The sequence below is a fragment of the Zea mays genome, chromosome 8 (assembly GCF_902167145.1).
Source record: "Zea mays cultivar B73 chromosome 8, Zm-B73-REFERENCE-NAM-5.0, whole genome shotgun sequence".
Taxonomy (NCBI): domain Eukaryota; kingdom Viridiplantae; phylum Streptophyta; class Magnoliopsida; order Poales; family Poaceae; genus Zea; species Zea mays.
This window is the reverse complement of record NC_050103.1, coordinates 155,157,244-155,229,332: the sequence shown is the minus strand read 5'-3', so window position 1 is coordinate 155,229,332 and position 72,089 is coordinate 155,157,244. Positions and strand designations below refer to the sequence as shown.

The window sequence follows — 72,089 nt, the reverse complement described above, 5'->3', positions numbered from 1 at the left end:
TTTTTGAAGAAGACTTCGATTTTGCGCACTTGTTGTGCTAGTCCGGCTGCACCCTTAGGCGACTTTTGCACGGATAGTCTTTTTGAAGAAGACTTTGATTTTGCGCACTTGTTGTGCTAGTCCGGCTGCACCCTTAGGCGACTTTTGCACGGATAGTCTTTTTGAAGAAGACTTCGATTTTGTGCACTTGTTGTGCTAGTCCGGCTGCACCCTTAGGCGACTTTTGCGCGGAGTGTCGCACGCGAGGGTAGCTAGCGCTGCCCCTCGCGGTGACTTTGTATTGGTCGAATGTCAAAGACCGTCGACGCGGTCTTTTTTCGACGTAGATTTTTGCGGGGGATTTTTCGCTTGTATATTACATGGCTCCGTCTCGTTAAAAACCTCACCCCCCGGGAGGAAAAGAGTGCGGGCCAGGATAAAATTGTTGTGCGAATTACAAGGGCGAGCGGGCCCCGAGGAGTCAAACAAAAAATTTGTGGAGATTATCAATGTTCCAGGAATGCTCCAATTCTTCGTCGGATGGCGTTGCGAGCCTGTATGCGCTGGGGGATGCCTTCGTCTTGACGATGAAAGGGCCCTCCCACTTGGGCTCCATTTTGCCCCTGGACTCTGTCCGAGCGGTCCGGACGAGTACGAGGTCTCCTTCGCTGAATTCCCTCGGGATGACTGCGTGGTCACGCCATGCTTTTGTTTGGGCATGCTATTTGTTTAGAGCCTGTAGTGCGAAGACCCGGTCTCCATCGATCAGGTCCTTTGAAGTGGGCTCGTCCACGTCGGGGACAGCTGACGGGACTGTCCGTGGGGACCCATGTTTTATTTCTTGCGGGGTCATGGCCTCCGATCCATATAGAAGGCGGAAAGGGGTGAACCCAGTCGCCATGCACTCAGTCGTGTTTAATGCCCAGACCGCTTCAGGTAACAAATCGGCCCACTTGCCCTTTTTATCGTCGAGGAGCATCTTCTTGACAGCTGTGAAAATTTTGCCATTTGCGCGTTCCACAACTCCGTTGGACTGCAGGTGGTATACTGAGGCGAAGGCAAGCTTGGTGCCAATGGAGAAGCAGAAATCCTTGAAGTCTTGGCTGTCAAATTGTTTGCCGTTGTCGACTGTGAGTTCGGACGGGACTCCGAAGCGGCAAACGATGTTTTGCCAGAAGAATTTCTGTGCAGTCTTTGATGTTATTATGGATACAGCCCTCGCCTCGATCCATTTGGTAAAATACTCGACAGCGACGAAGGTGAACTTGAGGTTCCCCTGAGCCGTGGGCAGGGGCCCAACAATGTCCAGGCCCCAACGCTAAAGAGGCCATGTGTGGGCGATTAATTTCGTGAATTGCAAAGGGCTTCCTGATCGAGGAGAAAACTTCTGGCAGGCTTCGCAGGACCTTGTGACCCGATTTGTGGCACAGATCATTGCGGGCCAGTAGAAACCTTGACGGATCACCTTTGCGGCTAGGGCCCTTGGCCCTGCGTGAGAGCCGCAAGTCCCGCTGTGGACTTCGCGCAGGATTTGGACGCCTTCGGTCTCGGTGACACATTTAAGCATGGGTTGACTGACCCCCTTCTTGTAAAGCTAGCCTTCAATTAGTGCGAAGTCCCGGCTTCGATGTTTGAGGCACTTGGCCTCGCTGATGTCGGTTGGATGGTAGTACCCCTGTAGAAACAGGGTTATTGGTGCCCGCCAGTCTTCGGTCATAATAAGGTTGACTATGCGGTGGCCCTCGCTGTCATTGGTTATTTGGAGCCCTTCGGGGCTGCGGACGGCTGGCGTGCCGATAACATGGTAGAACACGTCAGAGGGTAGGGACTCACCTCTGGCGGCAGCCTTGGCCAATGCGTCGGCCTCCTCATTCTTGGCCCGGTCCACATGCTGCAGGGTGAAACCTTTGAATTGTCTCTCGAGACTACGGATAGCCGCGAGGTATTGCATAAGTGCAGGGTCCTTCGCTGCGTAGTCTTTCTCGACTTGGCCGGCGACTACCTTAGAGTCTGTTCTGATAATGCAGGTAGTGACACCATGGGCCCTTAGCTTGCGGAGGCCGAGGATGACAGCTTCGTATTCTGCTATGTTGTTAGTGCATCTGTCAGATTCCAGAGCAAAGCTGAGGCATGCCGCGTATCTGTGCTTGACCCCGGTGGGTGAGGTAATGACTGCAGCAGCGCCTGCCCCCGCGTGGCACCATGCGCCGTCGCAATGGATTGTCCAAACCTTCTCTGCGAACGGGTCCGGCTGTGTTATTGGCCCAGTCCAGTCGACGACGAAGTCTGCCAGAACTTGTGACTTGATGGCTGTCCTGGGCTTGAATGTGATGTGGTAGCCGGAGAGTTCGGCCGCCCATTTGGCAATCCGGACCGATGCCTCCGGGTTTCTGAACAATTCGCCGAGTCCTCTATCTGAGGTGACCCGGACCTTGAATGCTTCAAAATAGTGGCACAATTTGCGCGAAGCCATGACAACTGCATAGGCAATCTTTTCCAGTTCCGTCATATTACATTTTGATGGTGTGAGCACTTCGGAGACGTAATAAACTGGACATTGCCTGATTATGCCCTCTACTGTCTGCTCTTGAACCAGTGCCGCGCTGACCGCATGTGGCGAAGCCACAACATAGAGCAACGGGGGTAGCGAAGAGTCGGGGCTTGTAAGAACCGCCAATTCCGACAGGTACTGTTTCAATGAGGCGAAGGCCGCCGTCTGCTCTGGTCCCCAAGCGAAGTCTTTTGCGCCGCGGAGAGTTTTGAGGAAGGGGAGACTTCGCTCTGCGGATTTGGAGATGAATCTGTTGAGGGCGGCCAATCTGCCTGTCAGGCGTTGGACGTCTCTGGCTGACTGCGGGGGCGTCATGTTGATGATGGCCTGAATTTTGGTTGGGTTGGCCTCGATTCCGCGGTGTGACACCAGGTAGCCCAATATTTTCCCCTGGCGAACGCCGAAGACGCACTTTTCGGGGTTTAGGCGAAGTCGTGCGTCCCGCATGTTCGCCAACGTTTCGGCGAGTCGGCAAGATGGTCCTCCTTGCTTCTGCTGGCGACGACGATGTCGTCCACATAAGTGAATATATTTCTGCCGACTTGCCCCTCGAGCACCATTTTGGTAAGCCGGGAGAAAGTGGACCCGGCGTTCTTGAGTCCCCCTGGCATTCTGATGAAGCAATACGTGTCGAAGGGTGTTATGAAGCTGGTGCTGGCCTTGTCCTCCTCCTTCATGTATATTTGATGGTAGCCGGAGAAGCAGTCGAGGAGTGACATGACTTCGCACCCAGCCGCGCTATCGACTATTTTGTCGATCCGAGGCAACGGGAAGTTGTCCTTTGGGCAGGCCTTGTTGAGACTGGTGAAATCGATGCACATCCGCCATTTGCCGCTCTTTTTCTGCACCATCACAACGTTGGCGAGCCATGTGGGGTAGGCCACTGGCTCGATAAATTTGGCCTCCAGCAGGCGATGTACCTCGGCCTTGGCGGCTTCTGTCTTCTCATCAGACATTTTGCGGAGCCGCTGTTTTTTCGGTCTCACCGAAGGGTCGATTCCCAAGCTGTGCTCGATGATGGAGCGACTGACCCCGACCAGGTCGAGGGCGGACCAGGCGAAGACGTCTTTGTTCTTGGACAAACAGCAGAGGAGTTTCTCCTCGTCATGTGAAGTGAGGTCTTCGCTGATGGTGACTGTTTGCTTGGGTGTCGCCTTGTCAAGGGGGACAGTTTTGGTTCCGTCGTTGCTCTGCAGCTGTGCATTGTCATGTTCTTTGGCGGTTGGGCTGGCCGATTCGGGGACCTCGCGCTGGGCCGTGAGGCAGTGTACATTCCTTTGCCCAGGAACGAAGTCTCTTTCTATGTTGCGCGCAGTCTGCTGGTTGTCGTAGACTGTGATGGCGCCTTGCGGACCTGGGATCTTCATGCACAGGTAGAGTCCATGAATGGCTGCCTCGAACTTGTTGATGGAGCCCCGACCCATTATGGCGTTGTACGGGTACACCATGTCGACGATGTCGAAAGTCACTTGCTCACTTCGGGCATTGGGTGCTACACCGAAGGAGAGAGGCAACTCTATTTTGCCAACGGGAAATGTGCCCTTGCCGCCGAAGCCATACAGTGGGTTGTCCGAAGGCTTGAGCAGGCTGTGGCTGATGCCCATGCGGTCGAAGGCATGGAGGAAAATGATGTCTGCTTGGCTGCCATTGTCGACTAGGACTTTGTGCAGGTCCAAGCCTGCCACGCTACAGTTGATAACCATGGCGTCGATGTGGGGGGCGCTGCGCAGATCGACGTCTCGGGCGTCGAAGGTTAGCGGCACATGGGACCACTTCGTCTGTATGACCAGACCGGTGATGGCGACGTGGTTGATGCTGCGGTAGTGGTCACGCTTCTCCCGTTTCGTGTCGAAGTCGGCGCTGGACCCTCCAGTGATCATATGAATGACTCCGCGATACGGCTGATCGGCGAAGTCCTCTTGCTTTGGGGCATGAGGGTGGTGGATGTTTTGTTGTTGCTGGTGTGGGGGTGGGGGAGGTACGATTTGTACTTCCTGGTGGTGTTGGTATGCGTGGTGCTGTGGATGCGGAGCGGGGCCGTGGATGTATGGCGGAGGGGGTTGCTGATATGTGTGTGCGACAACTCTAGGGTTGTCGGCTGGTTGCGCCCGTGCCATCCTGTCTCTGGTGGCCTTCGTTTCTGGGCAGTCTCTGGTTTGGTGGGCGCAGTCTTCGCCGTGGAACAGGCAGTAAAATCGGCGCGGCTGCTGCGCACGTCCCCGGCCTCGACCACGAGTCCCATTCCCGCGGCCCTGGGGGGGGGATATTCCTGGCGGCGAGGGGCCTCGCCAGCGGGGTGCTGGTTGGCGATGTTGTGCACTTGCTGCTGATTGCGATCGTCCCGACCGGAGTCTGGCTGCGAAGGCCTCATCGACGTGCGGCTGGACTGTGGAGTGTCTTTGGGTTTCCTCTGAGACTCGACTTTGCGCTGGTGGAGCTCTTCGGATCTGGCATATTTTTCAAATAGCTGATACAACTCCTGGAGGTTCTTGGGCGGATCCCTGATGCAGTGGCTGTAAAGGACGCCGGCCCGAAGGCCACTGATGGCGTAGTGGATGGCGATTTGGTCATCGACCGAAGGCAGTTGTGACTTGAGGGTCAGAAACTTGCGGTAGTACTCCCGCAGAGTCTCTTTTTCCAGCTGCTTGCAGAGTGAAAGTTCAGCCAAGGCATCGGTGTCTGGGCGGTACCGTTGGAAGTTGAGCAGGAATTTGTCCCGGAGGCTTCTCCAGGAGTCGATGGACAACGGGGGCAACCTGGTGTACCAGGTGAGGGCTGGGCCTTCGAGGGCGATGATGAATGACTTGGCCATTGTGGCGTCGTCCCCTCCGGAAGATGCAACGACGACCTGATAACTCATGATGTACTGTGCTGGGTCAGTGCTGCCGTTGTACTTGGGATAGGTCCCTGCCCGGAAGTTGGCGGGCCAAGGTGTCACTTGCAGGTGTGGCGCCAGGGGACTTCGCTCATCGATGTAGTTGACACCTTGGAATGCCACGGCGTGTGGGATGGCGTGGCCACGCTGGGGGAAGTATAGGTCTTTGACTTGTGCGCGCTGTTGCAGGGGTGGGCCGTGTTGCAGACCGAGGTGGCCTTCGCGCTGCATTAGCGCGATCTCTTGTTCGAGCTCCTGAGCCTTCTGCTCTTCGTCGCGTATCATCTGCCGCACCTTGGCTTGTGCAGACACACGTTGGCGCTTGGCCTCGAGTATCTCTTTTTGCTTCTGGAGATTGCGGTTCTTGATGCGCAAGGCGCGCAGCTGTAGCTACTCTTCCGCTGAGACGCCGATGACTTCGCCGTCCTCGATGACGTCCGCGCCCTCCGGTGGAGCGAAGCCTGGGGGAAGTTGTTGTTGTCCTCCAGAGCTGCAGGTGCGGAGACTGCCTTCGGGAGTGGGTTGTTCGTTGAGCTGCCTCTTGCTGAGACCGTCGTCTTCGGTGGCCTCTTGGTGGGTGGTGTCGATGAGGGCGAGGGCCTTGCCCTTTTTCTCGGCCAGCAGTGCTGCCTTCGCAGCCTCGTCAGCCTTCGAGCTAGCTTTCTTGGGTGCCATCGTGGGTGGTTTTTTCGTAGCACGAACGGTGGGCGCCAAATGTTGGAACTTGCTCTCCTGGGCAAGTTGATCCAACGGGGGAGTGAAACAACGTAAACCGGGTTTTTGCTCGAGACGGCAATAGCTCTGTTAATCCAGCCTCTCAAGGGCACTGTGCGGGGGTATTTATAGGTATCTGAGTGCCTAGCGCCCAGTGTTAAGGACGCATGTGCCCTCAGGCACCTAGGTTATCCCCGGAATATTCCCACAAAGTAGGGTTACAGACTGTAATTACAGGGAGACCTTTACAAATTAGGCCTGTAATGCGTAGCGGCCACGCAGGGCCTGTTACAATGGGCCGGATCATACGTGGGCCTCCATGTTGGACGAGGCCGCAGGATGCGACGACCTCGTCACAGGTCTTCGTCCGGCGACGCGTGGGACGAAGGGTAAATCTGCCAGTCGTCTAGCCTCCGTTGGTGCAGCGAGGTTGGCGAAGGCATCGAGCGAAGGGTGGCGTCTTCACCTTCGCCCCAACACCATGGTCATAATATTTTTTAACCCCTTTCTCTCCAAGTTGCGGAGAGCTGACATCATGTCAGCATCTCCCATGTTCTCACATCCTTCCCAGTCAATAAACCGATGCCTAACGACTCGGTGTTTCTTGGACAAAATGTCTGGATTGTAGAAATCAGCCTGGAAAAGATTTCAGAACCGAGGGTCCTGGACACCAGGATGACGAGGAGTGAGAGAAGGGTTAGTGAACCTCAGGCGCTGAAGGGTGTCCACTCCCTTCAGAGAGAAGTCGACGGGAGGTTCATTTGGTCCGCGGGTAACATTCGCCGGATGCATGTGCAGGCCGGTGATGTAGAGTGCATCAAACACCGGAAGATCAACGAAGTCGTCGAATGCCCCATCCTCCTCCTGGCAAGGAGCATATCCAGAGAAGGAAGTGTTGCGACGAGGACGAGTGGCGCCAACCTTTTGGCGCCTCCCGCGAGCTGGCTGCGAGGGCATAGAGGAACCCTCTCCTTCCATCCTACCAGAGCCGCGTCCTCTCTTAGAGAGGGAACGACGAGGCGGAGGAGATGGAACCGGAGATTCCTCCTGAATCTCATCCGAGTCGCTGCTGAACTCAATCACGGATGGGTTGCGGCGACGCACCATGTTTGGAGAGGCTTTGGAAAGATGGACCGGTTGAGGTGAGTGAGTGAGGAGGCTCAAACAAGGCTGAGAGAATAAGTCTTGAATGGTTGTGAGTGAGGGAAGAGAAGGGGGGCAAATAAATAGGCAGCTGAGCTGGTCACCAGGGAAAGGTTCAACTGCCCCCGAGGACCGGTTCAACCGCTATTGAGCAGCGTGGTCTGAGGACCAGAATCGGTCAAGAGGATAAAGGCAAAAAAAGTTCTGACGCATCTGAAAAATTTACAGCTGACAAGTCCGAAAAGTAAAAAGCAGATTCTGTAAAAAGTAAAAGGTGGAAAAGGCGTTGCAATGAAGTGACCTGATAGGACATTAAATAAAGCTGCAGATTCCAAAAGCAAAAGTTAAAAAAGCGTTGCACAGAAGTGACCTGACGACTGCAAAAGCTGCTGCGCAGCCTGAAAAAGTCGTGTGAAAAGGCGCTGACACGGTCTGCAAAAGGGGCTGCGCAGACAGAAAAACCGGTCAGGCTGACCGGTCAGAACCAGACCGGTTCAACCGGTCCCCAATACCGGTTCAACCGGTTTCGGCCAGGAAGGTCCTGGTTATTCCTGGTTAAAATTAGCTGAGCTGAAGTTCAGCTCCGAAGTTCAGCTGGCATCCTCCAGCTGAACTAGAAAGTTCAGCTGTCCAAGCCAGTTGAGCTTCGAGTGAAAGATTTAAAAAGTTTTTAACACTAAAACTCATTTGAACTTTAACATTTTCACCAAGTTTTGAATGATCATCACTAAGCTTTAAACCTATCAACCAAAGAATAGTGAATCAAGCAATCTTTGTGTCCGTTTTCAAGTTAAGTTGCGAGAATCCAAGATATTTAATTCACTCCTAAGAAAGCAAAATCTAGTCTCATCGAGGGGTTTTGTGAAGATATCGGCTAGTTGATTTTCTGTGTTTACATGACATAATTCGATATCTCCTTTTGCTTCGTGGTCCCTCAGAAAATGGTGTCTTATGTCTATGTGTTTGGTTCTAGAGTGTTGCACGGGATTGTTGGCTAGTTTAATGGCGCTCTCATTGTCACATAGTAGTGGGATTCTTTTAAAATCACAGCCAAAATCTCTCAAGGTTTGCTTCATCCATAGCAACTGAGAACAACAAGCACCAGCAGCTATGTATTTGGCCTCGGCAGTGGAAAGTGCAACACAGTTTTGCTTCTTAGAGCTCCAAGACACCAGGGACCGCCCAAGGAATTGGCAAGTCCCCGAGGTGCTTTTTTGATCTACTTTGCAACCGGCATAGTCTGAATCAGAGTAGCCAAATAAATCGAAAAAGGAGCCCTTAGGATACCAGAGACCTAGATTTTGGGTGTGAACTAGATATCTCAAAATTCTCTTAACGACCACTAGGTGACACTCTTTTGGGTTAGCTTGAAAACGGGCACACATGCACACACTAAGCATGATATCTGGCCTAGATGCACATAAATACAGTAGAGATCCTATTATTGATCTATAAAGCTTTTGATCTACAGTTTTACCTTTTTCATTTAAGTCGAGATGACCACTTAAAGCTATTGGTGTCTTGGCGTGCTTTGCCTTTTCCATGCCAAACTTCTTGAGCATGTCTTGTCTGTACTTGGTTTGGCACAGGAAGGTTCCTTCCTTGAGTTGTTTAACTTGAAAACCCAGGAAGTACTTGAGCTCACCCATCATGGACATCTCAAACCTATTTGTCATAACCCTACTAAATTCCTCACAGAAAGTTTCATCAGTACTGCCAAATATAATGCCGTCGACATATATTTGACAAACAAATAATTGATTGTCAACTTTGCGAGTGAATAAAGTAGAGTCTACTTTTCCTATTTCAAAACCATTTTTAAGCAAGAAATCTTTAAGACATTCATACCATGCTCTAGGAGCTTGTTTAAGCCCATAGAGCGCTTTGTGAAGAAGGTAGACATGGTTTGGCTTCTTAGGATCTTCAAAGCCCGGTGGTTGCTCCACATAGACCAACTCTTGCAGTGGTCCATTTAGGAAAGCACTTTTGACATCCATTTGATACAATTTAAAATTATGGTTAGTAGCATAGGCAATTAATATTCTTATGGACTCTAACCTTGCTACTGGTGCATAGGTTTCACCAAAATCAAGTCCTTCTACTTGAGTGAAACCCTGAGCAACCGGCCATGCCTTGTTCCTTGTAACCAAGCCATTTTCATCTTGTTTGTTGCGGAAGACCCATTTAGTTCCAATGACGTTTTGCTTGGGTCTTGCTACTAAGGACCAGACTTCATTTCTTGTGAAGTTGTTAAGCTCTTCTTGCATAGCAATGATCCAGTCTGGATCACTTAGTGCTTCCTCTACCTTAAGGGGTTCAAGAGATGAGACAAACGAGTAAAATTCAAAAAAATTTGCTAAACGAGATCGAGTTGTTACCCCTCTCCTGATGCTACCCAGGATGTTGTCCACATGATGATCTCTGAATGCCCTGGTGCACTCGAGGGTGAGGCACCAGAGAATGTCTTTGAATTTGATCATCTTGTTCAATGGCTTCTTCTTCCTCACTAGCAGCTTCTTCTTGCTCATTTTCCATAATGGTTGGCATATATTGTGGTAGAAGCTCTTCTTCAAGAATTGGATGACTTGAGGTTGATGGGTTTGCTTGGATGGAAGGATTTTCACCAACCACTCTAGCACTCCCATCAACAACCCTATTTGTCATCCAATTTCTCCCTTCATCATCGTCCTTTTCTTGTGGCTTCACCTCACCTATTGCAAGCTTCTTGATGGCTTCATTTGGTGGGATTTCATTTCCTGCAATATCTTTAGAAACATGCCCTTGCGAGCCATTAGATTCATCAAATGTCACGTCTATCGCTATTTCAACAAGACCGGTGGTATTGTTGAAAACACGATATCCATGTGCATTTGATGCATAACCAAGCAAGAAGCCCTCGTCCACTCTAGGAGCAAACTTTGAGCTCTTGACTTTCTTGTTAAGAATAAAGCATTTACAACCAAATACTCTAAAGTAATCAACTTTAGGTTTGTTACCAGTGAGAAGCTCGTAGGCAGTCTTCTTGTAGATCTTGTGAAGATAAAGGCGGTTGATTGCATGACAGACGGTGTTGACCGCCTCTGCCCAAAAATTGTCAGGGGTCTTGTACTCATCCAACATGGTTCTAGCAGCTTCAATTAGTGTTCGGTTCTTCCTTTCCACAACACCATTTTGTTGTGGAGTGTAGGGAAACGAGAACTCATGTTTGATTCCTTCTTCGCCTAAGAATTCTTCGACACCTGTGTTCTTGAATTCTGTCCCATTGTCACTTCTCACTTTCTTGATTTTAAGCTCAAACTCATTTTGAGCTCTTCTCATGAATTTCTTCAAGGTCTCTTGGGTTTCACCTTTGTCACTCAAAAAGAAAACCCAGGTGAAGCGAGAAAAATCATCAACAATAACTAAGCCATACTTACTACCACCAATACTGATGTAAGCCACAGGTCCGAAGAGGTCCATGTGAAGAAGCTCCAAAGGCCTCTTGGTTGTGACCACGTTCTTTGATTGATGTGGAACGCCATGTTGCTTCCCCGCTTGACATGCGCTGCATACCTTGTTTTTCTCAAACATGACATTTGTTAGTCCAATAATGTGATTATCCTTTTGAAGTTTGGCCAAGTTCCTCATGCCAACATGAGCTAGCCGGCGATGCCAAAGCCAACCCTTGTCGGATTTTGCCACTAAACAAGTCTCAGGCGTAACTCTACTAGTTGTGAAATCAACAAGATAGAGTTTGCCCTTCAAGCGACCTGTAAAAGCAACCGAGGAATCCTCCCTTCTAAGAATCTTCACATCAACATCAGTAAATAGGCAATTATATCCCATTCCACAAAGTTGTGAAACGGACATCAAGTTATAGCTTAATGAATCAACTAACAAAACATTTGAAAGTGATTGGTGGTCAGAGATAGGAATGTTACCAACACCAATCACTTCACTCTTGCCACTATCCCCAAACACAATTTCTTGTGTTTCTTGGGTTAGTTGCAAGGAGTGAAACATGTCTTTCTCCCCGGTCATGTGATTTGTACATCCACTGTCAAGCACCCAGCTTGACCCACCGAAGGAGTAGACCTGCAAAACAAATTTAGGTTATGCTTTTAGGTACCCAAATTGAATTGGGTCCTGCAGTGTTAGTTATAGCCTTGGGTACCCACACACTTCTTTTCATGACTTTTATTTTAGTTTAGGCACCCACATATTTAACAACCAATTTCCCTGAATCCCAAGTCAACATATAATCACAAAGATAAGAGTGAGAAATGGGAGCATTAAAATTTTCTCCACTTGTGGATCCCGCTTCCTTCACCTTATTCTTTGTGGAACTCAAGTTTACCTTTACTTGAGTTGACTTGTCATTTGAGGAGTGAATCCTCCCCAAGGCATCATATAGGGTGGTTCTCTCTATGAACTTGGGGGATCTCCAGCCCTTATGCACTATGCTAGGGTTTTCCTTAAATGAGTTAAACCCAAGCCCCCTTTTTCCATTGTTGGGCTTCAAGGACTTGTACTTGGGTTCAACTTTCTTTAACCCATCATTGCTAGAGCATCTCTTCAAAATTTCTTTGACCTTAACCTGTGAGCTTTTCTTCCTTGCATGGTTAGTCAAACAACAAGAAGCATGGTATTTGACACAATGTTTGCAAATGGTATTATTTGAGGAGCTGGACTTAGATTCAATCAATAAAGATGAAACATTGATGTTCTTGCAATTTTCAAGTTGCACTTGAAGTTCTTGATTTTGGACAGTCAAGCTTAACATGCTTGATTCAAGTGCATCCTTTTCATTTGCAAGATTAGCTATAGAGGTTTTCATATTTGTCATTTCTTTTTCTTTATCCTCTATAGTTATCTTGACTAAAGATACTTCCTTAGTCAAGGCTTCTAGCATTTCATCTTTATTGAGTAGCAATTCTTGAAGCTCTAGGTTTCTCTCCTTTTCAAGGATGAGCAAGTCTTCTTGAGCATCAAGAGTTGCTTTTCTTTTATCTAGCTTCTCCATTAGTTTAGTAATTACATTGTATCCATTTAAACCAAATTCTTTAATCATCTTATTTTTCATTGCAAGTTGTTCTTCATCATCATTAATAAATTCATCATTAAATAAATGTACCTTGTCTCCTTTTGCCATAAGGCAAGTTGGAGTGTAGGAGTCGTCATGGAGGTTGGTGAAGAGTTCCGAGCTTGAAGTAGATTGGATGGCAACATTTGCCATCACTTCTTCTTCTTCGAAGCTACAACTCTCTTCATCGGAGTTCCATTCTTCACCAATATGGGCTTGACCATATTTCTTCTTCTTGAAATATCCCTTGTTCTTGCCTCCCTTTTTGAACTTGTCCTTTTTGTATTCCTTCTTTGCTTCTTGTTCCTTTTTGTTAGGACAATCTGCTATGAAATGACCGGTTTGGCCACATTCATAGCATGCCCTCTTCTTTCCTTTCCTTTGAAACTTATCATGTTTCCTTACAAACTTCTTGAAGGTTTTGATGAACATAGCTGTGTCTTCATCACTTGAGCTATCTTCATCACTTGATGTCTCGACCACTTTCTTTGCCTTGTGGTCTTTGTTCTTCTTGGGTTGTCTTGTTTATTTGAGATCAAGGCATGAGAGTCTCTTGTCTTGATTGGGGCTTCTTCAGATTCATGTTGTTGAATCTTTGCAAATAATTGATGAGGTGTCATTTCCTCATTGTCGTCACAGTCTCTTATCATCCTTGCTAGACTCTTGTCTTTTTCTTTGTATGCTCTCATGAATAGTCTAGTGACCTTGGAGTCACTCCAATCTTCACTTCCAAGCACTCTTATTTTGTTTACCAACACCATTAATCGATCAAAGAGTGATTGGAGTGACTCACCCTTAGTCCAATCATATCTAGCAAGCTCACTCTCCAAAGCTTCAATTCTATGTCTCTTAGCTTTGGGTCTCCTTCATGTGACATTTTAAGAATATTCCAAATGTCACGAGCATCTTCTCTTCCTTGGACTTTTCGGTATTCTTCCGGACAAAGACTTCCTTTTATTATGCTCACCGCTTGAGCATTGCGGTGAACTTCTTGCATCATTTCCGGAGTTATCTCTTCTCCTTGGGCGGGCTTATGCATAACTATATTGATAATCTCCCAAAGACTAGGATGTACACTGATTAGATGCGACTTCATCTTATTGGCCCACTCGCCATAGTTCAACTCACTAAGAGTTGGTAACTTTCCAAGTGGGGCAGAAGAGAAGTTGGGAATAAAATTTCTAGAATAATCAAATTGAACTTTATTGAACTCATTACCTTTACTTTTGGTGGATGATCCTTCGGTGGTGATACTTACCTTGCTCATCACCTTTGACACCAAAAGTTCTACCAAGTCATCATTGTATTCAAATTTTCCCTTACCTTTATCTTCTTCGGCCTTTCTTCTTGATTCTTCTTCTTCAGCCCTTTTCTTAGCATCTTCCTCTTTCATTTTGAGGAACATCTTCTCGGCAATCTTCATGGCGAGGTCGAGGATATCCTCACTGGAAGATGTGATAGGGATTTCCTCGAGGAGAGGATCCACATGGTCCCTTTGAGTAGACATGATCGTTTCCTCACACGGTTAAGCGTAAAATGAGGTACGAAGCTCTAATACCAATTGAAAGTAGCCTAGAGGGGGTGAATAGGCTAATCTGAAAATTTTCACAACAAACTTTGAAAGATTGTTAAATACACAGTTCGACTGGTGCAGGCCGGTTCAACAGCTACGTGCGCAAGTTGAACCAATCCAACTGTTTTATAAACTTTAGACTATAATCTACTCGAAAAAGTATTTCGCGGGTCCTTTTGAGAAGTAAGGTATAACTAAGTTAGAATTGGAAGATGAATATGTAAAGGCTATTTCACTTCTAGACATACTCTACGGAAAAATCTATATGTCAATCTTGCAAGTAAATATATCTTAAGTTAAAGACAAGCAAGAACACAAGACACAAGACTTAATCCGAGGTTCGGCCACACCACAAAGGTGTCCTACTCCCCGTTGAGGAGCCCACAAAGGGCTGGGACTTTTTCAACCCTAATCCTCCAAAAGCCGACCACAAAGGTCAAGGCAATCTCTTCTTATCTCAGCTCAAGGAGCGGGTGATACAAACTTTTTGGGGTCGTCCACAAATTTGGAGACTCCCAAGCAACCTCAAAAGATCTTGAGAGTTTAGGAGTTCACAAATTTGGAGACTCCTAGGACCAGTTCAGCTGGTCTAGACCAGAGAGTTTAGGAGAGAAAACCCCAGCTCAACTGCCCGGGGGCAAGTTCAGCTGGTGTATGGTCAAAGAGGTCCACAACTGAAGTTGAAGTTCAGCTGGAGTTGAAAGCTCAACTCAGCTGAAGTCTAGCTCAGCTGAAAAGCTCAGCTGCAGCTGAAGAAGCTCAACTCAGGTGAAGTTAAGTTCAGCTGGAAAGCTCAGCTGCAGTTGAAGAAGTTCAGCTGCTTTTCAACAAGAACACTCTAGGTTTTTCAAACCTAACCATGGTCAACCAAAGAATGTTAAAGTGATTTTTGGTTTTCAAAAATAGCTTTTGAATTTGGGGACTTGAGCTATAGCAAACACCTTTACCTGTGCGGAAAAGAATAAGTAGGAATTACATCATGCAACTCAAGATTTTACATAAAATTTTATACGTCCGTTGCATGAAGTCCTTGGTGCTTCCTTAAGTTCCTGTTTCTTTCTAATCATACATTGGGAACAAAAACTGTTAGTACCCTTATTTGTTTTGTCATTAAATCACCAAAACCCTCACTTGGGGTTGATTGCACTTACAGAGAGTAAGAAGCAAATCGCAAATGAGGATCAAATACAAAGACACGAGCGATTTGTTTCCCGAGGTTTGGTTCCGAAGAACTTACTCCCCAATGAGGAGTCCACAAAGTACGTGTCTCTTTCAACCCTTTCCCTCTATCAAACGGTCACCAAGATCGGTCGAGTGTTCTTCTCTTTTCCAGGGACACCAAGTCCCGCAAGGACCTCCACACAAAGAAACAATGTATCTTGCTTAGCTCTACAACTTGAGAATAAGGTTGGGAAGAAGAAAGAAACTCGAGAACAAGAGCACAAGAAATTTGTCAATAACTCGAATGAAGAACACTCTCGCAAGACACCAATTCACTCGAGCTCGGATCGCTTTGATTTGGCACTTGGAGGCTTTAAATGCATGGGAGTTGTTGCATTTGTTGTATCGATGTTAGGTGTAGGTCTTGTATCTTGAATGTTCTGGTTGGGGGTATTTGTAACCCCAACCACCCCAAACAGGCATTGGAAGTAAATGGGTTAAACTACACTTTTTGTGTGCACACCAGACGTTGCACAGTACCGGTCCGGTGTGCATCGACTAGCTCCAAAAGTGTGTTTTGTTGAATATGAGCTTTACAACACTTCTATATAGGTCCAATAAGTTCCTAGGGGTGTTTAGAACTTATCCAAAGTGTATAGCTCGTGCTAGATCATCTATTCCAAGTTTTACACCCTTTTTCGTTGTCTTTGAGATGATAGTGACTTAGAAACTGAATTGTTGAACTTATGAACATGTGAAATAAAAAACTATGCAAACTAGTTAGTCCAAAAGGTTGCGATGGTCATCAAACACCAAAATTAATATAGGATATAGTTTGAGGCCATTTCCCTTTCAATTTCCCGATCTCAATCTTCATCTCTCTTTGGTTCTACGTCGTTTAGAGGCTCTTTCTGTGGCCTGCCAATCCTAAAGCAACCCTACGAATTCTCCTCCCCAACGGGGTCCCTCCTGGGAGGCAAGATCTAGGTTTTACATAAAGCACTTTGTGCCATCACGAACGGTTCGTTGCCTACACGCACATGGTCTGCATATCCCTAGAGAAGATCGTAGTTATCTACTTAACGATCCGATGACCTGTTGCGGACCGTCCGACAGCACGCAGAGAGGCCCCCTAGGTCTCGACTCCCCGTGAGCGAGATCTAGGGATCATTGGTGTTTCGCCCAAAAAGGTGCCAACAATCATGTTTGTTTGTTTTTTTGCTTTTCGTAGACATGATTCTTGCGATATTCTTGTCGATTCTCCGATCTCAATTACTAGTTCAATTTTAGATTTTGGACAATGGCGTGACACAGACAAGCGAGTTTATCGCAAGGTGTTTAGCGAGATTATACGATTCTCGCTGCCACCGCCGCCAAATAAACGGAAACAAACTAGCTCTTAAGCGAAGAAAAAGATTTTTTTCGCTGCAGTATTGTTGTCAATATATATCTCTTTGCAACAACATTACAAAAAACAACATAAAGAGTGTTTTCTAAGTCCTGACCTAAAAATATGTTCACATGTGGAGTTGAATTAACTCTTACATAAGAGATTTTCAAGAGCCTCTTTATATCCTTTTAATTAATAGGAATATATTTTTTATTAAAAATATCATCAAATAGTTTTTAATTAGATCTCTAAATATAGTAGTTCTCGTGGATTTCTCGATAGCCAAAGATAGAGAGCGTGACTAGTTGTCTACAATGTACATAAGATATAGAGAATAGCTAGTTTTTATATAAAAGGATGTACAAATAATGATTTAGAAAGTGAATTTAGGAAAGATTTCAAGGGATGTTGTGCTATGTTAGATTAATTTCAACGGTGAGTTTTATGGCACGGCTACATCTCCAAGAGATCCATAAATGACTCCCAAAAATCTGTTTATAGGAGCATCGAAAAATTACTCAGGGTAGATTTTAACCTTTTCTCCAATAATTCTCCTAAAACTGTCCAAAAATATTTTAAATTAGACCAGATTAGCCTTGGACCCATGTTGATACGTTTTTACAGATTTATTTTCTTCTTCCGTAGCTTTGATGTTATCTAGCAATCGAACTCACGTCGCCATCAAGGTCACTGGTGGTAAGTGAGCAGGCGCGGCCCGCGAGGGAGGACCGCGGAGGGGGCCGAGCAGCAGCAGAGGCCCGACCCAACTGACGGTGAAGGTCTAATAGTCGGGCCGCACAAGGGCAGATACAAGACAGCGAGGTTGCACGAGCTGTGGCAAACTACAAGGTTGTGCAGCCGTAACTGGTAGCTGTTGCAAACAAGGAAGAATTGGAGCAGCAAACGAACACATGAACCATTAAAAATGAAAGTTGGCTCGATTTCACACGCACTTGCGTTTATAAGGAGCCAAAAAACCCTTTCTAGCTATAAATGAGGGAGTTTTATGATGTATTTGGTTTAATGTTAAAGTAGGATAAAACGAGGGTAACACGGGGATCACACCGTCACCAAAAATTGCTCTGGCGTTCATCTGGTTTTCTCGTGGCTCTCATCCAAACACTATAGAAAATGTGATTGGTCCCTTCCATACCTTCTTGTACGTCCAAATAAACACGCCCTTAATAGCTATGAAAAAGTTGGGGACACTTTAGAGGTACTGTGGAGGCAAGTTTTTGTGTTTTTCCAAAAAAAAAATTGATTTAGAAGAGACTTTTGAAGAGCTCTCGGAGATGCTCAAGTGTGTCAAGTTAGTTTCATAAAATTTTATGGAACTCTTTTTGTCACTCTATAATTAACCTGTCAAGCCCTCAATTTTTTTGACGTGTGACAGTATTAAATGCAAATAAAACTTCCACCGACACAAGATGGCTAAATTAGCTACATTAACCATATAGATATAGAGAGAGAGATACACACTGATCGATCATACAACATGCACCTACCGGTACAGAGTAGCATTAGGCTCTGTTAGAGAAAAAAAATCAGTATATAAATTGCGATGATATTAGATGCTAGAGTGTGAAGATCCAATGTATTAGCCATTAAATAACATGAACAGTGACATAGCAAATATCTGGAAGTAACGTATTATATCATCGATGCGAGGGGAGGAAGAAGGGGTGGCGGCCAGGAAAAACCTAGCTGGATATAACCTTAACTAAGGTTGGGCTGCTATATATTAATTAGATGAAATAATATATATGTTGGATCTAAGTCTTTTACAGTTAAGACATTCACGTTTGTCTAACATATGCTAGAGATGACACCAATAGTTGTTTTGTCTAGATCCGCTCTTGCTGATATATATTGGAGCACCTGCTGTCTTTGGCGAAGTAGAAGTACATTAGTACGGAGGATTATACTGCGCAACCCGCAACCCCTCTACGAAATATTGGTAACAAGTGTACGTTCATTCTCTCCAATGATTTTTTTCCGACAATGGTGTTCTCTTCCAATATATATGATAGCGGCATGATTTGAAACACCGGCAAATAAAAACAATATATGCATGGCGCCCTTGATTAGTTGATTCCTCTTCTATCATGGGGTGAATCCTATCATATTCTACAGTACACGCACACCGAAAAAATGTTAACGTGCAGGCCTTGGGAAAGCAGGCAGCTGGCAGCAAAGCAGCAGGGGAGGAGAAAGAGACGAGCTAAAGCGAGTGAAGCTTCTTCCATCCATGGCCAAGTGAAGGCGCGTGTGGCGTGCACATGCACGGAAAATTAAAACTAACCAGCAGCTTCCTGTTCTCTATGCTTCTAGCTGTCGATTGGCCGCATTAATTAATTAGCTAATTAACTGATAAATCTGCTGCGGTCGAGTAGTGGTCCTGGGCTCCTGGCCTGGCTGTCATGGTTACTTTACTTGTTAACTCCATCTCCATATGTTGTACATATCTAGGCAGTCTCTGCTTCTGCTGTGCCGAGGCAGGCATGGGTAGACGAGTTTGCACTTTCCAGTTAGGCTAGGCTAGGCTAGTTCCGGGTTGAACGACCATGTTTTTTTTTCTTTCATAAAATAATGTTGGAATTTCAGTATTAGAGTTAGTTGTATGAGAATAAGTTATATATATACCCAAATCAGACCATTCGAAAACGTATGATGGAAAACTCACAAGGTCGTAACTATTGTCGTCGTCGTTTGAGACAGCTTAAAATTTTCATAGGTAGACGACTGAAGAAACGCCAACAGCCTGTTCCGGTTGCCAAAGAAGAAAAATACGCAGGGCAATTCTACAACACTGGAGTACTACGTGAACGTACATGCATGCTCTACAGATGTTAATGCAGAATCAGCGTAGTGGAGGGAAAACGCATCTTGGATTGGATTCTACTATGTGTATAAGTATATGTGTGCATAGCATAGGCCGAGACAAGACTAAACGCACTATAGCTCCTACTCCGTAACAGTAACACTGTGCAGCGCCACAACCGAATGAATGAATTTCGCAATTGCTCCTGCTCGGAAAGGTGTAGAGACTTTGTCAGGGCTTGCCTTTTGTAGCCACCTGTAGCTAGCATCCGCGTCTCTCTCTCTCTTTCTCTATCTCTCTGACTCTCTCTCTCTCTCTGCGCTTTCTCCTTGGTAGTATAAAAACACCAGCCCTTTTCTCTATTGTCATCTTCTACTCCTCACCCTGGCACTAAACTAGCTATACTACCCAAGAAAACGCCCCGTCTTCTTGCCGCTCTCCACCCTGTCCCAATGGAGCTGAGCGCCGTCGCCGCCTGTACTCCTCCCGCTACTACTACTCCAGATGCAACGGCCTGGCCAGCACCGCCTGGGGATCCAAGGGAGCCGCCGCCGGTGAGCAGCTCGCGTTAGTTGAGCTCTCGCACCGCCGTGCTGCTGCATATGCAGATATGCTTCTCGCTGCGAGCTAGCTGGCGCGCGCGGAGCATGGTTGCAAGGGTGTGCGTGGTGTGCGCGCGTGGCCGGGGAATTGAGGCGTCATGGTCCGAGATATATATACATGTCTAGCTCGATCTCTTGCTAGGTATCTTATGAGATTTATTGTTCTTAGTTTCAGTATTAGCACTCCGATCCCTGGAATGAACATGCCTTCTATTTCCTTTTTCCTCTCTTGTTTTCTGTGTCAAAGTTGCTGGCCATTTTCCCTGGGATTAAGAAGCTGTAAGTGACGCATTCCTGGCGTGTAGCTCGTTAATTCCTGTGATGTTAGGCATCATATCGTCTCGTCTTCTTGAGCAGCATTGTTAGTATATATATGTAAGCTGTTGAGAAAGACCAGAAGTCTTAAGCCTGGAATGCATCAGTTACACTTTGTCATGTGTGTCAATGTAATCTCTCTGTTTTCACCCTTGCTCTTTGTGTTCTACTTACATTTCCATACCACTTCTACTATCTTGTCCTCCCGCTGTGTGTATACCGTTGTTTAGCTGGAGCTCAAAAGTGCATCTATGTTTGCTTCCTCTCTTATACTTTAGTGCCTTTTGGGTGTCTAATTATTATACAATCTGTTTGTGCCCCTCCTCCGTAACAGGTATAGCAGTATATCTTGCGAATAATTTACGCTATGTAGTTTCTACCTCCGGTCATTGCGGATATAATTAATTAAGCCAGAAGTGTAATGATGCTATACATGCCAAATTCCCCGTCCCTTCCCCACCACCTACGGCTTCATCACTCAGTGCACAGGAGTAATGTATATGTACATCCCAGATGCAGACAGCAGACTCATATGTAGACGGTGTGTTTAATACACACCTCAATAATTGGCATTAGAGACATATATATATTCCCCTTCTAAACACGCACACAACAGAAGGAATGTAACCCCTGCCGCGCTGGCTGCTGCCGGTAACCGATATCGACGGCTGACGCAAGGGCGCTACCAACCGTGACAGTTTTAAACTTTTAATGTGAGTCGGTTCGATGGGAGGCGCTACCGTACCGACTGTCAACACAGGTAAGGATGATTAAAGCTTCTCCCTTGATAGCTTCTCTTTTTGAAATCTATCGAGGGGAGATGGTAAAGGAGAAGCTTTGAGATCTTCTCCCCTTGATATATAGCTTCTCCTTCTGAAATCTATCAAGGGGACAAAGTAAAGAAGAAGTTTTGACAACTCTTTACTAAGAAAAAGATAGAATATAAGAGATGCTTATTCAACACCTTCTCTTCTAGAATCAGCTTTCATTTTTTCAATGCATCAACAATTACAAATATACCTTCTGTCTATGTAATGGGAGAACGTATCTTCGGAGACGGAGCGGATCAGTTTCCCAAGCTTCAGCTCGTCCCCAAATACATGGCATTGTTCCTCTATTTATAGTCGCGAGATACAGCTTCGTATAAAATTACAATCATGCCCACAAAACTATACAATTGGACTAATGAATAACAGGGGTAATGAAGTATTTTTTTTCTTCACTTGCCCCGACGATCGGGTCTCTTGGATTTCTCATCTTCTTCTCTGCTTTGATCTTCATTATGTCTTGGCCAAAGCTTCCTTCGACACATACCTTCGTGGCTAGTGCTATGAAGCTTCTCCTTTCTAGTTTTTAAGCTTCTCCAAAGGAGCTTCTGTTTTCTAGTTTTTAAGCTTCTCCGAAAGAGCTTCTCCTTTCTAGTTTTTAAGCTTCTCCAAAGGAGCTTCTCTTTTCTAGTTTTTAAGCTACTCCGAAAGAGCTTCTCCTTTCTAGTTTTTAAGCTTCTCCGAAGGAGCTTCTATTTTGTGTAGTATCTGAAATGTATTTAATGTTAAATGGGTTTTGAGGATCTTCGGCGATAGAGGCCCCCAGCACCGACCGTTTAAATCGGTCGGTTTCGACCACGTTGCAGCCAAACCGGTCGATACCAACACGATATCGGACAAATCAATTGGTAACCACCAAATTTAGTGGTATGACGTTTTTTTATTTGTGCATGCATGTGTCAAGCCAGTTAGATAGTTTAAACCATTTGTAGTTCAAAAAAAATTTGGAAATAATCAAAATAAATCATAGAATCTACTCTTACAAATTATATTTTGTTTATAAATTATTTATTATTTATTTTTATGCTTAAAAGTTATGTGATTTTATTTATAGATTATGTGGTTTTTTTATTATTATGCTTGAGTTATGTAATTTTTAATTGTTGTCATTTCCATTCGCTAATAAGCGTATAATCGGATGTATTTGAATATCAGTAAAACATAGTACTTCATGTCGACTAGAAGACTATAAAAGAAAAAGTTTATGTCGCGAAAAGGTGGCCATTAACTGACGGTAAAGGTTAGTATGCACTAAAACGCTGTGGTAGATAAATACTGCCAGAGCCGTAAAGGTTAGTACTAACGAGGATGGATATAGACCGTATAGCCCCAGAAGCTTCACGCAGCCTAAAAAGAGACGAAGAGGGATCTGGCTCTGGCCTCCAACAAACACACACATGCATGCATCCATGATATGGAAGCTCCTCCTGCTGCTTTCTAGATGGTCAAGGGCATTGAAGAGCCAAGGCATGCATGCAGCGTGTACCACTGTTTGACATCACAAGCATGCATGTTTTACTCTCTCTCTCTCTCTCTCTCTCTCTCTCTCTCTCTCTCTCTCTCTCTCTCTCTCTCTCTCTCTCTCTCTCTCTCTCTCTCTCTCTTATATATGACTCTATATGTCCTTGTGTAGCCCCATTGGACACGCTTGCTGGAGCCCTGCAGCTGGATATGCATGGTCTCCGGTGCACTAGACGCATGCATGCATGCATGCAGTGCTTTGCCTAGCCGGCTGGCCGTGCGTGGACGACGATCAAGTATCGATGGACGCGCTGTGTCTCTGTGGTCTTTACTACAATGCAAATGCGCCCCTGCAGAATCGGATGCGTGCTTTGTCCATTCAAAACTGTGGCCGTTAATGCATGCCCCGCGGCAGGGAATATTCAGCGGCTGTGCAGGGTCGAATGCATGCAACGCCACTGTTGTGTTGGTGCCTCATTTATGCATGGGCCGTGGAGGCCGCCTTTATGCCTTTGCTTTCTTCGACTGGCGTTGGGCATTGGCACCACACGCGCTGCCCTACCGGTCTACCCTGTGCTGCTGCCTGCGACCTCAGCCCTTCGCCTGCTGCATGCCCCTCGGCTCGCCCGATCAGCTATGCCGGCCTGCTGTGCTGGGGCCATGGATGGAAGCAAGCTGAGAAGAGGTGCAGGAAGGGAGCATGCATAGTACAGCACACTTGCATTGCACATTTGCACTCCACCAGACGCTCGGCGTGCATGTGACTTGAGTGAACAGTGCCCTAGCTATTAAGGTCTAGTTTGGCAAGTCCGTTTTCTCAAGGGATTATTATATTTCCAAGTAAAAAATAAATTATAAATCTCTTAGAAAAATATGGTTGTCAAACTGGTCCTAAAAGTACATATACTTATACGACCGTACAGTTTTAAGGCTGCTTAAAGCACCTAACAATATACTTGCGCATCGACCATTGCATGCATGTGGTGCTATTAGCATATATATATAAGCATATATGTATATGTATAACAGTAACGAACATGGTTGCTGCAGTTCGAACATGAACAGCAGTACGTACCTCAACCGATCAATGGCTGAGCAGCGTAAAAGGATCGGAACTGGATCGTCGTAGATGCTTCTATGCATATATATATGACACTTGGAGAGAGAATTTTCTGGCCGGGTGGCGGAATACATCCGCCCTAAATCCTAAGATAAGGAAGGGGCTTAATCGTTTTGCCTGTCTTGCTAAGCGATCACCGAGCACATGAACACGCGAGGATTTAGACACAAGCTCTATCGCGCAAAACTATCAAGCGACCACAGTTACCCGTCATATGATCACTGTATTACGTAGTATATGACTCTCTGAAGAAATGTCACGGGATTGGCATATACAGGGGATGTTTGTGATGGCTCTAGGTTTCAGCTCTAATGTGGAGCTGTAGATTATAATATCAATTTAATTAGTTCTAAAAGTATTTTTAACCTAAATGATAAATAAAATGATTTATCTAAATGTATTTTTACATGCTTACAATTTTAGCTCTACGATTTTCTAGAGCATCTAATAACCTGCTCTAACAAATCTACCAAATTTTTTGAGAGCTAGGCTAAACAGTCCATACTTATTCACACACTGGCTCTAGGTATGGTGTACTCGCGTAGAGCTTGTTGGTGCTCTGTCCCACCTAGCCACGCCAATACGCGCGTAGTGCGCGACAGCATGTGCATGTGCAGCAGATGGATACGCGCGCTTCACGCCCTCCCTTCCAAAAACGAGCGCTTGTTTGGCGGATCTGCGATCGATGCTCGCGCGACACGACGCCGTGGTATCAGCTCCACCATCAATGCTGGGCCAGGCCAGCCCGCTGGACAGCTGCTACGTACATAGTGGGCGTGTTCTGTCCCGATTTTTTTAAATTTTAGCCATTTTTTCAAAAATTCTCACGGTGATTTAATTCCTTTTTTGGACTCTTTGCTCGGCGTCACATGTTGTAGCGCCGAGTTAACACATTTCGACATTACATGCTGTGGCGCCAAGATACCTGCCTCGCTGGCAAGCGAGGGCTGACGCGGCGCCGACGTGACCTCTAGGTCGGCGCCACAGATCTTGACGCCGAACTAGGAAGTCATATAAATCAGTCGTGTCATGGTTTTGGAAACTAGGGGACAATATATTTGGGTTCGACGGGAGATGCAAGCGCGAACTCACTCTGAATGGTGGATCACGGGGATCCGAGCAAGGAACTAAAACACTGGTGTTATACTGGTTTAGACTTTCATCCTAGTCCAGTGAGTGCTGATCATAGTATTGCTTCAAGGCGTGTTACAGCAGGTGTGCTTGTCTGTGTAAAGGGGAGAGGGACTCTCTTTTATACTATAAGAGACGGTCCTTACATGAAAGAGAGTTCTTCAACTAATGCCATATACTGTAGTGCGCGGTGGGTCCCTCTTGGGTCAGTCTTGGAGCGTGCCTGCGTGCGGCATGCCGATATGGCTCCTTTTGACGGGTCGTGTGTTGTTGTACTCTTAACACCAAAAAGCGCAGAAGAATATCACTCTGACATTCCTCCATTCGTTGGGTTTAGGGATGTACTCATAATGCATGTCTGGGTTTTTTTGCTTTCATTGCATTGAACAACACTGAGAACTTCTTGTAACCCTCCTCCCAATCCCCATATATCATCTTCCATGCCCATTTCTTTGCCCTCCATGCTTTCCCATACTTTATCCTGTAACCGAACAACTCCCAAGTCATGGTCATAATTGACTTCACCTTCAAATTTGGTTGACCCTTCAATTTCACCAAAAGCCTTTTCGCAATGAGGGTAGATGTGAACTGTCGGTGCTTAGAGTTCAGCTCCATCTGGGCACAAGTGTGTGCACCTATAATTTTCCAGTTGCCTTCTGCTTGCGGGCACATACCCTCCAATTACAATCCGACACCTCGCACAGAACTGTGTAACGTCGATGTGCATACGAATGTCTTACCTTGAATGATATCTTACACTTCACAGAATATTCCTGTAGCCACCTTCTAAGTGTAGGCAAGTCCTTAAAGATCAAGCCCTTCTTAATCACAATGCTATCACTGTTATCAGGAGCCTCTAGCAGCTCATCATCTCGTCCTTCTGCATATGCACCATGGGAATGTCTGAGACTGCTAAATTCATGTACTGTGGGGTCATGTTCAGGACACAAACGTATGATGAATTCTATTTCTTGCTCGATCAATTCTTGAACTGGACGATCGTCATCAGAATCTAAGGCTCGTGCAGCCTCATATGGCTCCTCCCCATCCTCTATCTGAACATCAACACTATTTGACGCCCTGCATGTGTGGTCCATGTTGGATGATAGTGGCATATGAAGATAAGCAACATTGTCTAGCTGTGGACCTCCTGCATTGCGCCGAAGGAGCAAATACTACATTAAAGTCTCGTCAAAGGAATTAACGGTGCGTAGGATTAGCGTGACAAAGACACTTACTAGGATGATCCTGGGTCAAAGGGATCTCCTGGGGGCTACCACAGAATTGGAGGCCCCACAATCACCACAGACTGGACAAGAAATTCCAACCTCAGTCGGAGCCTATTGAGCATTCGCCACAGCAACCACTTCTTCCGGACGGTCGGACAAGGAGATGCATTGGGCAATTGTGGAGATAACTCGACTGGAGCTTCAAAATGATTAATGGTTAACTTTCACACGACCAGATCCAAACATAGAGGAAGAACCGTCATCACAATTTTGACATATTTCACCCAGTCATCTTCAGAGCCAATGGGGATCAACCCTTGGAATATTTTTCCTGATGCAACATGGGACAATAAACCCTCAATTGATATGCTAGGGTCATTTAAATTGCAACAAATCACCTCACAAGCCCTAGAGATAATCGGGCTAAAAGAGGGCCTTTCATCAAACATAACCGTCACCTTCTTCATTCCATCAAAACTAACATTTTTCATAAACATCTTCCTCTACGCTTCCTCTATGGTATAGTGTCACTAGGGTGTCCATATATTGTAAGCACGAATTCATAACTCAATAACCATTAAAGATGGTACCTGACTAACACTATCAACTAATGCCTAGCTAATTACTATCCCCATCTACTAATCTACTAATACCTAAATACTTACTAAGTAATAACTACTTACTAACTAATAACTATATATTAACTATTAAATGACCATATCAAAAAGAATTACATAATCTATGAATAATGTACGAAGACAAAGTATACCTGAGATCGCGGATGAGTCAAGCTACCGGTGGTGAACGTCGAGTCGGACAGACTCCAATCTACAAAAAAAATATAGTACTCAGTAAAAAATTTGGCAACACCTCCCCTATATGGTAAGGTTTCTAAAAATTGCAAAGAAACAACAACACAATGGTTATCATGCACACTAACCAATATAGAAAACTGCACGATAGATGACATAAACATACACATTCAATCAATAGCTAGCTAACTATGACGACAAGTAAAGGGTATAAAAACGACAATAAGTCGTCCGGATTTTTTTAGAAAAATGGCTAAAATAGAAAAAAAAATGTTCTGTCACTGCGTACAGAGGCCGCCGGCGTATATCTGAGGTCGTCGTACAGCAAAGGAAAACAGTTATTACCAGCAGCGGAGGATCGGACTATCGGAGCACGCGAATTCAGTAGATAGATAAATCCTCGGTGCATGCATGGTACGGTAATTCATCAGGCATTGTGTAATAACCGCAATTACTTTCAGAAAATTTGGTCAGCTGCCACTTGGACCACACGTCGCCTTCTCAGCTGTGATCCCTGACGTAGCGCCAATCTCCTCCGCCAAAACCACTAGTACGTACTAGCTTCGTACTAGAGTGATCTTGGTGGTATAATTTAATTTAATTTAATTTTACACTTATCCTTAACTTGTCGTCCTAAGATTCTTAGGATTGTCTTCTCGGTGATATAGACCCTGTCGCAGTCGTTCATACGGACGAGCCTAATACAACCCCGATGGGAATCATCTCTAACCTCGACGATGCAGAAAAAGGATCGATGCAAACCGAGCGTCAAGATCACCTTAGCTTCAGCAGTCGTCGACCATCTCAGGCACATATATACGCCTGCAGGAACCCTCTTCTGTACACCAGAGTTGATAGTAGCAGACCTGCACTACTACAAGCAGGAAGCTGGTGGAAGGCTTTGCGTCCACTGTGCACAAGATGCAAAAGGCAGCTATAGACGTACTGTCGGTGTCGGATGCCACGCTCGATCGCCAAGTTAATTACTTGATCCACACCTTCTGAAGATGAGATGCAAAAAAAAAAGGCAGCTATAGACATACTGTCCGACGACGGTTCGAGGTCTGCGTTGTTGGGGGGTTATTACTTGGACGTATATATACATGTTCTGGCTTGAGAAGAAAAAAAGAGAGGCTTGCTTGCGAGATGCCGCCGGTGGACTGGCTGAAGAAACGCTGAATCGTGTTCAGGTTTCGTGAGATATCCCTGAGTTCAGGCGCGTTCTGTCAAAGGAAAACTGAGTCGTGCATGTTCTGGTTTCCCGGCTGGGCACGCAAGCACGACTGCCACCTGCCCAGCGGCAGCGGCACTACGCTGATCATGCATCATCCAAATATATATTTGCGACGTTGACTTGTACAGCCCAACGACTTTAAATGCGTGGTGGTTGCGCCTTTCCGAAGCAGGCCACCTTCTTGCCTATGTCTATATGCATGCCAGCCAGCAGTCCATGTCCAGCACCTCTGGATAGGGATGGCAATGGGTCGGGTTCGGATCGGGTAGAGTAAATACCCGCCCGCGACCATACCCGCGGGGATTATCCATATCCGCCCATGACTATACCCACGGGTAAAATTTTGTACCCGTGCCCGTACCCATCGGGTATCGGGCGGATATCGGGTATCCGTCGGGTATAGCAGCTTGGTGCATTCTCCTTAAATCAAGTCTAGTGCAGTTCTGAGCGTCGCACATCGCCATGATCATCGGAGGCACATAATGTTATTGCACAGTGCAGTCATGTAGTTGTAGCCCTGGACATGTGTTGCTAATGTTTTTTTGTTAATAAACTTCCAACTCGTCAAAATCGGAGAGTAGCTAGCATAGTCGTCTGGTGTATTAACACTCTCTTAGCTCAAGTACTTGTACTAGATAGCACTGGTACTACGTACTGGCACTTTATCAAACGTACTAGCACTAGTACTAGAACCAGATCAGAAGCATCAGCAGCAGACAGGGAGGGATGGCAGTAGGATGAGTTGTCGAGGGTGGATGGCTAGCTAGCGTACTGGTAGGTTGAAAATCTAAAATCACTATTTTCGGATATCCATCGGGTACCCGCGGGTAAGAAATCAAATCCGTACCCAACCCATAATAAAATCGGGTCGGGTACGGATAAGACCCACGGGTCAAATTTCGTGCCCGAACATGTACCCGACGGGTCGGATATCCGACGGATATCCGAACCCGCGGGTAAAATTGCCATCCCTACCTCTGGAGGCTAGCCGTGCAGTGCGCGACCTATAGGCCGCATTCCTGCTTTGATGTTGCAGTTTGCAGCAGCAAGGATGGACATGGACTCCAGCTAGCGCACTGCAGCAGTCCATTGGGATAGGTTGCGGACATCGTCCAACAAAATACAACAAAGTCCACGTTCAACAGTGTCGTTGTAGTATAGTGGTGAGTATTCCCGCCTGTCACGCGGGTGACCCGGGTTCGATCCCCGGCAACGGCGTTTTAATTTTTTCCCCTTTTTCTTGTCTGACTATCATCCCATCAGGTATTCAGGTCGTTTGCCATATACGGGCTTGTTCGGTTATTCCTATCCCATGTGGATTAGATGGATTGTAAAAAATGTGAAAGATTTTAACTTATTTGGGATTGAAACCTATCCAATCTCACTCAATTCACATGGATTTAGAGCAAAACGAAGAAGCCCTACTGTGGGTAGCAGTACGCGTACGCTTCTACCATGAGAAGTCACACCGAAAGAACATGCGGCATGTCAGGGTCAGGCCAACCCTGTTTGGCTATGCCCAGCCTCGTGCCTCGGTTGTCGCAGTTTCGAGTCGCCTACAGCGACTGAAAAGTAATAGCAAACGTACTACTGTTCGATAGCATAAGTTCTTTTATGTGATAATGTACTAACATGTTGCATGCCAGGGGCAAGGATACGTGTAGGCTTGGGCTGCTGGTTGGGCCCGGCTGTCAGGCAGAGGCAAAAGCGAGGCCAAATCAGTACAAATGAGCCAGGGTGGCTGGATGAAGAGACATCTATCTTCAGTTATTACTGCTCTTCTTCCGCCGCTGGCTTGCTTGCCTACTTCATGTTGTTCATTTCTTCCCGTAGATTACTCCGTTGTGCTCGATATCTCCCCTTCTTTCTCTTGAGGTTCTGTAATCCAGTTTATACCAAACTGAGAACCGAATGTTGTTGCCAACGATTGAGAGGTGTGCTTACACATGACCAGCGCATGGCAAGGGCGTTTGGAACGGATGAATGCAAGGCTTGATTGTAGGAAAACAAAAAATATGAAATGGAAATGTGTAAAAGGTAGAGGATTGAAACACGCTAAAACTTTGGTTCCTGTGATATTCCTTCAACCAAACACGGAGCATCTGGAAATAGAGGCGGCCACGGCTACTTGATGAGATACGTTTGACAGCAGAAAGTGCATATACCAAGAACTGAAACGATCGTGAACTCAATTCCTAGCATCACTGGAAACAGACAAGATAGCTCGTGCCTCTGGTCTATATGAAGCAAGACCACCGGCGGGTAACACCGTATCATTGCTACGGAATGCCGTGTCAACCCACACAAAACGAATGTTTGAACAGGACCCAAGCAGATGGCCGAGGTCTCAGGCAGACCCAAACTCAGCCATCCACTTCTCATGCTTCTCTATGTCTGAAGGCGAGACACTCTTCTGAACCTTCACCAGAGCCTCCACAAAGTCGCACATGGCCACCGGGTCCTTGGCTATCTCGTCCTTTGACATGTTCTTGATCTCGTCGCGGGTCTTGCCTGCTATCTTGCGCCTCATGCCATTCATTGAGGCATCGCGGCAAACGTTTGTCAGATCATCTCCACTATAGCCTTCTGTCCTCCGAGCAACCTCGTCGATGTTAACATCTGCGGCTATCTGTCAGATATAAAAGGAGGTAGAGCAGTAACGTTATCTGTCATATAAAAGGAGGCACGGCAATAACAAGAAGCCACTGAAGATATGGCACAATCATTGATAACCTCAATGTACTGAATTAGAGTATTAAACAAATTGGTTCAACAAAAAAAACATCAGTGCAGTGCTTAGATAAGTATCCATTGTCAAGGGCATTTACGTTTCATTAGGAAAACAAGAAATTCAGAATAAGAAAGTGCAGGCCAACATATATAATGGTTATGATGCAGGCGTGTACATGCGATTTCAGAAAATAAAGTGCCAACAATTTTGACATGTTCATCATGGCATGCCTGATAAAATCAATGTGTTCACAAAGACCCAAAATGAAACAAAGGGAAGAGGATAAAGATAACACAAGATGATCTAGAAAGATATCTCCAATACATACCTGAACTGTTCTAAGATTAATGTTGATAAGTGCCTTTCTACTTTCAAAATCTGGAAGTGGAATATAAATACGCTTCTCCAGCCTCCGCCTGGGCAATTAAAGTCAACATAACGCACATTAAATGAGTGCATTATACACCCTTCTAATTTCAACAAAAAAAACATCTGGGACAAAACGAGGCAATTGGAGGGTGCATAGCCTTTTCATTTGCAGCAATGTCTATTATTATAAAAATTGCCAAAATAACCATTTACTTTTCCCTGGTCAAATAACCAATGATTTTGCAATCAATAGTTCAGTTTTATTTGTAGTTTCACTCAAGAATCAATTTTAAAACACTAACCGTATTATTTGAACAAATAACATCTTTGCAAAATTGGGGGCTTTGCTTGAAGGAAATTACATAACTGAAAAGAACTAGACACTATAAACGCAATAACACAAAGAACTGTAAAGGACTACAAAGGAACTGCAATGAGCAATTAGTGGATTTGTTTTGTTTAGAACAAATGTAACTGAATACATTGAAAAATATAAATGACATAAATACAGGACCAAGTGGCCTTGGCCTCGGTCACCAGTACTCTGGACTATGGTGATCAACCTGGCCTGCAAAAGGCCAGGAAGGGATGAGCCATGACTGATGAGCTGAGCTGAGCAGGAGAGCGGCAAAGGAGATGGATTGATGATTTCTTAAGAGGGAGATCATTAGGCTACTCCCGCTGCATTGTATTGTGCACATTAAATGAGTGCAACATAGGATGACTTGGTGACATGACAACTTGGGGTCGATATCCAAGTCTAGGAAACCGTGTACACATTGAGGGCTCATTGTCAGGGATACAACATATGCAACAATCAATTGAGTTGAGGTTCTAAGAAAAAATATCACCAAGATAGAAGATACACATTAGGTAAGTTTAACATATTTATATGTCATGGCACATGGCAGCAGTGGGAGTATCCTCCGATCAAACACTCAAGTATGGATGCCTGCATCACTGGCTGGTCTGATTGGCCTGCTGCAGCTGTAGTGGGTGGCTGGGTGCTGATTCTGTCCTAGGGGGGATATAGTGTGAATTTGATTGGCTAGCACTATTCTTTTCAGCCTCGCCCATGAACACCTATAATCCTCATAGAAGTATCTGTGCTTACATATTGTGTTGGCTACATGTCTTATACAAAGTGCAGATTTGTCTGTTGTAAATTACATCTTCCACATACTGCAGTTATGAACTATGATAGTTTTCTTATCTTACCAAATAAACAGTGGTCAGTGATGTGATAAATGGAGCATGAATGAGACAAAAGATTCTCTAAGTTTTGAAAAATCAAATAAACTGCCTCTGACGTTGACAGTATCCACTACTAGAAGCATCACTCAGTAATCAAGCTCTACTGATGACCGGTTTATGTGAACCTATGCATATTCCAGGTATCAACCCCTATTCGTAAGTAGACAGCAGTACATAAAATGAAGTAAATATAAGAATAAGAGTTTGCCAACCTCAGTGCCTCATCAATATCCCATGGAAAATTTGTAGCAGCCAGAACCATAACAATTTTTGGCTGGCCATCATCAGTGGTGGAGCTATTGTTTACACCATCAATTTGCACTAGAAGTTCAGACTTCACCCTTCTTGACGACTCATGTTCGCCGGAGGCACTGATATTAAGAAAGAAAATGGATAAATACATTAAACATATAGGTACATTTTCTGTTGTCTAGCAGAATGATACATTCTTGCTTATAGTGCAAAATATTGAGGAATTTTTCATTGACTTGTAGACACGAGCAACATCTAGGAAAATTAACTCCACATACCCGCGCGACGTGCATAAGGAGTCAATTTCATCAATGAAAATTGTACTTGGAGCATAGGCCCTCGCAAGATCAAATAAGCAACGGACCATGCGCTCACTCTCGCCACGCCATTTAGAGGCCAGTGTTGCAGAGGAAACATTAAAGAATGTTGTTCCACATTCGGTGGCCACTGCCTTTGCCAAAAGAGTCTTTCCCGTGCCTGGTGGACCAAACATAAGAACTCCTTTCCAAGGTCGACGAATACCCTGATAAGGAAAAGTGGACATAATTAGCCACTATGTATCAAGTTTAGACCAGATGAAAAAGGCTACAAGAGAGAAAAGATTGGTTGGGTTCATGATCATTCAAGAACAGCATAATCCAAATCAGTATGGCAATTAAGAAAACATATACAAGTAGGGGTGGTAATAGATCGTGATCCAAATGCTTCTTAATTTCTTAGGGCACTAAATAAATTTTAGTTCAAAAATGAATAGAAATAGAGTCTGATCCTAATTCGATCTGATCCTTAAATTTTATAGTGTAAAATTTAGAGCCCATTGGCACCCCTAGATACAAGCATCAAGAAAACGTCAGTGGCACCAAACAAAGGAAACACCAGTTTCATGCCATATCATGTTGACAGCCATAAACATAAAAGAGTTGTATAAAAAACCAGTACGTAGTAACTATGCATATCTTAGACTATGTCCATGGTAGAGCACCAAAAATGCCATATCATTCCCATCGATATGCGCCTGTAAAATGTGTTAGTGCCAAGAACAAATAGACATTTTTCAGATACTTTACAGTGCTTAGTTTGAACCAATAAGGGACAGCGTAGAAGAATATAGACTATTACCTGAAAATATTCAGGCATCCAGAGAGGAAGCACAACTGCTTCCTCGAGGAGTCGTTTGGCCTCACTAAGTCCGGCAACATCATCCCATCTTACTCCTGGAGTAGAATCCAGAACATCCCTTTCAAGCATTGCAGCTAAGTCCATATCTGGCCCTTCATACTGACCCTTCTTGGACTTACCTTCCTCAGCATCACTACTCTGGAAAACAGAGTTGGAAAAAGAAGATTTTTCAAAAAAAAATATCATTAGAAGCAATTCAGTAACTGGCAATTTGCTCACAAAAAAATAACTGGCAATTTGCTCACAAAAAAATAAGTAACTGGCAATTGCCTATCTTAGCAGAAGGGTGATAACAAGGGGGGTATGATTGTACACGTGCATATTCCAGTATCCTGATTCAGAACTTAATGATAGGCACTACAGTTTCAACATGGTTTTATGTGATGTCCTTTTGCCATCTAAATGTCATTTTTTGTCTAGTACACTTCATACTATGCCTACAAGATATGCAGACAATCCAGGTATGGAGGAGATAAATAGTAAATGTGATTGTGAGTATATCAACATAGATAAGAAACTTCATTATGTTTGTTTGCTTAAGTTGTGATTTGATTAAGTGTTATCTTGTCTTCAAGATTTGATTGTTTGAGTGCCCTGGACCAGGTTGCCACCACAGCGCCTAGGCATCTGGATCCCGACCAAGACAACATGTTAAGCATGACTGTATACTTGGCAGCCTCCCCGGACACAGGTACACAAGGGATAGATGATGACGATGATGTTGAAGATCATGATTCTACACTTTAACTAGAGACACCTTCTAGAGAGCACAGGGGGGTAAGTGGCAATAAACGATTGATTGAGCAATATCCCAAAGAAATATGTTTCCTCAAATTCTGTGTACACTGAGAAGGGACTAATTTAAAAGGTAGAGACACATTCTGCAATGTATATACACATGAGAACTAATTGTAAGAGAAGTGCATATTCTAGATGCCTTTATCGAAATATTGTTTTCTACTATGAAGATTGACACATAGATATACTTCCAAAAACAAAAAACAAGTTACTAGTACATCGGTTAGGGTCACATTTTTTGCCTATGCCAATGTGCACAATGGAAATTAGAATGAATACACATCATATTTTTCAGAAACAAAAGATTAAGGTATGTAAACACTTATTTGATAAAATTACCGTTGAATCAGCCTTGTTTGAACTTTGTTTCCCTTTCCTTACAGAACTGTTAGAGGCAGTTGATTTAACAGCACCTCCTTTAATCCCATTAGGTTTTGCGCTTCGACTAGGTGTTCCAGTCCTTGATGAACCACGTGCCCAGGCTCCATCTTGGGAGGACTTCCTTGCACTAGATTGACCTCTTGTTGGTCTTCGGGTTGGTGTATCCCTTGGTGGAGCCCACACATCAGGATCATCAAAGGGTGCTGGTGAAGATGTTGGATACTCATCCAACGGTTGGAAAACAAATGATTTATTAGACCGAATAGGAGGTGATGATGACCGCCTTGTCCCAGGAGCTTCTTTAAGGGACTTTAATTGAGCATCCAACTGTTTCACAATTTCCACTTCTTCAGAGATTGCTTTCTTGCAGTTCATCCATTTCGTACGAATCAGAGCATCGTCCAAAGTAGTTAGATGCCTGTATGGTTAAGATGAACCTTAATAACATGGAAAACGAGGAAACGACATTATCTAGGCTTTTAAGTGTCTTTCCTAGATATTTTATCAATAAGAAAGAATCTGAATTTCCCCCTTTGGGACAGTGCTTCAAAGCTATTATCTGTCGAACAGTAACTTTGACATGATTCCACTGTTCTATTGAAAACACACCACATACTATCCTGAAACTTGCAAGACTAAAATAAAGCATTAAAGAATACAGCTGCTTCACAGTTTTATTACTTCTTTGCTCATAGCTCTGAGAGTTCATCCATTTTGTGTGAATCAGAGGATCAAATAAAGTAGCCAGATGCATGCACAGTTTATCTATGATAACATTAAGTAGAAGGAAAATGCATTTTTAAGCTTTTAAATATCTTCCCACCTAATGTATATTCAACAATTACCATATCATTTATCCTACATAAAGTTGATTACTAAATGAAAAAGAATGTAAACCATTTGTCCTAATATATTTTTCACTTTTTCTCATTTCAAAAAAAAAATGCAAACTAAAAATAGGGATAGACCTAACACCAGTGTTTCAGCAGAAAGCGCAAAAGAGCAAAACTACAACTGCCAACCAACTAAAAGCAGCAGCCGAAATGAAAACCGTCGCCGTGTGGCCAAACCCGCAGATCCGCACAGGCAGGACGCGCGATTCACACCGACTCATCGCCAATTCGCCGTAGTAGACTGATATAGCCATCGAATCCACGGCGTAATAGGGCAACTGGAGAACCGGGGTCAGGGGATTATAAGAAGCTCACTTGTTGATCTGGGCGATGGCGCCGTCGAAGAAGATGATGGAGGTGTCGTAGAGGCCCTCGAGCGCGTAGTCCCGCGCGAGCTTGAGGTGGTCCTGCAGCCCCGCTAGGGGATTCGCCATTTCCGCCGCTGCCGCGGAGATCCGGCGCTAGGGTTCCCGAATCCCGACGAATTGCGCGGTGTGGGAGGAGACGAGCAGGAGCAGCTCTCGATGGAGAGGACGCGAGGGAAGTAGAGAGCTGTCGTAGGTTCGTACACGTGCAGTGTCGCTTCGTTTGGTTTGGTTTCGAAACTCGAAATTTTGGGGACGAGAAATGGGCTGGGTGGTGGTGGACGGGTGGCTGATGATGAGGCTCGGCGCTGGCGAAACCTTTTGTCAATGACGCTCGAGCGGCCGCTGTCAATATTCAAGGGCCCACTCTTATAAACAAAGGTCCACCATCCGTCTGGTACTGTCGCCGGCTGATCCTTGTTCATCTTGTATCGTATCTCATGTCTCTATTTCAAACTTCACTATATAAATATTATCTACAGTTTCACGTCATCTATTTTATACTACCGCTATAGATAGTACGATGCCTTTCAGATTCACATGTGTTGTTGGTCATTGGACAACCATAAGTCACTAATTTCTACTATTATAAATCACCAGTTTCCACGTTTCAATAATTTCACGGTCGAAATTTTATAAAAACACTTCTCATATTTTCTTAAATTTTCCCGTAGTCCAGTTTGTACCCCTCCATGTTTTTCTCGTGCGAACAGCCAGCTGATGTTGTGAATAAGCGCTTAGACTGGCCGCAACGGACGCGGCGCGAGGCCCCCTCCCCTTGCCCTGTAGCTCGCATGGCGGCTACAGGGCGCCTCCCAACGCCGCAGCGGCTGACTCCAGCCAGCGTTCTACGAAGAGGTAACGTTCTCTCTCCCCCTCGTTCTGGTGTTCTCTCTCTCCCCTCTAGACACTATTCACGTGGGCCCGCTTTCAATTGTTAGTAGATAAAAAATTTATAGTAGATAAAAAGTATGTATAAAAAATGATATTTTATAGTGTAGTGGGATATAGGGGGAGTATTTAGAGAGAACCGCTGCGGGAGATGAAAAAATAGGGGTGGAATGTTGATGATGTGACTCAAAAAAGTGATATAGGGGGAAAAATTTAGGGGGAACGGTTGCGGATAGCCTTACACAACAAGTCCACATGTACACAACAAATCGTCCCTACGCAACAAACCTCCATCCTCCCTACACAACAAATCTCTCGTCACCTCATTCACCGGCATGGCCGCAAGCAGGATGCACATGATAAAAGCAGTTGTGTGATGATGTGCATAAGTGCCTACACAAGAAACCTTCGCATGTACGCAACAAACCTCCACCCCTACACAACAAATCTCGTGTCACCTCGTTCACCGGCATGGCCGCCGCAAGCAGGATGCACAGTATAAAATGTTTTTAGAAACACATTTAGGCCACCAACTTTGACAACTACTTTGGATAATTATTCAATATTGTTACAAGACCCTACTTCCAGCAGATGAGAGATGAAGCTTATATTACTCGCACCTGAGTGCCTGCAGTAAGGATTACAAGCTGAGCGAGAGAGAGGAAGACCCCGGGTCCCTGAATATGATTGAGACAAGTGTCAATATCGAATGCAAGGGGAAGACTCTGAATTGTTCACTTGCCCCTGGAGGAGCCATTGATACCCTATTTATATATCTAAGGAGAGCACGACATTGTTGCTAGGGATTGCCTTGCTCCTACGGGGAGCGTCTTCGTGTCATGTGGATAGTGTGGCCTTGTACTTCATTGTTGACTTGAGTCGGTTGTTTCCCGTTGAGAGCCGAGGCAGAGGTTGAGGCTTCGGCTACGTACTCGAGCCCCCCGGGGAGGGGTTGTTCATGCCGTAGTGGTTGCCACAGGGCTTAGGTATGGGGAAAAGCTGCTTATGGAGGTGTCATATAACACTTCAAAATCGTATCTTGGTTAATTAAGAAAATTCTCTAAATATTTAAAATTTTAAGTGTATTATAACAGAGTTATGAATTGATATTTTCTTACCTGAAATTTACTAAATAGTAAATATAAAATGTTGTCTATATAAAAACTATAATAAATAGGATAGTGAGTTATTCTATATAAATTACTCATATTGAGTTATATAACTTTATGAATTTCATGCTTATTAAATTTCATGCATACAGATACTGACTTAAGCAAAGTAAATCAATATAAAATATTTGCTAGTGTTTTGGTTGTGCATATAAATATGGTTTCAAAATTTAAAATCAAATTTGAATTGGAATAATTAAATATAGAAATAAAAAATAGGGAAAAATAATAGCAAATAAAAGGCTTAGGTATTGGGTACTCCCGAAGTACCCCGAAAATTGGGTATATGACAATTCATGTTTAGGTATCGAGTACTCCCGAAGTACCCGAATTGGGAAAAGGGGCACGTAACATGCACACAGGAGTACAAGACATAGCCAATTAGCCACACAGAGACATGCACACAACCAAGAATCTCAGTTTTGCCAAAAAAGACAAGAATCTCACTTATCCATACAAAACTCCAATCCAAGTTTGAATACAAAGTTTGTATTCACATTGATCACAAACAGATGAGTAGATGACGTCTTGCAGTCTTGCACATAGGGAGACACTCAGAACCAATGCCCATCGCCAGTTCACCATACCAAGCCCAAAGGAGACAGCAGACAGGGACAACACTACATCAGGATTCAAGACATACACATCACACAACCACTAAGTCATCACCCACACCGGTAGCACCTGTTGCTAACGGTTAGTCCGGTGTGCGTTCAATTGAAAGGGAAATGTGCCTTTGGGCCATTTCTAAGTATTTTGGTGATTGAGTGCAAACACAAGTGCTTAAATGTGAAAATATGCCCAAGGATGATCAAAGTGCAAATCACAAGTTAAGGTATGTTTCTAAGCCTTAGTACATTGGTTTTGTGTACTAATATATTTGTCTAAGTGTTAGAAACAGATAGAAGAAGAGAAGAGAAGACTTGGCTGTGTACAGCCAAGGGGCTGCTTCGGTCTGGGGCACCGGACTGTCCGGTGGTGCACCGGACAGTGTCCGGTGGTGCACCGGACAGTGTTCGGTGCGCCAGGCTGCCTCGGCCGAAGAGGCCGCTCTCGGGTTTTTCTCCGGCGACTTCGGCTAAAATTCACCGGACTGTCCGGTGTGCACCGGACTGTCCGGTGAGCCAACGGTCGGCCGGGCCAACGGTCGGCCGCGCGATCGCTGCGCGACACGTGGCCGAGCCAACGGTCGGAAGGAAGCACCGGACTGTCCGGTGTGCACCGGACTGTCCGGTGCGCCAGATCTGCAACGGTCGGCAACGGTCGGTTTCGCCATTTAAGGAAACAAATCGGGCACCGGACAGTGTCCGGTGTACACCGGACTGTCCGGTGCGCCACGAGACAGAAGGCAAAGATGGCCTTCCAGATTTGTTCCCAACGGCTCCTAGCTGCCTTGGGGCTATAAAAGAGACCCCTAGGCGCATGGAGGAGTACACCAAGCATTCCTACAACTCTTCTAAGCACCAAGACATCAATCTCACGCATTCGTTTCATTGTGATAGCATATAGAGCTCTTGTGGAGTTGTGAACTCTTTGTGTTGCGTTGCGAGCTCTTGTTGCGACTTGTGTGCGTGTTGTTGCTCTGATTTTCGAGTCTTGTGTGCGTTGCTCATTCCCACCTTACTCCGTATTTCTTTGTGAACTCAATTGTAAGGGCGAGAGACTCCAAGTTGTGGAGATTCCTCGCAAACGGGAAAAGATCAAAGGAAAGAAAAACACCGTGGTATTCAAGTTGATCATTGGATCACTTGAGAGGAGTTGAGTGCAACTCTCGTCCATTGGGACGCCACAACGTGGAGTAGGCAAGTTTTGTACTTGGCCGAACCACGGGATAACCACCGTGTCAACTCTGTGATTGCTTTCTTGTGGTTATCGTGTTTTGAATTCTCTCTAGCCACTTGGCCATACTTGTACTAACCCTTAACAAGTTTTTGTGGCTTAAGTTTAAGTTTTTACAGGATCACCTATTCACCCCCCCCCCCCCTCTAGGTGCTCTCAATTGGTATCGGAGCCGTTCTCTTCAAGAAAGGGACTAACCGCCCGAAGAGATGGATCCTAAGGGGAAGGGAATTGTGATCAACGACAAGGAGAAGGAGTCCTTCGTCAACGAGCCAAGGGATGACAAGTCCAATGACTCGGGCTCGGGCCACAAGCGAAGAGATGGGAAGAAGAAGAAGACAAGACGCATCAAGGAGATCGTCTACTACGACAGTGATGAGTCCTCTTCTTCCCAAAAGGACGACGACCACGACAAACAAAGGAAACCGGTTAATTCTAACTTTTCTTTTGACTACTCTCGTATTCCGCAAAGTTCAAATTCACATTTGCTTTCTATTCCACTCGGCAAGCCCCCACACTTTGATGGGGAGGACTACGGATTTTGGAGCCACAAAATGCGTAGTCACCTATTCTCTCTCCATCCTAGCATATGGGAGATTGTAGATAGTGGAATGCACTTTAATAGTTCGGATAGTCCTATATTCATTAATGAGCAAATCCATAAGAATGCACAAGCTACTACTGTTCTTCTAGCCTCATTGTGCAGGGATGAATATAATAAAGTGAGTGGCTTGGATAACGCCAAGCAAATCTGGGATACCCTCAAGATCTCTCATGAGGGAAATGACGCTACCTTGCTCACCAAAATGGAGTTGGTGGAGGGCGAGCTTGGACGGTTCGCGATGATAAGGGGCGAGGAGCCAACTCAAACATACAACCGGCTCAAGACCCTTGTCAACAAGATAAGGAGCTACGGAAGCACGCGTTGGACGGATCACGACGTCGTCCGCCTAATGCTCAGGTCATTTACCGTTCTTGATCCTCATCTCGTGAACAATATTCGTGAGAATCCCAGGTACACGATGATGACGCCCGAAGAAGTACTTGGAAAATTCGTGAGCGGGCGGATGATGATCAAGGAGGCAAGATACGTCGACGACGCGTTGAACGGTCCACTCCACGAGTCTCAACCCATTGCTCTAAAGGCAACAAGGAGCAAGGAGTCGCTACCTAGCAAGGTGGCGCAAATTGAGGCGGCCGGTCTTAATGAAGAAGAAATGGCCCTCATTATCAAGAGATTCAAGACGGTGCTAAAGGGTCGCAATGGACAGCCGAGCAAGACTAAGACCAAGGGGAAGCGATCATGCTTCAAATGCGGTAAGCTTGGTCATTTTATTGCTAATTGTCCTGATAATGAAAGTGACCAGGAAAAGGGAAACAAGAGGGAAAAGAAGAAGCATTATAAGAAGGCAAAGGGCGAGGCGCATCTAGGCAAGGAGTGGGACTCGGATTGCTCCTCGTCCGACTCCGACAATGAAGGACTCGCCGCCACCGCCTTCAACAAATCAACCCTCTTCCCCAACGAGCGTCACACATGCCTTATGGCAAGGGAGAAGAAGGTATGTACTCGCAACTCTACCTATGCTTCTTCAAGTGAGGACGAATCTAGTGATGAGGATGAAGTAGATTATTCATGTTTGTTCAAAGGCTTAGATAGATCTAAGATAGACAAAATTAATGAATTAATTGATGCCTTGAATGAAAAGAATATACTTTTAGAAAAGCAAGAGGATTTGTTGTATGAAGAACATGATAAGTTTGTAGAGGCTCAAAGATCCCTTGCATTAGAAATTAAGAGAAATGAAATGCTTGCTTGTGAAGTGTCAACATGCCATGATTCAATTTCTAAATTAAAGAGCATTAATGATGACTTAAATGCTAAACTAGTAGAAGCACATAAATCCAACTCTTGTGTTGAAAATATTACAATTTGCACTAGGTGTAAAGATTTTGACGTTGATGCTTGTAGTGAACACCTAGCTTCAATTTCCAAGCTTAATGATGAACTGGCTAGTCTTAATGCTCAACTTAAGACTAGCAAGAATGACTTTGATAAGCTAAAATTTGCAAGGGATGCCTACACAATTGGTAGACACCCCTCAATTAAGGATGGACTTGGCTTCAAGAGAGAAGCCAAGAACTTAACAAGCCATAAGGCTCCCATTCCCGCCAAGGAGAAAGGGAAGGCCCCTATGGCTACTAGTGCTAAAAGGAACCATGCATTTTTGTATCATGATAGAAGACAAACTAGAAATGTAAGTCATGATGCTTTTGATTCATATGTTAATGATTCTCATGCCATGTTTGCTCCTAGTTCCTCTTATGTGTATGATAGAAATGTTACTAGGAGAAATGTTGTTCCTAAAAGAAATGCTATTCATCATGTGCCTAGAAGGAATGTTATTCATGCTCCTAGGAAAATAGCAAATGAACCTTCTACAATTTATTGTGCTTTGAATGCTTCATTTGCAATTTGTAGAAAGGATAGAAAAGTAATTGCTAGGAAGTTAGGGGCAAAATGCAAAGGTGATAAAACTTGCATTTGGGTCCCTAAGGAAATTGTGACTAACCTTGTAGGACCCAACAAGAGTTGGGTACCTAAGTCCCAAGCCTAAATTTGCCTTGCAGGTTTATGCATCCGGGGGTTCAAGCTGGATTATCGACAGCGGATGCACAAACCATATGACGGGGGAGAAGAAGATGTTCACCTCCTACGTCAAGAATAAAGATTCCCAAGATTCAATTGTATTCGGTGATGGGAATCAAGGCAAGGTAAAAGGTTTAGGTAAAATTGCGATTTCTAATGAGCATTCTATCTCTAATGTATTTTTAGTAGAGAGTCTTGGATACAATCTGCTATCTGTGAGTCAATTATGTCATATGGGATATAATTGTCTATTTACAAATATAGATGTGTCTGTCTTTAGAAGAAGCGATGGTTCATTAGCTTTTAAGGGTGTATTAGACGGCAAACTTTATTTAGTTGATTTTGCAAAAGAAGAGGCCGGTCTAGATGCATGCTTAATGGCTAAGACTTGCATGGGCTGGCTGTGGCATCGCCGCTTAGCACATGTGGGGATGAAGAACCTTCACAAGCTTCTAAAGGGAGAACATGTGATAGGTTTGACTAACGTGTATTTCGAAAAAGATAGACCTTGTGCAGCTTGTCAGGCAGGTAAACAAGTGGGAGGAGCACATCACAGCAAGAACGTGATGACCACTTCAAGACCCCTGGAGCTGCTGCATATGGACCTCTTCGGACCTGTCGCCTATCTGAGCATAGGAGGGAGTAAGTATGGTTTAGTTATTGTTGATGACTTTTCCCGCTTCACTTGGGTGTTCTTTTTGCAGGAAAAATCCGAAACCCAAGGGACTCTCAAACGCTTCCTCAGGAGAGCTCAAAATGAGTTTGAGCTCAAAGTGAAAAAGATAAGAAGCGACAACGGGTCCGAGTTCAAGAACCTTCAAGTGGAGGAGTTCCTTGAAGAGGAAGGGATCAAGCACGAGTTCTCCGCTCCCTACACACCACAGCAAAATGGTGTGGTAGAGAGGAAGAACAGGACGCTCATCGACATGGCGAGGACGATGCTAGGAGAGTTCAAGACCCCCGAGTACTTTTGGACGGAAGCCGTGAACACGGCGTGCCACGCCATCAACAGGGTCTACCTTCATCGCCTCCTCAAGAAGACGTCGTATGAGCTACTAACCGGTAACAAACCCAATGTATCGTACTTTCGTGTATTTGGGAGTAAATGCTACATTCTAGTGAAGAAGGGTAGAAATTCTAAGTTTGCTCCCAAAGCTGTAGAAGGGTTTTTGTTAGGTTATGACTCAAATACAAAGGCGTATAGAGTCTTCAACAAATCATCGGGTTTGGTTGAAGTCTCTAGCGACGTTGTATTTGATGAGACTAATGGCTCTCCAAGAGAGCAAGTTGTTGATTGCGATGATGTAGATGAAGAAGATGTTCCGACGGCCGCTATACGGACCATGGCGATTGGAGAAGTACGGCCACAGGAACAAGATGATCAAGATCAACCCTCTTCCTCAATTATGGTGCATCCCCCGACTCAAGACGATGAACAGGTTCATCAAAAGGAGGCGTGTGATCAAGGGAGAGCACAAGATGATAACGTGATGGAGGAAGAAGCGCAACCGGCACCTCCAACCCAAGTTCGAGCGATGATTCAAAGGGATCATCCCGTCGACCAAATTCTGGGTGACATTAGCAAGGGAGTAACTACTCGATCTCGATTAGTTAATTTTTGTGAGCATTACTCCTTTGTCTCTTCTATTGAGCCTTTCAGGGTAGAAGAGGCCTTGCTAGATCCAGACTGGGTGTTGGCCATGCAAGAGGAGTTAAACAACTTCAAGCGCAATGAAGTTTGGACACTGGTGCCTCGTCCGAAGCAAAATGTTGTGGGAACCAAGTGGGTGTTTCGCAACAAACAGGACGAGCACGGGGTGGTGACGAGGAACAAGGCTCGACTTGTGGCAAAAGGTTATGCCCAAGTCGCAGGTTTGGATTTCGAGGAGACCTTTGCTCCTGTGGCTAGGCTAGAGTCAATTCGAATCTTGCTAGCATATGCCGCTCACCATTCTTTCAGGTTGTTCCAAATGGATGTGAAGAGCGCTTTCCTCAACGGGCCAATCAAGGAGGAGGTGTACGTGGAGCAACCCCCTGGCTTCGAGGATGAACGGTATCCCGACCATGTGTGTAAGCTCTCTAAGGCGCTCTATGGACTTAAGCAAGCCCCAAGAGCATGGTATGAATGCCTTAGAGACTTTTTACTTGCTAATGCTTTCAAGGTTGGGAAAGCCGATCCAACTCTTTTTACAAAGACATGTGATGGTGATTTGTTTGTGTGCCAAATTTATGTCGATGACATAATATTTGGTTCTACTAACCAAAAGTCTTGTGAAGAGTTTAGCAGGGTGATGACGCAGAAATTCGAGATGTCGATGATGGGCGAGTTGAACTACTTCCTTGGGTTCCAAGTGAAGCAACTCAAGGACGGCACCTTCATCTCCCAAACGAAGTACACGCAAGATCTGCTAAAGCGGTTTGGGATGAAGGACGCCAAGCCCGCAAAGACTCCGATGGGGACCGACGGACACACCGACCTCAACAAAGGAGGTAAGTCCGTTGATCAAAAAGCATACCGGTCAATGATAGGTTCTTTGCTTTACTTATGTGCTAGTAGACCGGATATTATGCTTAGCGTATGCATGTGTGCTAGATTTCAATCCGATCCTAAGGAATGTCACTTAGTGGCGGTGAAGCGAATTCTTAGATATTTAGTTGCTACGCCTTGCTTCGGGCTCTGGTATCCAAAGGGGTCTACCTTTGACTTAGTTGGATACTCAGACTCCGACTATGCTGGATGTAAGGTCGATAGGAAGAGTACATCGGGGACGTGCCAATTCTTAGGAAGGTCCCTGGTGTCATGGCACTCTAAGAAACAAACATCCGTTGCCCTATCCACCGCTGAGGCCGAGTACGTTGCCGCAGGACAGTGTTGCGCGCAACTACTTTGGATGAGGCAAACCCTCAGGGACTTTGGCTACAATCTGAGCAAAGTCCCACTCCTATGTGACAATGAGAGTGCTATCCGCATGGCGGAGAATCCTGTTGAACACAGCCGCACAAAGCACATAGACATCCGGCATCACTTTTTGAGAGACCACCAGCAAAAGGGAGATATCGAAGTGTTTCATGTTAGCACCGAGAACCAGCTAGCCGATATCTTTACCAAGCCTCTAGATGAGAAGACCTTTTGCAGGCTGCGTAGTGAGCTAAATGTCTTAGATTCGCGGAACCTGGATTGAATTGTAGCATATATGTACTTATGCTTTTGATCATGTTCCTTTTTGCATTTTGTGCTTATTATGGTGCTCAAGTTGTACAAACACTCCCTGGACCTCACAAGTCCGTTGCAAAGTGATGCACATGTTTAGGGGGAGATGTGTTACAACTTGACCCTTTGAGACTAACCATTTGCTTGAGTTTGCTTGATTGAGTCTCGAAGGAGGATTGAAAGGGAAAAAGTGGACTTGGACCATGAAAGACTTCCACTGCACTCCGATGAGAGGGTAACTAATTCCAAGTTCATCTCATGACATCTTATTGCCATTTGCTCTTAATTGAAGACTTTGGTGAGGCAATGGGGTTAAAAAGGCCAAGATTAATCCCGTTTTGGTGCTTGATGCCAAAGGGGGAGAAAATAAAGGCCAAAGTGATAAATGGATCAGCTACCACTTGAGAGATTTTGAAAATAGTAGAATAGAGTTTTTGTTTTGTCAAAAGCTTTTATTGTCTCTTATTGTCTCTATTGTCAAAAGTTGGCTTCTTGTGGGGAGAAGTATTGATTATGGGAAATAGGGGGAGTTTTTGAAATCTTTGATCAATCTCTTTTGGAATAACTCTCTTTATGCTTCAACATGTGTGTTTGACTTAGAGATAGAGATTTGAGTTTGATTTGCAAAAACAAACCAAGTGGTGGCAAAGGATGATCCATATATGCCAAAATTGAATAAAACCAATTTGAGTTTTTATTTGAAGTGATTTTGCACTTGTTCTAGTTGCTTTATGTTGTGTTGGCATAAATCACCAAAAAGGGGGAGATTGAAAGGGAAATGTGCCTTTGGGCCATTTCTAAGTATTTTGGTGATTGAGTGCAAACACAAGTGCTTAAATGTGAAAATATGCCCAAGGATGATCAAAGTGCAAATCACAAGTTAAGGTATGTTTCTAAGCCTTAGTACATTGGTTTTGTGTACTAATATATTTGTCTAAGTGTTAGAAACAGATAGAAGAAGAGAAGAGAAGACTTGGCTGTGTACAGCCAAGGGGCTGCTTCGGTCTGGGGCACCGGACTGTCCGGTGGTGCACCGGACAGTGTCCGGTGGTGCACCGGACAGTGTCCGGTGCGCCAGGCTGCCTCGGCCGAAGAGGCCGCTCTCGGGTTTTTCTCCGGCGACTTCGGCTAAAATTCACCGGACTGTCCGGTGTGCACCGGACTGTCCGGTGAGCCAACGGTCGGCCGGGCCAACGGTCGGCCGCACGATCGCTGCGCGACACGTGGCCGAGCCAACGGTCGGAAGGAAGCACCGGACTGTCCGGTGTGCACCGGACTGTCCGGTGCGCCAGATCTGCAACGGTCGGCAACGGTCGGTTTCGCCATTTAAGGAAACAAATCGGGCACCGGACAGTGTCCGGTGTACACCGGACTGTCCGGTGCGCCACGAGACAGAAGGCAAAGATGGCCTTCCAGATTTGTTCCCAACGGCTCCTAGCTGCCTTGGGGCTATAAAAGAGACCCCTAGGCGCATGGAGGAGTACACCAAGCATTCCTACAACTCTTCTAAGCACCAAGACATCAATCTCACGCATTCGTTTCATTGTGATAGCATATAGAGCTCTTGTGGAGTTGTGAACTCTTTGTGTTGCGTTGCGAGCTCTTGTTGCGACTTGTGTGCGTGTTGTTGCTCTGATTTTCGAGTCTTGTGTGCGTTGCTCATTCCCACCTTACTCCGTATTTCTTTGTGAACTCAATTGTAAGGGCGAGAGACTCCAAGTTGTGGAGATTCCTCGCAAACGGGAAAAGATCAAAGGAAAGAAAAACACCGTGGTATTCAAGTTGATCATTGGATCACTTGAGAGGAGTTGAGTGCAACTCTCGTCCATTGGGACGCCACAACGTGGAGTAGGCAAGTTTTGTACTTGGCCGAACCACGGGATAACCACCGTGTCAACTCTGTGATTGCTTTCTTGTGGTTATCGTGTTTTGAATTCTCTCTAGCCACTTGGCCATACTTGTACTAACCCTTAACAAGTTTTTGTGGCTTAAGTTTAAGTTTTTACAGGATCACCTATTCACCCCCCCCCTCTAGGTGCTCTCATCAATATACTGTATCGGACTGAGATTTTTGGGTTCGGGTTATTTAGGTATCGGTGGGTGGTACCCAAATTACCCAGAATAACTTCGGGTTTCTTAAATTGCTACCCGAATTACCCAGAATAATTTCGGGTTCCGAGTAATATGGGTTCGGGTATCGGGTTACATGTTTTTTTTGCCTAGGGCTACCCATACATATAATAATGGAACGATAACACGAGCACATGCACAACATCTAAATCTCTATGCTTGTTCTAACCTAGTCAATTGTGTTTTAGAGATTACGTTTGACATCATGGATGTTTTGATGATTAGAAACCTCGGAGAGGACCATCGATGACTTGGGGAAGTCCAAGATGTCAATGAGGATAAGCAAGGGCGTCCACAACAAGAAGGATACTAAGTATGACTAAACTGCAATTCCATGTCGGGTTCCATGACCGGTTCACACTCAAATGGACGTCCAAGGGGCATAAAAATCCATTTAGGTCAGACTTTATATGGAAATCTAAGGAAATAAGTTGTACAATTCAACTGGTTCTGACTTAAAAATTTATTCGGAGTCAGCAGGAATCATCGAAACAAGTAAACGTTCGGATAATATTTCGGTGTTGCGACACCATTTGTTGGGTTGTTGGCTCGTGTATCTTGCTGGAGCCTATTCGTGGTGCATCCAGTAGCCTTGCACACCCTTAATCTCTATTTAATCAGGAGCAAACGCCACCATTAGGGTTGAGTTTTACTTATATTCATTATGTGATTGAACAGTATCGTCGTTCATCGATTTGTGAGACCCTACCTCATGGTCAATACAGTTTTGGTTGTGGTCAATACATAGGGACTGTTTGGGACAGCTGCTGCTTGTTGAAAAAGCAGCTTATCTGATAAGCTGGTAAAAAGCAGCTTCTGCTTGTTGGCTGCTTTTAGTTCATTTTGAGAAGCAGCTGAACTGATAAGCTGCTGCAGAAGCTGCCTGTTTGTGTAACACCCTAAATCTAGCAAATGCAAACAACCCTATTTGAATTATTAAATTTCAGTAGAAAGGAAAAATAATTATGTTTCAAATAAAGAAACCTTGATATATACAATTTGAAGAATTTCTTGAATAGATGAAATTTAATCAAGTGTTTGAAGCATTCATGCTGGAGCATAAATTTTGGTTGAATTGATTTGCAAATACAATTTCGTTTAATTTAATCATATGAAGGAAATCTCATTTTATAAAATAATAAAGAATTATCAATATATTACCATTGTAATATGCATTTTATTATGTTAATAACTTTTAATTATAGTGCTTGCAAAAGCTCCATTTTATCACTTTTATTTTATTTTGGTAAAGATCTTTTATTTAAAATAGAATTCTTCCTAAAACAATATTCTTATACAAAATAAATATTTATTTGTGTTAATATTATTTTAGAAGTTTTTTTTCTGCAGTGTATATATATTATATATATTCGATTAAAATAAAAATAAAAAAAATCACACAACTCACACGTACAAATCTAAATTGAAAAAAAAGAAAGAAAGAATAACAAAAAAAACTCACAGCCGCTCGGTCTAGCAACCTGGCCGACTCCCACCTCTCCCCTCTCTATGCCATGTAGGCCCCACATGTCAGCACATATTAATGTTCTCCCTCACGGCTCTTTCTCTCCCGTCGTGCTGCACGAACAGGAAGCGAGCCGCCGCCGATCGGATGCCCGATGTCGCCGCTTGGTCTGCACCGTCTCGCCTCCCCAACGCCTAGCCACACTGAATCGCCTCGCCAGCCGCGCACGATGCATTTTCTCCCCACGATTTAATCAATGTGATTTACTCACTGCGTTACGCGACCTCCATTAATGGCCGTCGAATCCTCTCGTCTCGCCACCGGCTGTCTGTTTCCTCTTCCCTCCGAGTCGTGTGCCCGCGCTCGCGTCGACTCTGCTGTCGTTTCATCAGCCACCATTGATGGCGAAGCTTTCAGCCGTTTCTACACCGATTAATGGAGTTCATCAATCGACAATTAGTAGTGTTAATTTGGCCGCGAATTTCTCCCCTCCGGCGACCTCTGCCCTCTCCCTTCCTATAAAGCTGAAGCCACGTGCCCGCCCCTGGTCTCCCTCTAGCCGCCGCCGTACTCGGGTCTCTCTCTTCTCCCCTGCTCACGCTTCAACAACCTGCTCCGCTCATCTCCTTGCTGCACGCACCCGACGACACCCAGCGACCTGCCCGACGCGCCTGAACAGGACCGCGACGCGCCGAGCCCCAGCCCGACGCCGCGCCGCGCCAGGACCTCGCCCCTGCACGACCGGACGGACCCGACCGCAGCAGACGCCAGGAACCCAAGCGCCGCCTAGACCCCGACGACGACCCTGTTCCTTACTGCTGTGTTGAACCAAGGTAGAAGAAGGGAAAACTAAATCACAAGCTACCAGTATATGTTTAATCGCCTATAGACCTTGCGACAGTATTTATATTTTAAAAATATTTATTTGATACTCAAATAAACTAAATACTATTTTGTTAGTTCCGTAGGTTTGTGCTAAAAACTTCAAATCAGTGTTTGCAACAATCTACATGTTTTTGTAAATTAAATTTGATTAGTGATAGTTATAATTGATCTACGGTAGTTTTATAAATATGAAAGGAAAGAATGATTTCATATTTTTAACCAAAAAAATAAGAGATTCATAGTGTTATTTGTACACAAAATACAAATTACTAGCTACTCCTCCTAGTCTACCTTTATTTATGTGTAGATGCATGTTACTGAAATGTACATTTAAAACCAAAATAAATTAGAAATGGATTTGTTAGTTTCATAATTATGTGATAACCATTTTAATCCAACAGTTAACGTATTTTCAGAGTTTAATTTAAATTACGGTTGTTATAAAGAAATATTAAATGACATTTACAATAAATATCATGTTTTCATAATTTAAGAATGTTTATTATAGATGTTTAGATATAGCCGTCTTAAATAGAAATTGAAAAGAATATGTAGACCATATGTTTCTTAATAAAAACAAAAGATAAATATATGTCTAATTATAGTTCGAATAAAATTGATTTAGCCTTATATTCAAGTTCTTATAAATGATGATATATTATGTCTCACAATGTTTAAAAGTAATATAGGATTTTTCCTAAAATAAGTGTTAAAATGGATTAACTAGTCTTCTTAGTTTTGTAAACTAAAATGATAGTTTATACATAATTTTCTTTCTAATGAATTAGATCATTTCTTCCTACAATAGAATTAAAGATAATTAATAGGTTAATTATCCTTTATCATATTGTATTAATCAAACCTATAGTCAATTTGTTCTTAATTAGATTTATGACATGATTAATGATTTCATAAAATTTAGTCCACATTATATACGAATCACTTAATTTTTCCTAAAGGATAAAATAAAGTAATAAGAGTTTAAGTTCCTTTATAACTTAAAATGTTATTTTATATTGACTTCAAATATAATAATATAGGCTATGTGTTTTCTAATAAAATTAAAAGATAGTTATTTGTTCATTATCTTTTATTTGACAATCCACTTAAAGGCCTATAACCTAACTTTCCATAAATAGGTGTTTAATAATAATGATCTTTTCACATAAAACCTATTTAGATTTATATCTTAATTTGTCATAAGTGATTGGTTAATAATATTTATAATATGTTTCATAATGCTTCATAAATTAACAATATATTTCATAACGCATTAATCCTAGATATATAACTTATATCTTTTCTAAAAAGGTTAAAAAGATTTAATATCGTTATAACGTGTTTATCGTGTTATAAACCCTTAATCTAGACGTATCGCGTATGATGTTTTATAAAAGATTAAATTAGTGAACCTAATATTTGTATAGTTTAATTAAGACATTTTAAGCTCATGTCTTGTTTTATAAAGTATAGATCACACATTTTTTAAAAAGTACCCTCTTATTATAACCATGATTTGCGACGTATTTGAAAAGCGAACGCTCTTTTCGTTAGGCTTTCTTTTAGCTTTACGTATGGTGAATGTTGTATGTTATTGAGTGGTGTTTGTTCTTCTTGTTTGTTTGTGTGATATTCAGTGGTTGATCTAGTAGTTGAGAATCAAGATATATTCCGTGGAAGAACCTCAAGTTTTCAATAAGCAAGGCAAGTGGACTTCTCCCTCTGCATACTCTGTTTGATCCCAAATAATACATTTAATAAAGTTTATTCTTTTGGATATATATGCATAATTTGACGGGTTACCTATTTAGATAACCTTTCCAACCTTATTCCTCGATCAAACCTGGGAATTATACTTTACCTTCGTAGCTATGCTATTGCTACAACTTAACTTTATGCAGTCACTCCTATATGATACTAATGTTCCAAATGGTAAGTTTACATTATTGTTGTTAACCCGATGGTTAAACAAGATTATTGCATATTAATTGGAACATGGAGTGACCACCCGGGAAAACAGTGCTACCATGAGAACTATCATGGCTCTGGTCTTGGCTAAATAACTAGGGAAGTCTTATGTTGGGTGCTGGTCGTGGTCGACAGGAACGGGGGCATCTGACAAGCTCTTATAGTTCCGGCTCAGGCAGATTGGATACGGGCATAGTTCCCAAAGCTTTACCCTGTAGTCTGGACTATAAGTTGGTTACGGTAGGTGTGCCTTATGCGGTTTGACCATTTCCAGCATTTGCGTAATGAGGACTCTAGGGAGAAGCCTCGTAGTGAGACCCTGGCCATTCACCTCGGAAGTGAATACGGGTCTAGCTAACCCGGGCTAGAAGGGAATCACGACTCATGGGTAAAGATGCGCCACCTCTGCAGAGTGTAAAACTGATATATCAGTCGTGCTCACGGTTATGAGCGGCCTGGACTCCTCACATGATAATTGAACTTGAAGATGAAAATAAATCGAGATCCGATGATCTGCCAATGGTTTGCTTAAGTGGTTTCACTTAAGTGTTTTTGATATACTCTTGTACCTTTGTTTAAAGGGAATACTTGGGATTCACACTTATTAGTAAGACAGGTGTTGTTAATAAAATGTTGACCAACTAAAATGCTTACTGCTCAACCTCAGCCTCACCTTGTTACCTTGCATTAGTTTTTCCCCCACTTGCTGAGCCCCGACCATAAGTGAGCTCACCCTTGCTTAATTTTGATCAGAAGTTTGCAGATGAAGATATGATGTTGAACTCCATGGATGCTAGTCTAGTGATACCCCCGGTCATCTTCCTGTGGATGGATGTCCTTGTTTCGCTGTACTTTGATGAATAAAGGTTAAGACATTATGTCTGTTCAAAGTGTAATATGTTAATATAATCGTTATTTACGCTTTTATGCATTGTTCTTTTGATATATTACACTTGTGACGTCAACATATGTGTGGAAATAGATCCTGGCACACATATGCTATGCGCTTGGTTCCGCCCCCTGGAACCGGGTGTGACAGTTTGGCAGGACTTCAGCTTAAATTTGTGAAGAAGCTGAAAATAAGTTGTGCCAAACAGGGCCATAAAATAGGAGAGGATTCATGGGGAAAAATCATCATGTTCTAATTTCCTGGTCACCAAACCAAGTCCTTAGGTCGTTTGTTTACCAATAAGCAGGCCGTAACAAGATCAGGTAGCAAGGCGGCACCACGACACGGGCCAGATTTGTTTTCTAATGGGCCGCGAGGCGCGAGCAAATAGGGTGGGACTGGGGGACGACGCGAGACGCGAGCGATGGGGTGGGAGGACGGCGGCCCGCCGGAGCACAAGGCAACGCATTGGTCCGCGCGCGTGAAGGGGACGTGACGTGCGGCGCGGCGTCCCTTGGGCGTCGGAATGGGTCGCGGAGCCCTCCAGTCGCCGCAGCGGCGGCCGCCGAGCGATCCTCTGCTGCGTGCTGCGTATACATGTACATGTGGGTCATGTTGGATTAATGTGGGCTTGGCCCAAATTAATATTCAATAATAGTCAATGCTAATGGCCCACTTTAATGCTATGGTGTACTAATTATTTAGTACCATATTGGAAGTTCAAAGGACAAATCAATCAACTTAAATAGGTGGACCATTGGTGCATCTATTGAGAAGTTGAGAAAAGGATGAAGGACTGCCACACGCGCGCGCGCGCCGCCGCCGCCGCCGCCGGCCGGGCCGGGCTCGTGGCTCGTGGAACGGTTTCGCATTTTGCCTGGAGCGATGACCGTCATGATAACCGTCCGTTTCCTGTCTTATGGCTAGTAACGGACGTCAGTTACTGTCTCGTGGCTCGTGGTAGATCGGACCTTGGTCCGAATATTCCTTTCAAACGGTTTCGCATTTTGCCTGGAGCGATGACCGTCATGATAACCGTCCGTTTCCTGTCTTATGGCTAGTAACGGACGTCAGTTACTGTCGTCAGTTTCCAGTTCTAATGCGCGACCGTTTCTGTCCGTTGTTCTTCTCCCTCCTTCTGACTGCCTATAAGAATAGAGAGGGAGGGCTCTTCCAGTTATGCGAATTATCTCACGCGAATTGCAAACAACACATTCCCGTCCCATCTTCTGCGAGCACATAGAGAGTGGGAGAGCAGGCCTCCGAAATCACCGACCGCAGAGATACACTTGCACGGGTGTGCGGGCGATCAGATTTTTGGGGAGCGTCTTCGCGACTGCTCGCGTGACCTGTTTGTCCAGCTGCTTCGTTCACAGCTTGCTGTTCGTCGCCTTCCCGAGTTGACGCGTGCTGCTGTTCTTCTTCCCGGCGACCGTTCGAGGGACTGCACAGCGTACATCTTCCTGCACCGACTTCGTACGGCTACATCGAACAAACACACGAGATGTCTCGTGTGAATGGAGCCACTGATGCCTTGAGCATCGGTCCCTCCGCTGGGTACACTCTGTTCTTCGTATTTGTGCATGTTTCATTGCTGTTTACTGCTTATGCGAGTAGTTATACAGGCATGCACATACATGTCATCACATATATCGCACTGTTTTTCTGGATTAAATTAAAACTAAAAATGCCTAACTTTCTAACAATCCAAAAATCTGATATTAGGCATTTTTCTGTTAGTGGTTTTGCTGCTGCGTTAAAACCAAGTGAACCTTTTGATGGGACGTTTTACAAGAGATGGCGTAGTAAGATGATACTGTGGTTGACCGCAATGAACTGCTATCACGCCGCACAGGGGAAACCCGAACAGTTCACTCCTGAAGAGGAGAGAATGTTCGACGTTGCCGATAACCTGTTTCGAGGCGCCGTGATTGGCGCTCTTGCCAACAAGTATGTTGATTCTTATCTAACGTGCACATCTGCAAAAGAGTTATGGGATGCATTAGATGAGAAGTTTGGTGTTTCTGATGCTGGTAGCGAGCTGTACATCATGGAGCAGCTATTTGACTATAAGATGGTGGAAAACCGTCCTGTAGTAGAACAGGCTCATGAAATACAGGCACTGGCTAAAGAACTCGAACAATTCCCATGTGTCTTGCCTGACAAGTTCGTGGCCGGCGGTATTATCGCTAAACTGCCACCTTCTTGGACGGACTTTGCTACCACTCTAAAACATAAGAGACAAGAGTTTAGCGTGGCTGAGCTTATTGGTTCTCTTGATGTTGAGGAGAGGGCGAGAGCAAAAGACACTCGTGGAAAAGGAGTTGAGACTTCTAGTGCCAATATGGTACAAAAGAACTCCAATGCATCACATAATAATAAAAAGAAGAACAAGCAACAGAATGCCACGAAGCCCAAGCAGGCAGCCTCGTTCAAAAAGAAGAACAAAGGAGCTGGTTGCTTTGTTTGCGGGAGTACTGATCATTGGGCAAGCGCTTGTCCAGACCGCAAATTTAAGCAAGAGAAAAAACCAGCTCAAGAGAAGAAAACAGTAAACATGGTTGTTAGCGAGACTGCAGAAGGAACATCGGGGTATGGTAATCTTTTACCTACTGTTCTTTCAGTGTGTCAATCCCCTGAGTGGTGGGCTGATACCGGTGCTAATATTCATGTGTGTGCTGATATTTCTTTATTTTCTTCTTATCAGTGCAAAGGGACTGGAGCCTTGCTGATGGGGAACGAATCACATGCACGTGTTCTTGGTGTTGGTACAGTCATTCTGAAGTTTACTTCGGGAAAGACGGTGCTATTGAAGAACGTGCAGCATGTCCCCTCCATCAAAAAGAATCTAGTTAGTGGCTCTCAATTGTGTCGAGATGGCTACAAAATTGTCTTTGAGTCTAATAAATGTATACTGTCTAAGTATGGAACGTTTGTTGGAAAAGGCTATGACAGCGGAGGCTTGTTCCGCTTATCTTTGCATGATGCGTGTAATAAGTCTGTGAACAATGTTGTTTCGAATGAGTCGTATATTTGGCATTCACGACTTTGTCATATCAATTTTGGTTGTGTCTCGCGGTTAGCAGATTTAAATTTAATCCCGAAATTTGATTTAGTCAAAGGTTCTAAGTGCCAGGTGTGCGTGCAATCTAAGCAACCTCGCAAGCCTCACAAGGCTGCGGAGGCGAGGAATTTGGCACCACTAGACTTAATACATTCCGATTTATGTGAGATGAACGGAATATTGACTAAAGGAGGCAAGCGATATTTTATTACTTTTATCGATGACTCTACTAGATTTTGTTATGTGTATCTCTTAAAATCAAAAGATGAAGCTTTGCATTATTTTAAGACCTACAAAGCTGAAGTTGAAAATCAACTCGAGAGGAAAATTAAACGGTTAAGGTCTGATCGTGGTGGAGAATATTTTTCGGGTGATTTTTCTGATTTTTGTGTGGAACATGGTATTATTCATGAGAGGACACCGCCATACTCACCACAATCCAATGGGGTTGCTGAAAGAAAGAACCGTACTCTAACTGATTTGGTTAACGCCATGTTAGAGACTTCAGGGCTATCTAAGGAATGGTGGGGTGAGGCGATCTTGACGGCGTGTCATGTCCTGAATAAAGTTCCCACAAAGAACAAAGAAATCACACCATTCGAGGAATGGGAAAAGAAGAAATTAAATATCTCCTATTTGCGCACCTGGGGTTGTTTGGCTAAAGTGAATGTGCCAATTAACAAGAAGCGCAAATTAGGACCGAAAACTGTTGATTGTGTTTTCCTTGGGTATGCTTTCCACAGCATTGGATATAGGTTTTTAATTATAAACTCTGGAGTACCGGACATGTTGGTTGGTACAATTATGGAGTCCAGAGATGCTACGTTTTTTGAGGACGAATTTCCCATGAAAGCTACACATGATACGTCTAATGATGAACCAACGATACCCCATGAGCATTTTATTCCGGTAGAACACACTGAGGAATCCCATATACATAATCATGTGGAAAATGACAATGTATCAACTCGAAAGAGTAAGAGACCAAGGATTGCAAAGTCCTTTGGTGATGATTACATTGTATATCTTGTGGATGACACACCAAGTACCATTGAAGAGGCATATTCCTCTCCTGATGCTGACTTTTGGAAGGAAGCAATAAGGAGTGAGATGGATTCTATTATGTCTAATGCAACTTGGGAGGTAGTTGAGCGTCCTTATGGGTGTAAGCCCATTGGAAGTAAATGGGTGTTCAAGAAAAAACTTAGGCCTGATGGTACTATTGAAAGGTACAAGGCGAGGCTTGTAATTAAAGGCTATTCACAGAAGGAAGGTGAGGATTTCTTTGATACTTATTCACCTGTGGCTCGATTGACCACAATTCGTGTGCTACTTTCTTTGGCTGCCTCTCATGGTCTACTCGTCCATCAAATGGATGTTAAGACAGCATTCCTAAATGGAGAGCTAGATGAGGAAATTTACATGGAGCAGCCAGCTGGGTTTGTAGCAAACGGTCAAGAAGGCATGGTGTGTAAATTATTGAAATCTTTATATGGCCTAAAACAAGCACCTAAGCAATGGCATGAAAAGTTCGATAGAACTTTGACATCTGCCGGGTTTGTTGTGAACGAAGCAGACAAGTGTGTATACTATCGGTATGGTGGGGGCGAGGGAGTAATTTTATGCCTATATGTTGATGACATTCTAATCTTGGGGACGAGTCTTGATGTGATTAAAGAGACAAAAGACTTTCTGTCTAATAATTTTGAAATGAAAGATTTGGGAGAAGCTGATGTTATTCTTAACATTAAGCTAATGAGAGAAGGCATTGGTGGGATCACACTTGTGCAATCCCATTATGTGGAAAAGGTTTTGAGTCGCTTTGGTTTTAGCGAATGTGAACCTGCTCCAACGCCTTATGATCCTAGTAAGCTATTAAAGAAAAATCGAAGGATAGCTAGGGATCAATTGAGATATTCCCAAATAATTGGTTCACTCATGTATTTAGCTAGCGCTACGAGGCCTGACATCTCATTTGCTGTGAGCAAACTTAGTCGATTTGTTTCAAATCCGGGAGATGATCACTGGCGTGCTCTTGAGAGAGTTTTGCGCTATCTAAAGGGTACTATGAGTTTAGGCATCCATTATACCGGGTACCCAACAGTTCTGGAGGGTTATTGTGATGCAAACTGGATATCTGATGCTGATGAGATATATGCCACAAGTGGATATGTGTTTTCACTTGGAGGTGGTGCTGTTTCATGGAAGTCTTGCAAGCAGACCATCTTAACGAGGTCGACTATGGAAGCAGAACTCACAGCATTAGATACCGCTTCAGTTGAGGCTGAGTGGCTTCGTGAACTCCTTATGGATTTACCGGTGGTTGAAAAACCTGTGCCGGCTATTTCCATGAACTGTGATAATCAGACTGTGATAATTAAGATAAACAGTTCTAAGGATAATATGAAGTCGACAAGGCACATAAAGAGGCGTTTGAAATCTGTCAGGAAATTGAGAAACTCCGGAGTAATAGCGTTGGATTATGTCCATACGTCTAAAAATCTGGCAGATCAATTTACTAAGGGGCTATCACGTAGTGTGATAGATAGTGCATCAAGTGAGATGGGCACTTGACCACAACTGCACAATGGACTAGGCCTTGAATTGGCAGTTTTGCGTGGAATGAGTTTCATCTAAACTCTTTACCAGTACTAGATTGCTGAACGCATCCCCTCTGGTTGGAGCATATAAGTCAAACTCCATAGCCTTTCATGGGTATCTAGAAACCACCCAGATCTCATAAACTGTGACTAGCAGTTAACCCATATAGGTATGTTCCTCTAAAGATGTTCTGTAGGACAACATCTTTGCTTCACAAAGCCACTTGGAACATATTAAGGTGTAAACACCAACCTACCTTACAGTAAGGAAAGATATGCATCTGAAATGAGCCTTATTAAGGGTCTTTCCTCTCAGTCTACCACTAGCTTGTTTCACCATTCTAATTCACGGGATCTCCGATCACATAGAACAGGTTACCACTATGATAAACTTTAGGTGGGTCTCATCATTTTGCCTGGAGCGATGACCGTCATGATAACCGTCTGTTTCCTGTCTTATGGCTAGTAACGGTCGTCAGTTTCCAGTTCTAATGCGCGACCGTTTCTGTCCGTTGTTCTTCTCCCTCCTTCTGACCGCCTATAAGAATAGAGTTTCCAGTTCTAATGCGTGACCGTTTCTGTCCGTTGTTCTTCTCCCTCCTTCTGACCGCCTATAAGAATAGAGAGGGAGGGCTCTTCCAGTTATGCGAATTATCTCACGCGAATTGCAAACAACACATTCCCGTCCCATCTTCTGCGAGCACAGAGAGAGTGGGAGAGCAGGCCTCCGAAATCACCGACCGCAGAGATACACTTGCACGGGTGTGCGGGCGATCAGATTTTTGGGGAGCGTCTTCGCGACTGCTCGCGTGACCTGTTTGTCCAGCTGCTTCGTTCACAGCTTGCTGTTCGTCGCCTTCCCGAGTTGACGCGTGCTGCTGTTCTTCTTCCCGGCGACCGTTCGAGGGACTGCACAGCGTACATCTTCCTGCACCGACTTCGTACGGCTACATCGAACAAACACACGAGATGTCTCGTGTGAATGGAGCCACTGATGCCTTGAGCATCGGTCCCTCCGCTGGGTACACTCTGTTCTTCGTATTTGTGCATGTTTCATTGCTGTTTACTGCTTATGCGAGTAGTTATACACACATGCACATACATGTCATCACATATATCGCACTGTTTTTCTGGATTAAATTAAAACTAAAAATGCCTAACTTTCTAACAGGTCGGCCTGGCCCGGCACGGCACAGGCCCACAAAAGCACGGCCTACAAAGGCACGGCCCACAAAAGCACATATCTAATTATGGGCCGTGCCGTGCCAGCACGTGTGCCCAGTCATTGGCCCACGGCACGGCACACAATTAGTTATGTGTGCCAGGCCGGCCCAAATAGCCCAAAATACCTTAATATGCCAGACCGGCCCATATACATACAATAGTAATACATCAACAAAAAGTAATATATATATATATATATATATATATATATATATATATATATGACCAAAATAAAACTAAGATGTTTTGTGGATGTACATTATAAACCTTTGGTCAGAAAAAAAAAACAATTAGCTCATAAATAATATTTAGTTCTCTGTTTAGTGTTTAATTGAGTACTATACATCCATACAGAATACATATACAATGGTCATCACTATTCACTATCCATATCTAGGTATTGGTTCTCGATGGCTTATTGAAGCTCTAGATTCTCTAAGTTATGCTAGTCATGTGGGCTTTGACGAACCTTAGTTAAATACTGAGTCTATATTTAGTGGGCCTCGGTGGCCTTAGTTAAATGGGTTGTGCCAGGCAGGCCCGAGGGCTTGACATGAGGCCCAGGCACGACCCATAATGTGGGCCGTGCCGGTCCAGGCCCACAATTAGATTGGGCCGTGCCAGATATAAGCCGTGCCAGAAATTGTGTGCTTTGGGCCGGCCTATTAGTCACAGCACAAATGTACACCTATAGTGCTGCGTGCTGCCTGCCTTTCAGCCTGGCCTTTACTACTAGTATTTTGTCTGTCTGCAGTGTACACACGCACGCACGAATGTGTCGATCGTTATTCGGTAGTCGTTGGTCACCCCGGGAGACGATCGACGAGGCGAAACGAAAACTGGCTTGGCCATGCCATGCGAGGGCGCGCAGGTCACAATGCAAGGTTGGAAAATTTTAATTCTGCTGGCTGCCTTTTTCATCATTAGCATGAGCCATGTGGCTGGATGGAAACGATGCTTTGTGGTTTTTTTCTCTCCGAACCCGTGCGTTGGTGCCTCTGTTTTGGGCACACGGAGAAACCGCGGCGCCCTCGTGCGTGCGTGCCCATGCACGCGACGCGACACGGGAACAAAGTCCAAAGGCAAAAAGGCCGCGCTGGCTACGTACGTACACCCCGACGAGACGACGGCTACGTACCCGCCGCCGCGGGCGCAACGTCGCCGCTCGGGAGCTAATTTTTATGCCGCGCGTCGACGATCCAGTCTCCATCCCTACGTGTTTGATTGTTGTTATATGAGGCGGGCGACGGATAAAACAATATAGCAGTACTAGCTTTAGCTAGCCAACACCGATTTCCACGGGACGCCGCAGAGAGCCCACATGCATCCACGGGAGTCGTCCTCGTCCGCGTGGGGCCCGGCAAAACTAAAACCGGCTGCGAGCGAGACCCACCGGATCGTCGCGTCCCGTGCCCTGAGGGAGTTGCCGTTTTGCTTCGAGTTGTCTCCGGTGGTGTCAGCTCTTGCGCTTTTAGACGGACGGGGCAAGCCGAAGCCGCCAAGGGGATCCTGCTTTTGTGAAAAGATTATTCGTCCTCTGCCTGCGCCCTCTGCGCCGTAGTACCTTGCTGCTGGCTGCACCTTTGGTTGCCTCCAAGGGATGATGACCGCTCACACTCTCTGCGCCAGAAAATTAGACAACATTATTGCATGCAGACAACAACGTCATCTTTCATATACGAGGACGACGACGAGTCTACAATGGCGCAGCAACCATCTTCTCGGCTACCCCGCTGGAGACGACAATTTAACTTAGTTTAGAGCAAGGCTTATAATATAGGTGACTGTTGCGGGCATATACAACTCTAAGACGGTGACTCAATTTTCTAAGTACAAGAGACAGTTAAGAGATTGCATGATATAATTCTGAGGCTCTAGACCATAAATACATGTAAGAGACATTAGGACATGTACAATGCAACCTAGAATATATAGAATCAGTAGCGGACGGCAAAGAAAAAAAATGTGATATGGCTGAAAAAATGAAATCTGCAAGAATAGTGAATCAAACTCAAGACCTGCTGCTAGAATCGAGGCAACATCCGCCACACCACGTCTTGTTTTGTGGTCATAGTGAAAGATATAAGAGTTTTTAAAAGTAAGGTATGACCGATGCCACACTAAGCCATAATGGCTCATCCGCCACTATATAGAATATATGATACAATCTTTAGCCCTTATAGATTATAGATGGAGTTATACAATATATATATATATAAAGTCACGAAGAGACAGACTCTTTGCATAGAACCCGTCTTTTGATTTTTTTTTCACTTAACCCCTTAGAGACCCCTTAAGAGACAACTCATTTAACGGGGTTGTACATGCCCTTATACGTGGAGAGGCCGTGTAGAGACGATCTCTTCGTGAAGAGTCTATCTCTTATATTACTTTTTTCAATTAGTCCTTAGAGATCCCCGCCTCAAGAGACCCTATATTAAATAGAGTTATACATGCCCTAAAATTTTGTACCGTCAACCTTTTAGTCTACCTGTATAATATGTTTGATGCACTTATCTTTTATAAAAAGTTTTATTATTGGTTGTCGTATCTAATACGGCTATAAGTTTATCATCTGTTTCTCCTTTCTCTCTTCTTCTCTTCTCTATCTCAGCATTTAGCCATATCTTGTTACTATACTTAGCTTGAAGATCTCGTCGTCTGTGATCGCATTCGGATTCGGAGCTTTCCTCTTCATTTCATTCATCAGGGTCACCGTGTGATCGAATTCGCGTAGATCGAGGTGACCAAGGTATGGAAAAAGAAGCACGACAGTTGAACACAACTCTGAACCCGACTCGCCCCCGCATCATTCATTTTATTTCCTCTCCGTCTTGGAAAGGGAAAAAAAAGAAAGTACGAACGGAAGCAACAGCATGGAGTGCGAACGGGTGCTCTCACTCATCAGCTCAACCTTCTTTCCACGTAAGTTTTCTGCTGCTCTATTTTGTTTTCCTCGCTCGTGGTTGGCAGGCACACGAGCCATCACTCTCGCTCACGCATCGATCGCGCTTGATATGTAAAAATCCCTCGACCGATCACCCTCCATTTCCAAACTCGCGGTGTTACTGTCGGCAGGTCAACTTAGAGCGAGTATAATAAGTGACGTGCAAGGATGCCACAACAGATTTAAGGTGGCGTGGAAGGAAGAGAAATAGAGAAGAAAAAAGAAGCAGACTTCTCACACACTTCAAGACATGTTGTGAGAGGAGAGATAAATCCAATATTAAATATACAGCTTGTATTATTTATTAACCTTGCTCTTATCACTAATAACAGTTTCTTTTTTTTTCCAAGATCGAAAGAAGATCCGAGAGACTCGCAGCAAGCCAAAAAGGACCGGCCAGGCTGAGCGAGAGCAGATTAAAGTACCCGGTACGAGATCTTGCTGCCTCTGTCACGCCCGATTCTGTGCCCATTACAATGACGCGACGACTACTTTAATTTTAATTCCGCATCATTAGATGGCCGGCCGGCCGGGCGGGAGCGCCAGGTCGCTTTGGTGGCTGAAGCCTCTTTTTTTTTCTCCTCCTGTGATGGTGTCGGGAATCGCTCGGGGTTCTTTTCCACCGGGCCTGAAACACATGAGTCCAAAGAGAGGAGCGATTCCGTGCGCGTCCATCGACCAAAGTTGGATGGAGTTGGAGGATGAGGAGGAAGAGAGGGCATCGATGCAGCTCCTTATCAGCGACCGGCCGGCCGAGCTAATGGAGGGCGGGGCATCGCTTTTGGCTTTTTGTGGGGGCTATCTGCGTACGATCGAGGGAGGCGTTTTCTCGTTGCGTTGCTTTCTTTGCACGTACCGATAGGGTAATCGGGTGTCCAACCGGAGCAACGTGGCGCGCCAGGACCACATGCTCCACGAGATGGTCTTGCTCCTATCGTGTCCCTTTCGTTTCCTAGCATTGCCCCCCACCAGAGGAGGAGAATCCATAAAACAATATTAATTTGAGAAGACTTTCAGGAAATAACTTCCGTTTTCCAACTGAATTCTATCAAAGCTGTTGGGATACTATAAAAGAAGATGTTATGCAGATGTTTCAGGACCTTCATGAAGGAAAATTGAATGTGAGCCGTCTAAATTATGGAATTATAACTCTCGTTCCAAAAATAAAATCAGAGATGCTGCAAAGATTCAACAATTCAGACCTATATGCCTCCTGAACTGCCTATACAAACTTATCACTAAGGTGCTCACTAATAGAATGGAACCTTTTGCCCAGAAACTTATAAATGAACATCAGACTGCTTTTTTAAAAGGTCGGAGCATCATGAGTGGAATTATGACACTCCATGAGGTTATGCATGAAACTAAGAGGAAAAATGAAACATGGATCTTTTTAAAGCTAGATTTTGAGAAAGCTTATGATAAAGTCAATTGGAACTTTATGTTTCACTGTTTAGAGAAAAGAGGTTTCTGTGAAAAATGGATGAATTGGATGGAGAAAGTTGTCAATGATGGCACTGTCAGAGTTAAGATCAATGACAAAGTTGGTAATTATATTAAAAGTCATAAGGGAGTGAGACAGGGTGACCCTCTCTCACTTATTCTCTTTAACTTTGTTGCTGACAGTTTGGCTAGAATCCTTATTAAGGCACAAGAGAATAATGCTATTACTGGTTTATGCAGTCACATTATCCCTAATGGTCTCATAATTTTACAATATGCTGATGACACTATCATTTGTATTGGAGATGACTTTGAAAAAGCTAGAAATCTGAAATTGCTCCTGTATATGTATGAGCTGATGTCTGGTTTGAAAATAAACTTTCTCAAGAGTGAGATTTTTGTAATAAAAGGTGATGAGGAAACAACAACAAATTTTGCTTATCTTTTCAAATGCCAGATTGGTACTTTGCCTATGAAATACTTAGGTGTCCCTGTGAACCCCAATAGACTTCGCATTGCAGACTGGATTGGGCTTGAAGAAAAATTTGATAAGAGACTTGAAACATGGAAAGGAAATTGCCTATCCATGGCTGGGAGAATTACCCTTATTGATGCTTGCTTGACTAATTCACCTATTTATCATATGTCCATGTATCTTCTTCCAAAAACTACTATTAAAAAGCTAGATGCCAAAAGAAGAAGATTTCTTTGGCAAGGTGGTGGAGAAAAAAAAGTATCACTTGGTAAATTGGAACAAAGTTTGTCACACAAAGAAAAATGGAGGTTTGGGCATTAAAAATCTTGAAGCTTTAAACATAAGCCTTCTTTGTAAATGGTGGTGGAAGATTGAAAATGAATCGAGTCTTTGGCAAAAGATAATTGTCAAGAAATACTTTCATGGAAAAGACTTATACAATATAAAAGTGAGAAACTCTGACTCCCCTGTATGGAAAGACTTGATGAAAATCAGAGCTTTCTACCTGAAAGGCAGACAAACCACAACTAAGTGTGGAGATAAGTCCAGATTCTGGCTAGACAGCTGGGTAAATGAGAGGCCTTTATGTACAATTGATCCCGAATTATATGAGATTTGTGATGACAAGTTTATTCTAGTTAAAGATGCAAGAATAAAAAATTGGCAATTGTCCTTCAGAAGATGGCTAAATAATGAAAATGAGATTCGATGGATATCAATTTGCGGTGATTGTGAGAACTTCGAGTTTCAAGATTCTCCTGACACTGTTCAGTGGAAATGGGGAGGGAAGAAAACCTTTACCGTTAAATCAATGTATAACAGTTTGTCAAACAACATCTCTGGTCTGGGCAAAAAGCACATTTGGAAAAGCAAGGTCCCTCCGAAAATTAAAATTTTTATGTGGTTCCTAGAGAATAACAGGTTGTTGACTAAGGATAATTTGATTAGGAGGAAGTGGTCTGGGGACCCTTCATGCTGTTTCTGCCCTCATGCTGAAAACATTGAGCATCTCTTTTTCACTTGCCCTATTGCTAGAGTGATCTGGGGAACTGTGGCGAAATGTCTGGATACTCATCATATTCCAAACAACGTGGAGTCTTGCTATAGGTGGCTTCGAAAACACCTCAACTGTGACAACGCTGTTCTGATTTCAGCAATTTGTTGGGCTATCTGGAAAGCCAGAAATAAAATGTGTTTTGTTCATGTGCTTGTAAATTCTCCTAATGAGATCATATGTCATGCGGGTGCTCTTGTGTCTTCTTGGGCAGGGCTTAGCAAGAAAGAGCTCCAGGACCTTCTGCAAGAGGGCGCCAAGATGCTGGTTCGTGTTGCAAGTGCTAGAGGAAATCGAATCCTCGGGTCGGGCGATGAGATGGAAGGGATGCTGCAGCCACACGGGCGTTGAGTCATGACGTGACTGCTCGCCTGGTGTTAGCTTTGTCAGGAACTCGCTCTATTTTGCTGCCGTCTGTTATGCCCTATGGTCTGGTACTTGTGTGATGTAAAACTCTAAACTCGTCGGTTGGCATGTTGCCTGGTAGGGGACCCGGCTGTTCTGAGTCATCCGAAGCGGATTGGCTCGTCAGCGCTTCTGTTTGCGGGTTCTTCCTGTTATTTTGCGTTGGTAGTGTGGAAACTATCTGAACCGCTTTGTATTTCTGTTATGACAATAATAGAAATGGGGTCCTCCTCTCGTAAAAAAATAACATCCGTTTTCGATAAGTTTATAGAACGGCATCGGTTTCATCAAATTAATTTAGAAAACAACACTTCATCTATATTCTGCATACTTTTATTGCTTACACCACATATAGATATATCAAATTACCCTTATTTATTCCACATCCCACTTTTATCTCTCCTGTCTATAAGAAAAACATAAATAGATAAAACATATAAGCTTTTATTTTTATAGTGTTAAACATGCAAATAGACACATATTTTTCTAACAAGGGAAGAAGTTTAGATTTAACTGTTGAACTTCAAACCTAGATATCTTCAACATCAAGCTATTGAAATTTAGACATACTTGGTTCAACGAAAGGTCTTCGAATGTACTTCCTTTGTTCCTTTTTATTTGACATGGTTGTTTTTTTTCAATAGCTTCAATCATTTGTATTATTAAAAAATAATATGTTCTATAAAAACTACACCATCCATCCTTGAATATAGTTTTGAAGTTCAATTGTAAAATATAAACTTCCTGCCTTATAGAACATCTGTGTTTATTTGTGTTAGTCACTTGTTCTCAAATGCTATAAATCAAGAACAAGGCAACACAATTGTTAATAGTAAAAGACCTTCGTCCTGCGAAGCATTATTTTCTCTCGAATATAATGATCTTCAGACGAAGGTCATGAAGGACACACCTCTACCTTTTTTTGTTTGGTTTGTAAAATAGAATGGATTCATCCATCATCATCCCATTCCTCACAAGCTAACACTCCATTTTTATCTAAAAGAATTGATTTCTATACTAAAAATTTGTCTGAGTGTAAATCAATTTTTAGACTCTCATCATCCATTATATCCATTTATTTCCTCGGTAAATTCCGCGGACAATATACCAATTTATTTCTGCTACACATCCTCCTCCAATGGTTGATGTAGTGGGTGCAAAATATTTAATGTATTATTAGGAACGGTAAAAGTGATTTCTCTAGCTTCTTGGTAAAAGCAAGTATATAATAAGGGGGTTGTAGGTAGGCTAAATATTGAGGGTGGATGAGCGAGGAGAGGAGAGAGATTAGAAACAGGTTGTAAATTTAAAGTCGACTGAGACATGAGAGCCATTTTTTTTGTAAGAGAGATGAGTGACTTAACTAGTATACACAAAACATGAGTTAAGAGATAGGCTACACATATCTTTACCGACAACAGTCGGCTACATTATTAAACTTGCTCTAAGTGGTGTGTGTAATTTTAAAACAAAATGTTTAATAATGGGTAGTGAGTCATTTCCTCTTTTGTTTATTAATCTATATGATAAAATGGCTCCATTGTACCAAATTCAAAAAAAAAAACTCATCATGCACATTCTCATCTAGCCTCTCAAACCAAACACCCTAATAAAGCGTGGGTACGTTGGTTCATAGGCTAATGGGGTGAGAGAGAGAGAAAAAAGTTCCACTGAACATGTGTCGCTGAATCCTATTCGTCCGCGTAGCAAAGGCGAGGACGTCAAAAGGCTCATGGGCATCTCACATGCAGATCATGGGACGTGACAGGTAGAGAAAGAGAATCTCGTCGCCCGCCCCGGCATCGGCAAGCAACGAGCAGGCTGCACCATGCCACCATCTGTATCTGTCCCCGCGGAAAGAATTCCGTGATAACCATGGTTGCTTATATAAGCAGGTAGCCTCTCCCGGAGTCCCGGTCTTCCATCCGTAGGGGCAAGTTTTGTCTTCTCCCTTCTCGTTCAGGTCTCCTCATTGCCAGCGTGCAGAGGTGCAAATGATTGGTCCCCAGGACACACGACTGATGACTGAGAATTCAAAGTTGGGTTGTGTCCACTCCGTTAATATACTGCTACAGTCTACAGATCGTCCGTAGGCTGACAGACTGCTGACACTGTACCAACTGAATTCTAGAGATCGTTCAGGCATTTTTTAGCCCTACTAGTATAGACGCACAATTGCACCTCTTCTCTTCTGCTTTTCATCTAAAGAGTGAACATGCAGGCGTGTGCCACACTCGGACCACAGGACAAGGCGTAGCGAAAGAACGGACGGGTTGTTTATGTTTGCTTAGGTGCGTGAGTAACATAGATATCATACCTACCGTTTAAAAAAGATGCTGAATAAGCTCGTCAATAAAAGATTTATTAGAAAATTTTGTCCGTGTCTTTTATCTTTGTTATTAGAAAATAAATTCAGAATTATTACTATGTTATATTATTACTCAAGAATTATAATGTAAATTAGTTTTGACAAGTGCTAGTTCGTTGATCAGTCAATCTTTTATGGGCTAGTTAGAATATTAATGGTGCAATGAACATATTTTAAATCAGTGATTAATGCTTAATTTGTATTAGTGCATATGTGTTACTGTTAGGGCCGGGCCTCTAACTGAGTTGGTTAGGTGGTCTAAGTAGCACTATTCAGATTCTGGGTTCGATGTATGGGTGGGAGCAAGATTTTTCTCTTCTTAACATAATGCCTGGGGTTGTAGCCCCGCAAGTCGAGTGTCACCGCTTAATTAGTGGTTATAATTCTAACGACCTATATATCCCCCTTTATCCAACCAAACATCCGACGTGAATATCTCTACCCCAATATACATATGGGAAACATACGATATCATGTATACATGTACAATCGACCATGTTGATGAAATCGTGCAATCAATTAATCTGGTTCGTTCAAGAAAAACCCAACGACGATTACTATTTTGTGTTCAACCCTACCACTTGAAACATATTACCACATATATTAAGGGGTTTTAGATAGAAGAAATTAAATGTAAAATAACATATCAGGTTAGTTGATTATAGGGTTACATCAACATAATTAATTACATATAATATATTCTCCATACATGTATCACCATATTTCATCCAACTTCACCCTACGCTTAAGGATGAAAACGAACAATCCGTTAGGATAACCCCTCTCTCGTTTTCATTTTCATATTTTATTTCGGAAACGGGATCGAAAACAAGACAGGCAGGATGATGAATCGGAATCAAACGTAAAAAAAAAGTGAAAACGTTGCTGTATAGACATATGGAAACAATATGTTATAATATACATATGACTACTAAAGAAAATAATAAATTATGGATTGATTTATTGCGATGTGACATAGTCATCTATGATTTTGTTCATGGTATTATCTAAAATGGGATATTATATACGGATAAAATGTGATATTTTGACTAAAACGAGAAAAGCGAAAACAAACAGAAAAAACACATGTACCGTTCCACCCCATTTTCACATTTGTCAAAAAACGAAAACCACAGAAACGATCGAGATGTCCATAAATACGAATTCAAATGAATCAATATAAGAATCAGAGAAGAGTGGAACATGATATATCTGACCGTTTTCACCCCTACCTGTAACCAAACATAACCCAAGAAAAAATAACTCAAGGGAGAGCAGGGAGTAGGAATGTCAATGGGGAATTGCCCATTGGAGAAATGGCCGCCCATCCCCGTCCTCGCAAGCTTTTATGGGGGAGGGTTTTTTCTCCCATATCTATCCATGTCAAAAAATTTACCCCCATGGGGAATCCATCCCTTTTAGGGCTAGTTTGGGAACTCCAATTTTCCAAGGGATTTCTATTTTTCCCAAAGAAAAATGAACTAATTTCCCTTGGGAAAATGAGGTTCCCAAACTAGCTCTTAGAAAATACAATATGTAGAGTCAAATTTAGAATGATTATATCAGATCAATATAAAGTAAACAAACAAGATTTAAAATTACATCTACTTTCGAGTTTAGTTTGCTATTTTTAATAGGCTATGTATTAAGTTTTTAAGCATAATTTTAACATGTCAATAGACCAATTTTGATCAAGAGAAATTCACGGGGCGAGTGCGTGGGGAACGGAGGCGATAGACCCTTCTCCATCTCCATCCCCGCGACCCTGATGGGGACTAATTTTTTCCGTTTAAATTTTTATGGAGAGTAGATTACTATCATGTCATGTATCCGTGTCAGGCCAACTGCCCATGGTCACAGCCCATGAGCCAGGGGAGCACTTGCAGAGCTTTTGCTGTCAAATCCGCACATGGCCATGCTGACACTAGTAGAAAAAGACTCAAAGCAGCCTGCAGTGCGTTATATTTTTATAGGCGGATTCGGTTATCAACCGTCTGTGTTATTTTTAGTGGCGGTTTCTTAAGAAAAACGCCACTGGAACCGCCTCTAGAAATATGATTTCTAGTGGCGGTTTTCTTAAGGAACCGCCACTAGAAATCATTTTTATCCTTAATTTTTCGAGTTTTTCAAACGGCCTCGTATGATGAAACTATCAAAATAAAAGTTGTAGATCTCTAAAAATTATAAAACTTTGTAGTTGATAACTTTTTATTTGAAATCATTTCGGCTCTCAAAAATTGTATCTAAATTTGTCAAATTTAAAATTCAAATTTTGCGAACGACCTCGGATGAAAAAAGTGTCAAAATGAAAGTTTTAGAACTTCAAAAATTATTCAACTTTGTAGTTGACAACTGTTTTATTTGAATTCGTTTACGGTCTCAAACAAGCAATTTACACTCAGTTAATTGTAATATGTGGGCAACAAAACTACACATTAAACACAAAGCATGTCATAGCCGGAGTGATAGAGGAGGGTATGCGTGAGGCTGAGGTCAGGAGTTCGATTCCTAGCACGAAAAATTCTGCGACCTGCGACTTCGACGGAGACGGGTGGGCGGGCCGCGAGGTCTCCCTAATAAAAATATTTTTTTTACTATTTTTAAAATCTGTTTTATGTTTCCTGGAAACGATTTCCACTGGCGGTTCTCGGTTATCCGCATGTGAAAATGGTGATTTCTACTGACCCCTAGCACTGATGGTTACGAAAAACGCCACTGTAAATAGGTTTATGACCGTCACTATAAAGCTTATCTGTACTAGTATGAGTGCTTGAGTGATGACTGGGCATGGCGAGTGTTGCCACCGTGGGGAGTGGGGACCCCCGGCTTGGCCATTGCATGGGGGTCCATCTTCCATGGCTCGAACGTGTTCATCGCTTGTTGCATGGCAGCTTGTGAAATGCCTCGCGGCCCATTGACCATGACCCGAATCTACATCGTCTCTTGCTTGTACCCAAGAGCCATGGGAACAGTGATCCGGACGGGGGCATTCGGGGAAATAAAAAGGAGGAAACAAGATGGTGACTGCTTGGTTAATGCATGGCAGCAGGTACAGTACATGTAGGTTAGGGATTTTTTATTTTTATTTTGGACCAAACTAAAAGCATACATAGCGTATTAGCGTTTCATCAAAAGTTGGTTTTAGCTGTCATCTTGTTGCGCACGCTGATTCCTAATCGTCATCGTTGCGAAA

The 72,089-nt window shown here is 43.9% G+C and overlaps 1 protein-coding gene and 1 non-coding gene across 2 annotated transcripts; one reads left to right on the top strand and one right to left on the bottom strand.

Annotated features, from left to right (window-relative positions):
• The first annotated feature begins 29,146 nt into the window (after nucleotides 1–29,146).
• TRNAD-GUC (transfer RNA aspartic acid (anticodon GUC)) lies at nucleotides 29,147–29,218 on the top strand. Its single transcript has one exon. It is a non-coding gene; the product is annotated as a tRNA-Asp (tRNA).
• A 939-nt stretch (nucleotides 29,219–30,157) lies between these two features.
• Nucleotides 30,158–36,439, bottom strand: LOC100382477 (Katanin p60 ATPase-containing subunit A1). Its single transcript, NM_001175216.1, has 7 exons — nucleotides 36,173–36,439; nucleotides 34,923–35,382; nucleotides 33,726–33,923; nucleotides 32,885–33,129; nucleotides 32,567–32,725; nucleotides 31,060–31,147; nucleotides 30,158–30,629 (listed from the first exon to the last, which is right to left on the bottom strand). The coding sequence occupies exons 1-7, from the start codon at nucleotides 36,289–36,291 to the stop codon at nucleotides 30,348–30,350; spliced, it is 1,551 nt and encodes a 516-aa protein (NP_001168687.1). The 5' UTR covers nucleotides 36,292–36,439; the 3' UTR covers nucleotides 30,158–30,347.
• Between the last annotated feature and the right edge of the window lie 35,650 nt (nucleotides 36,440–72,089).

Coding starts and splice junctions, on each gene's coding strand:
- LOC100382477 (NM_001175216.1), bottom strand. CDS start 36,291: ATGGCGAATCCCCTAGCGGGGCTGCAGGACCACCTCAAGCTCGCGCGG. Junction 33,924..34,922: donor CAAACAAGGCTGATTCAACG/GTAATTTTATCA, acceptor TCTGTTTTCCAG/AGTAGTGATGCTGAGGAAGG. Junction 32,726..32,884: donor TCCTTATGCACGTCGCGCGG/GTATGTGGAGTT, acceptor TCTTAATATCAG/TGCCTCCGGCGAACATGAGT.